This window comes from Cynocephalus volans, chromosome 8 (assembly GCF_027409185.1).
Source record: "Cynocephalus volans isolate mCynVol1 chromosome 8, mCynVol1.pri, whole genome shotgun sequence".
Lineage (NCBI taxonomy): Eukaryota > Metazoa > Chordata > Mammalia > Dermoptera > Cynocephalidae > Cynocephalus > Cynocephalus volans.
The window spans coordinates 31,389,105-31,461,193 of NC_084467.1; the positions used below are offsets into that span (position 1 = coordinate 31,389,105).

The 72,089-nt window shown below is 40.2% G+C and overlaps 2 protein-coding genes and 1 non-coding gene across 3 annotated transcripts; all 3 read left to right on the forward strand.

Moving 5' to 3' along the window:
• Positions 1 to 4,097: 4,097 nt before the first annotated feature.
• Positions 4,098 to 16,382, forward strand: AKIRIN1 (akirin 1). The gene is made up of 5 exons (XM_063105000.1): positions 4,098 to 4,419; positions 8,457 to 8,597; positions 11,086 to 11,220; positions 12,530 to 12,601; positions 13,363 to 16,382. Exons 1-5 carry the CDS (start codon positions 4,200 to 4,202, stop codon positions 13,371 to 13,373), a joined length of 579 nt encoding a protein of 192 aa, XP_062961070.1. The 5' UTR covers positions 4,098 to 4,199; the 3' UTR covers positions 13,374 to 16,382.
• A 9,749-nt stretch (positions 16,383 to 26,131) lies between these two features.
• NDUFS5 (NADH:ubiquinone oxidoreductase subunit S5) lies at positions 26,132 to 31,485 on the forward strand. Its single transcript, XM_063106646.1, has 3 exons — positions 26,132 to 26,227; positions 27,833 to 28,050; positions 31,264 to 31,485. Exons 2-3 carry the CDS (start codon positions 27,835 to 27,837, stop codon positions 31,366 to 31,368), a joined length of 321 nt encoding a protein of 106 aa, XP_062962716.1. The 5' UTR covers positions 26,132 to 26,227; positions 27,833 to 27,834; the 3' UTR covers positions 31,369 to 31,485.
• A 9,623-nt stretch (positions 31,486 to 41,108) lies between these two features.
• On the forward strand, positions 41,109 to 41,213 carry LOC134385421 (small nucleolar RNA U13). The gene has a single exon (XR_010024390.1). It is a non-coding gene; the product is annotated as a small nucleolar RNA U13 (small nucleolar RNA).
• Positions 41,214 to 72,089: the final 30,876 nt, after the last annotated feature.

Sequence of the window (72,089 nt, forward strand, 5' to 3'; positions counted from 1 at the left end):
CTTTATATTATAGTCTATCAATATCCAATAGGTGTATACATACATATTTCCATAGCCTATCAGTATCCAATGGATATCCAATTGATATTGATAGACTATCTGGAAATGTATTATATATAATATATAAGTACATAAATATATATGAAATTATATAAATATAAAATATATAATATAAATATATAGTATAAACATATATTCATTGTAACTGTGTTCCTCTGTAATCATACTCATATATATTTTATTTTATGCACTTAAAAACATTCAGAGAAGTGGTTTATGGCACATAAGAAAAGGCTAAGACTTCCTACCTTAGAAAATCCCAGATGTCCCTACAACAATGGTAATTGTCCCTACAATTACCATTTCTAAACCAATGACTCAACACCCACTTTTTTTTCCCTCCAATCCAGATCTCTCTTGAATTTCAGATCCCTCTTGAATTTCAGATCCACATATTTACATACAAATACCTACTCAAGAATCCCAAGTGATGCTTTAAAGGAATCTCTAACTCAACATGTCCAAAAGTAAACTCTTATCTTCCTCCCCAGTCTGGTTCTTTTCCAATGGAAACTTTCTCGGAAAATATCTCTGAGAAAGCCAGAAGTCTAGCAGTCATACCTGGGTCTCATCTCCCTTGCCTCCATACCTGATCAAGATCTGGTTTTATCTCCTAAGCTTTGCTCATATCCGTCTACTTTTGTCCAGAGGTTGGAGGTCATTGGTGATCCTACCTGTTTGAGTGGAATGGGAGGCGCACAGGTCAGACAGGCATGGATTGATGAGTAGTCGGTGGGAGGCACAGAAATGGGAACAGTAAATATGGACAACTCCTTTGGAAACTGTGGACAAAGAATCCTGGAAGATTTTGAAAGATGGTCTTCTTTCATTCCTAACTCCTTCCTTAGTTCAGCCACACCCCTGGATCAGAAAACTGCTGGCACTGGTAAATAGGCAGAGCCTCAGACCTCATGCTGAGCCTTCACAAAGTTGATTAGCATAAAACACCCCCAAGTGGGGATATGAAAGAGTTTGTGCTTACTGGGAGGTGAGAGGTTCCTTGTAACATCCTAAAACTAATTCTACAAGGCACGCATCTAGACAGATGGAATAACTTCTTTATTGATCTCCTTCATCCACCCCTGCTCTCCTCCAAACTGTTCTCCATACTGCAGCCAGGAGTCTTTTCAAATGTAAGTCTGATCATATTTGAACTCCTTTCCCTGCTTTCCTTGACAGTTTTTTTCTCCCTGACTCTCCAAATTCATGCTCTGTACCATAGTCACTTCAGACTTCTTTTAATTCCTCAAATACATTATGTTTTCTTCTATCACAGGCCTTCCTATATGCTGTCCCCTCTGCTTGGGATGTTTCCATCCTCTCTTTGCTTAGTTTACTTCTACTGATTCATCAGCTCTTAGTTCAAATGTCACTTCTTCAGGGAAGTTTTCATTGCTCTCCAAGACCAGTTAAGACTCCTGGTTGTATGCTCTCAGCACATCCTGTACTTTTTTTTCAAAGTACTTGTCACAGTATTACACACTTGTTTTTGTGATTATTTGATTAATATCTGTCATCTCTAACAGACTGGAAGCCTTAGGAGGGCAGGAAGCAGGCTTCTTTTCATACCACAGTATCCTCAGCCATGATAGCATGAGAGATATGATGTGTAGCACACAGAAGATATTCAATAATGTGTGTGTGTATGTGTGCATGTGTATGGCTGGCCAAGTGTTTGGATATGCAAAGCAAAGCAGACCTGGACTGTGGTGACCTCATAAGGAGACATCACACTGAGTGGCCCTCTCAGAGCAGCTCATCTGCCTACCTCAAGGACATCTCTCTGGTTGGGCCACAGTCATCTGCAACATATAATAGGATATACCACCTACTTGTTTGGTTTCTGAATCATCTGAATCCACCCTCATTCAGCAATGTGGACTATCAGCTTTCAGAGACAAAAGAACAACCTTGAAATAATTGTCATTTATTCATTTGACCAATATTTATCCTATGCCTACCACGACTGTATTCAAACACTGCTGGGGATGGGGAAACACCAATGAATGAGGCCTGGTTATTATTTTCAAGGAGTGTATAGTTATGAAGCACAGTCAGATATATAAACAAATTAAAACTCCCTCTTTTAAATCACCAATATTACAAGGCATGCTCAAAGTTTTAAAGGATCACAGAGAAGAGTGACTATCAAAGCACCTAGCAAAACCCTAGCTAAAAGAAGTGCTATTTAGAATGACTACCCAAGGGACATACTTTTCAAACCTAAGCTACAACTTTGGACCTGTTTCTACTACAAGAAAGCAATTTACCACAAAGACCACAGTAGACAACAGTAGACAACAGTAGACCACAGTAGACCACAGTAGACAACCCCTTAAAAAATAACCATCACTAGGTTACTTTTTATGCCCTTGGCTTTTATTGGATGTAACAAGAAATATCCATATGAATTTTGCTTTTGTATTTGTTCAAATCTTCTCGATTGTTTTATTACATCATTCACTGGTTCCTAATAAAGTCACATGAGAAACTACCTTTAGAATTTAGTGATACAGGAAAAAAGAATTTAGTGATACAGTCTATTTTCCTTGATGAACTAATTCCTTTCAGATGACAAAATCTATTCAACATGTAATGTGTTTTCATTTTTGCCCTGGCATCGAAGAATCTCAAAACCGAATTTCAAATTCAGTTGCAGTCATGCTATCCCCAGAATATTTGCGATTTCCTTTTCCTCTGGCCCTTATGTTCTCTTTCTAGCTCCCTTGCCTATTGTAAACTTCCTTTATGTTCTTATGGACACAAGATGGGATAAAATAACTTAACATTTGTTATGCTCAGTGATTTTAGAATTATTTCTGCTATTTTACAAAGATAAATGCAAAAATACATGACCTATGTTATGATTTTTAGAGAATTTGGAGAAAATAAAGACGACCTAGAGAAAAGCAACAGAAAAGGGACAAAAAATGGGACTGATGTAGTATACCTATATTATCCAACTCAAATAAATATTGGGGCACATTGATCTGGTATTTGGGCTAAGAAGAGAGTATCAGAAATTTGGTCTGTTCTGGAAAATCCTAGAGATATTTGAATACAGATCCCAGGAGGCATGATCATTATTTAATATATGTGAGTAGTTACAGAAAGGCTTTAATCTCTTTTTGGATTACAGATCCCTTTGATGATCTGTTGAATGCATTGGAACTGCTCCCCAGTAAAACACAAGCACCTACAGTTTCTGTAAGCAGAACTCTCCTGTTACCTATTCATTTTTTTCACAATATCAAAAGCACTTGCCAGCTGGCACTGCTATAAAGAATTCAGTTAGACCTGAGGAAGAACCTGAGAAGCCAAGTTAGACGGGGAGACTGGCAAATCAGGTGTCAACTGAAGTTGTTAACGCTCTGACACCATTCCTAGATGGTTCAAGCCAGGAGGTTGTTTTCTGTTTGCTTTTAACTGTTTTGAATAACAGACCTCTTTGATGAGCTGATTAAGGTATGGGTCGACTATCTCAAAAATACATCCACAACTCGCCCCTTCCTCCAATTTTGCGCATAATTTCATGCGATTCATGGACTTTCTCACTCTCAGATATCCGATTATGTTTAAGTGCAGACTTCCCTGGACTCGGCGGAATGCCCTTGATGACCTTTTAGAATCACCCTGTCTTTTATCATGAGGGACAAGAGTCGCCTAGGTTACCGGTCCGAGAATCACCCGACCCCCGCGGCCCCTCACCAGACCCCTCCAAGCGCTCCCCTCCCCCAAGCCCGTGCGGCGCAGGTGCGAAAACCTAAGGGGCCACCCGGGCGCAACAGCTCCGATAGGGAGTGGGGGAGGGGCCCGGGATGGGGGGGAGGCGGGGGTGGGGGCCTTCCCAGTGTTGCTTGGTGACCACGCTCTCCGCCCAGGCCGTTCCATTTCCACAGCAGGGGGCGCCGCGGGCCGGGCCGTCGCTGTCGGACCTCCCAGAGCGTCCTTCTTCCGGCTTCCTCCCCTCTGCCGGGCGGTGGCGAACGCCCGTGACGTCACAGGAGGCGGGGCCAGCGCCGCTGCCGGGTGCTGGAGGCGCCATTGGAGCCGGCTTGGCTTGTGAGCGCCGCTGAGGAGCTGGAGGTTGGACTGCAGTTACAGCCGCGTCCGCTCCTGGTTCCTGGCCCCTCAGCGGCATGGCGTGCGGGGCGACGCTGAAGCGGCCCATGGAGTTCGAGGCGGCGCTGCTGAGCCCCGGCTCCCCGAAGCGGCGGCGCTGCGCCCCTCTGCCCGGCCCCACTCCGGGCCTCAGGCCCCTGGACTCCGAGCCACCGCCGTCGCTTCAGATGCAGACCCTACAGCCGACTCTGCAGCAGCCCGCCCCGCCCGGCAGCGAGCGGCGCCTTCCAACTCCGGGTAACCTACGCTGCTGCGGGCTTGGCAGGAAGCCAGGCCCAGCCATTTTGGGGGGGGGTTATGAATGCCGGGCCAATTCACCCACGAACCCCTTCTTTGCTTTGAGAAAAGGGAACTGGGGGGCCGCTGGGCCTGGTTGCTTCCGGGGATATCCGCGGGGAGTACTGGGGCCACAGTGTCGGTTCTTGGTTTTCCTGGAGCTGGAGATCCTGGAGGGGTGGGCACCAAGAGGAATATGGGAATACCCCCGTTCTGGGCCCTCCCCGTCCTCGAAGCCCCTCCTGCCTCCGCTGCCCGGGCCTGTACTGAGCCGCCCTGCAGATCCAGTGGGCCATGGAAAATTGGATTCTACTCACGAACCCGGCGTGGGGGCGGGTTACTGGGAAGGGGCGTGAGTGTGTGCTGTTCAGCACTGTACTGTAGCTTATAGGGAGGCCTGTTTTCTCGGAGCCTTTAGGGACCAGAGACCGCCGCAGGAATCATGAAAACTGATTTTTTTTTTTTTTTTTAAAGATGACAGGTAAAGGGATCTTAACCCTTGGCTTGGTGTTGTCAGCACCACACTCTACCAACTGAGCAAACCGGCCATCCCTATATAGGATCCGAACCCGTGGCCTTGGTGTTATCCGCACCGCACTCTCCCGAGTGAGCCACGGGCCGGCCCATGAAAACTGATTTTAACCTAACTATTTCTAAGGTACTGGCCGTGTTCTTTTATTGTTTGGCTATTGTCTTGTACCATATATGGCTTGAAATCGGTAGGTCGTTAGCTAGAATTTGAGAATCCTTCAACATACCAGGAGATTCTGGAAGCAAGAATTCAGCTATCCGTAACAGAGGTACTGTCCTTCAATAAGGCATTCCACTTTGGCCAAGGAAAGGGAATGGCTAGTGTGACAGTAAAGAGACCTAATCACAGTGCATAGAGTAAAGAAACCTAGAGTACAGAGGAAAAGTGCATCAGCATTAATATTCAGCAGTTTTAAAGGGCTGCCAGAAATGAGGGGGTCTCAAAAATAGATTTTGGCAAATCATTTCTTTGTGTGTTTTTCTATTCCTCACGCTTAAGCAAAACCTTAGGATCGCCTTACAATCATTCTTTCCTCACCCCTTTTCAGTTACTAGTGCCTTTAGGATTCATTTCTTCTTTCCTTTGCTTATCCACAATGCAAATTTCAGGCCCTTGTCTTCTCACACCAGGATTCCTGCGGTCAGCTAAGCTCTTCCAGGCTTTGTATCCTTACTTGTGTTCACCTGTTCTTTACCCTGGAATTCAAACAATTTATCAACTATAACCATATCTTACCTAGTTGGTCTTTTATAAATTTTCTTCACACTATTCCTCTGCTGTTTTCCCCAGACCCACCTTGCTATGCTTGAATCATGTTTTTCCTTTCTATTTGCTGATCCCAATGAGGCCATTTCTTCAAATCTCCCTTCCATTACCTCACTAACCTGTCCCATAAGGAACTCTGTTCTGCTTTAAATTCCCTGAACACTTAATTCTGTATAGCCTTATGTACAGAATGAGATAATGTTTGCAAAAGTTCTTTGTAAGAGTTCTCAAAACAGGGGGCACAGGTGTCCACTTGGAGTGATTTTTTTTTTACTTCAGCTCTTGCAGATACCCAGGGATAATCATGTAATCTTTCATATAATCTTCTTGGGTCTCTGTTCTGCAAAATGGAATTAATACTTTCCCTATCTATCTTTAGTTGAGGATCCGTCAAGATAGCTGCAGAAAGTATTAATACTTTGACTTAAGTGAAAGATGCCTTCCAGATTAGAAAGGAAGAATGGGGAGGTAATGTTAGTTGCTATACAAGTAGAAAGAATAAAGCCGACTGATGGAAAAATGAATTTTAAAATCAGTGACTTCATTTTCTAACATCCTACTGTTATCTCAAGGGTTGTAAACTTCTGTGAGAAATGGTCAAAAAACTGTTTTTACTTCACTTTAAAAAAAGATGTGTAATATAGCACTTTTTGTGGAAAGAGCCTATAAAATTAAGCCTTTTATTAAATTTACTGACTGTTAGATGGGTACCAGGCATGGAAGGGGGTCCAACCACAGGAGATATTTGTAAACATAGAGTGAGTCTAGATGCAAAACACTTAATTTATCATGACTTGAGAGTTGGGAATAACCTCTGGATGGAGGTAGTGTTTTAGTTGAGTCTTCAATAATATTTGGGGGAAAAGCACAGCCCCATTTCAGGTAAAAGGAAACTGCTAGAGCTTAGGCCAGAAAACCTGCAAATTAAGGAAAGAATAGTTTGATGCAACTGGCTTGTAGTGGATGATGTAACTGGGAAAATAAATTGGGGACAGGTCTTAAAAGGCATTGAATGCCATGTTCAAGAGTTTGAATTTTGATCTGTAGCAGCTTGAATTTTGGTCTGTAACCACTGCAGAGTTTTGAGGTGGGAGTAGCCTGATATAATCTGGAAGCACGGTTCAAATAATAAAGAATTAAAATTACTATCCACTGTTAAAAAAAATAAATTTGCATTTTTCTTTTTTAAAAAATGTTTCTTGTTTTATGTGGCCTCCTTTGGAAGAAAATCATATTTACTACCTTGTTTTTCTCCTGTGGATACCATGTTTAGATTCTTGGATTTACTAGTCCTTCTATGTACCTCATAGTTGTATCTTCCCATTTGTTCACTTTGCCATATAAGAGGCAGTTAGAGGTTTATCAAAGACCTTCTGTTCTCATGAGCATTGTTTTCATACTTGTCCTTTCTTGTTTCAAGTCTTTGCAGTTCCTTACATCCTTGTATTGAATCTGACAAGTATGTGCTTAAGGAATAATATATTTTAAAAATGTGAAGATTTCATAAATTTAGGGATCTAAGATATGAACTTCGTAGTACTCTTAAAAGAAATTATTGCTAACCCACATTGTTCCAGAGTTTAGGTTTTGATTTCGTGTTTGTTCCTGTACTGTACCGTCACTTGTTATGGCATTATTAATATCTTTGATTTTGATTCTCACTACCTTATCAGGTACTTTTGACATTTATATTGAAGAACTAGACTAAAGATCCCAAATGACTTCCCGAGATTACAGTCACACAGCTAGTAAAAGTGGCATTATTAACACCTTCCACCATTAAAAATATATGGTTATAGAAAGTATACACTAGAATAACTTGAGTTGGGGGGATGATGCAGTTTTCTTGTTTTTTGGTTTGTTTTTTTCTAATTAGGTGGTGTCACACCACAAAAAGAAAAAACTTGAAAACCACATCCTTCCCGATTCTTTGTTGTCTCTAAGAGTGCACTTGAAGGTGGTTAGTTAATTTGTGTTTCCTGGACTCCCTTTAATAGCGTTAAACAAGTTTGGTTTGTGATTACCTTGATTCAGAATAGTAATCTGAATCTTACCAAATATTGCCTCTTATAGGGTCAGAAAATTCTTTTCTAAATTCTGACCATCATTCCAAGCAGTAAACGTCAGCTCTTCCCCTCATCAGTGTCCAGGCTCTAAACATAATGGTTTCTGCTGTCCTCTTCCCCAAGGATCTTAAGGGTCCCATATGGAACAAGAACTTCATTGTTAGAAAGCATTGGGTGGTAAGAGACTCACCCTTTAATACTCTAGTTTGTGAAATTGCAAAACTTAAAGGAAATAAAAAATAATGCCCTGTTAGGTAAAGGGAGATTTCTTTTACTGTAAATTGTACTAATTGTCAGCAGATCTGGTCTTCACTGCCATAGGAAAACCTGAAGGGAATTATCTGGGTGGCTTACGCATATAGCCGCTATTCTATGCATTGTTGAAATAGTGGCAATAAGAGTGCATTGTTTCTGGTACTATAGGAGGAATGTTTTATACAGTATAAACAAGTTTCTTGTTAATATTAATAACATGAGGGGGAGGGAAGAAATTGAGACCTAAAAGGAGAGTCTCTAAAGGGAGTATCTAAAGTCTAGTAAAAAGAAAGACCTTACTTGTCTACTCCCACTTCTGAAGAAAGTTTGAAGTTATGAGACAATAAAGTGAATGCTTAAGTTTGTTTCTTTTTTATTAGAGCAAATTTTTCAGAACATAAAACAAGAATATAGTCGTTATCAGAGGTGGAGACATTTAGAAGTTGTTCTTAATCAAAGTGAAGCTTGTACTTCAGAAAGTCAGCCTCATTCTTCAGCACTAACAGCACCTAGTTCTCCAGGTAAGCATGCTTTGGTGTTCAAAATTCATTTAAGACTTTGTAAATGGTACTTATAATGATAGTTTCCCAGTCCAGAATTGATGTCCTCTAAAGTAATAAAATCAGTAAAGTGGATGCAGTATATTATTACTACTCATAAATACTTTAAAAACCACAAAGTCATGAAATTGGGAAAGAACTTGGATTGATTTGATTGGGCTTCCATCCACCCAGTGCAAGAAAGAGTAATGTCCTCTATAACTACAGTATTACTTACTGTAGCCATTAGCCACATGTGGCTATTTAATTTTAAGTTAATTAAAATTAAAATTTAAAAATTCAGTTTTTCAGATGCAGTAGTCACATTTCAGGTGTACAGTAGCCACATATGGCTGTTGTATTGGACATGCAGCTGTAGAACATTTCCATCTCTGCAGAAAGTTTTGTTAGACAGTGCTGCTCTAACATCATTGATAGGTAGTCAGAAAGGATGTGCTCAAAAACAGAATCTCAGAGTTGGAGGGAATCTTTGTGGTCACATAGTGAACTAGTCTTGCCTGCCATATCCCTGCAAATAGTCAACAAACCAGTGTTTGAATATCTCTGACAGTGAACTCCGTCTCCTTAACAGTAGAGGAGTTTGTCTCTACGTAAAGATTCTACTTTTTAACAGTTCTGAGGGTTAAAAGTTACCTTGATTAAAAATTACCTCCTTACAAGAACACAAGTTGGTGTTTGCCAGGAGCTAGGGGAGAGGAGAATGGGGAGAAACTGCTTGATGGGTGAGGGGTTTTACTTTTTGATGTGATGGAAATGTTTTGGAACTAGATAGAGGTAGAGGTTGCACAACTTTGTGACTGGTAGATGCCACTGAATTGTTGGCTTTAAAATAGTTAATTCTATGTAACATGAATTTCACCTCAATAAGTTATTTTTATTTTTTTAATTGTCTCCTTATAATCCAGAGGTCCTGGCTCGGGAATAGCGACATCTCTTCTAATTGCTTTTGCACATACATGAGTGATAGACCTTTCAGTGGTTAGAGCTAGCAAGTCTCACCTTAATCTTCTCTTGAGATTTAGTAATACAAGTGTACTTCAAAACGTTTATGGAAGGATTCATATCGTCTTTTAATTGTTTTCCCATGCTCTTGTTGAAGTACCCTTATATACTTTGGAAATAATAGAATATGTTAGGGGTAGAAAAACAGTTATAAATAATGACTGGTTGGATGTTTTAGTTAGGTTTCATTTGTAGAGAAAAAAATATACTCTGGTTTGTTTAAGCAAAAAATGATTTGCTTCAGAGTGTTAAGTGGCTTACAGACTAACGTAAGAGTGAAGAGACAGAGTCTAGTCTGAGCTTTGAGGAACATCTCAGAACTGGGCTACCACCAGGGCTGTTGCTTTAATGATGATCAGGAAGCCACCTGTGGAATCCATTGTTCAGCTCCAGAATGAGACTGTTGCTCTTTTTGCCTCACCACCCAAACTGATGCCTGGTGCAAGCTTATCCCCCCACTTAGTACTTAATTTAGATCTTTCATGAGTGCATCGGAAATCCTAGCAACCAAGGAGTCTGAAAAATGTAGTTTTGAATTTCACAGCCTCTGCTGCAAAAGAAACAGAGGAGACACTAGAAGGAAACTAAAATAGATTTTTAGACAAGGGAATCCGTAGTGTCCACCACAAAAGTTCTGGTTCTACTATTAGATTTCCATGTTTTCTAGCATTCCAAGGGATATTTTGATTTCTAACTTTAGTAGTTTATGAGCATTTTACTCTTTTCAACCTAGATTCAAAGAGGATGAGATGTGTAGTACCTAATTGTATACCTTCATCCATACTTCAAAAAGGAACTCTTTGTGAATATGCTTGAACTTGTTAGGATCTTGATTTGATGGCCTTAAAGGTTAATGACTTTGCTAAGTTTTTTTATATTGAGCAAGTCCCTTGGTCTCATAAGCCTCAAATTCCCCATTCTTATCAGAATCATCTGTGGATCTTAAAATAAAAGGTGCCCAAGCCCTGCCCCAGAATTAAATCAGAATGTGTATCTTTTGTGGTTAGTTGTACAGATGATTAGGACGCAACTCCTTGATTACACATAGGTCTAAATGATCTCCAAAGGCCTTGTAGGTCCTATGCTGTGGATCCACTTTCTCTAATCCAGACTAGAGGTTTTATGTCAGCTTTAAACTTTTTATTCTTATTGTTTATGAAATGAGCATTGCATATGAGCAGAGATTGTTAGTGTCAGAACTGTTTTTCTTTATGCAGATCAGCTGGCACACCTGGATGCATGTCGTTCCTCCTACCTCTCAATTTACCTTTGATTTTGCTTTGTAAAGCAAATGGAGAATTTTGTGAAAATATTCCATGTAAAGTAGTGAAAAATATAATTTTCCTAAACAGTTTTTATATATCTTGAGGACTGTTTATATAAAGTTGTTAATTCTGAACCTTACAGGTAGAATATATTATGTAAACTAGATTTATCTTTTGGCCAGGTTCCTCCTGGATGAAGAAGGACCAGCCCACCTTCACCCTCCGACAAGTTGGAATAATATGTGAGCGTCTCTTAAAAGATTATGAAGATAAAATTCGGGAGGAATATGAGCAAATCCTCAATACCAAACTAGCAGGTAGGCTAAGGCAGTGACTATGCCACGAATTAACTCCCAGTTAAGTAACTTAAAAAAAGAATAGGGCTTCATTTAAGAGGATTTATTGAGTTGTGAATATTGCAGTTACTCTTCTGGTGATTGTAAACATGAAATTTACACATTATATGGAAGGACTTCTCATTTGCATTTCTGAAAGAAGATAAACCAAGCTGTTCTTGCAAGAATTTTCTATATGAACAAAGGCATTGAGTAGGCCATTTGGGCGTGCTGGCTGGTGCACAGGTGTTTGGGATATGGTACTAACCTCCCAGCAGGTGTTTGGGAAGAGTGCAGTATTGTCAACAGATTGATACTTCCTGGTGGTGGGAGTCTGTGGATGTGGGAAGTCTGGCATCCTTTGATTTGGGAGGTAAAATAAAGCAAGGAGAGCCTACCTCAGGTTAGAATAAAGCTAGTGACTAGTGATGGCAACAAGTAGATCCTTATATGAAAGAAAGGGATCTGAATCAGGAATAGAAAGTAGTATCTGTTTAGTGAAGGAGAATGATGGGATCAGAGAAGTTTTAGTTTCTTCCTGTTAACAGTATTATTTCCTAATATGGTAACCTATGCAACATGGTTCCTCAGAATGTTAATAGGTCTACTTTAATTTAAATTGCAAACTGTTGGGTTAAACAGTTAAATGGGTTCCTTCATAGTAGAACTTCTTTGATCCTTTAATATATGAGTTATAAGAAAAAGCTCTAGTATATTATTCCCTCTCCCTCCCCAATATTGTTCAAATCAGCTGGCTCTAAGTCACTTCTCTGTTCACAGATGTTAGGCTATCTTCTACCTTTCTGCTGAGTTTTCCTTTAGAAAGTATGATTTAATGCCGAACTGTGTACAATTAGATAGTATAGAATTTTCTTTTAGCTTTCTGGCCATCCCACCTCTTCTACTCATCTTTTTTGCTCATTGTGTGTGTTGAAATTTATAGTAAGGAAAGAGCTTTAAAACTTCATGTCCCAAAGAGGATTTGCTGAAATTTCTTGGCCTGTAGTAGTAGGCGTACCTCTCTGTCTTGGGAGGCCATAAGTAGGGGATAGAGTTACAGCAGGGAAGAGTTATTAGGAAAATGTTATTATAGATGATTAGTGACCAAATCTAGAAGCCAGGGAGTTGGCTCTGGGATCTAAGAGGAAGAAATAGATCTCAGTGACCTTTATAAGGAGGGCCTTAGAGTGTGGAAAATTCAAACTGAGAAGCCAGATATGATCCTGACACTTGATTTTTGAAAAATTGGGTAGTTTCTGGGGATAAGTGTGAACTTTCTTTCCCCTCACAGAACAATATGAATCTTTTGTGAAATTTACACATGATCAGATTATGCGACGATATGGGACAAGGCCAACAAGCTGTAAGTATTGCCAGGTTTTTCTTTGAATTTCTCAGGCTCAATATCATCTTCCAAGAGCAAATATCTTATCTCCTGAGAAAAAAAAGCCCCTGTGAAGTAAAATAATAGCTAAAATTACTGATGTGCCCAGCACAGTGTTAAGCTCTTTAAATCCTCACTGAAGCTTATATAATCCTCACCGTAACCTATGAGGATGGAACTATTATTAGCCCCATTTTACAGAAAGGGATAGCACTTAGAAGAGGTTAAATAATGTGGCCAAGCTCATATAGCTACTGGTTCAGCCAAGATTGAAACCTAGGTAGTCTGTCTCTACCACCAGTTTGTCACCTGTGTTTTCTCCAGAAAGGTAGTTCAAGTTCTTTTATGAAAGTTGATTCCTTAAGCTAGTTTATCAGGTGTGTGGTCAGGATTTCTTAAATCTAAACATTTCGCAACTACCAATTACTCAAAGCATAAATTATAAATAGCTATATTAGTATATCTAACTAAACTTGGCTCAGGTTTCTTAAGTTCTTGAGGCTTAGTTTTTTTGTTTGTGTGTTCATTTGTTTTGGTGGCTAACTGGTACAGGGATCAAACCCTGGACCTTGGTGTTATCAGCACCATGTTCTAACAGCTATCCCTTGTTTAGTACTTTTTAAGTGGCAACTCATGTTTCCATGCTGTTTATCACATTTACTTTTAGGTAATATAAATAAAACACGACAATACATTTTTTTGGTATTCTTACCTTTTTGTTTTTTATTCCTAACTTACAGATGTGTCCTGAAGCTTTCTTGCATATCTGGGTACCAGGTTTGACCTCAAGAGATGGCTGCTGTACACTTTTTGCAACTGGTTTGATATCACATTTCAGCTCCAACTTTGCATCCTGAGAACACTTAAACGTTTCTGCAGGTCCATTTTATACAACTTGAAAGACCTTAAAACTTTCTGGTTGCCACAAGCATATCTTTCTTTTCTGCTCGTCCAATAAACAGCTGTGCCCTACTGTGATAGATTTTCCAAACAAAAACCTGGAGCAGCAGTTTAGCAAAATATGCCTTCAGTGGCACTCAACAAATGGAGTTTCCCCGAGCACAGTTCTGTAAGAAGTGTGTATGAGAGTGTGTGTATATGTGTGTATGTATATTTTAAGTTATTATTTGTATTGTGCAAATTTTTTTGATCTTGGGGATTCTGGCTGTGAATTTGATGCACGACAATTATGGTTAAAAACATTTTTTGGTCTACAGAAGATCATTAATGTTTTGTGACCATATAAGTTGTAACAGTGGATTGTTTTATGTGTAGGTATTATTATTAAATACAGGGACTGTTTCCAGGCACAGAATATGAATCATAAGTTAGGATGGACATTAGACGTGATTATGATGATGTAGTGATGGTCTGCGGTCCTAGATCTACAAATGCGGTGAGAAATTAAAACAAAGTGGAGAGACAGGCCATTGATGCATGGACTCTGCCTAATTGTGTTAGAGAAATCCTTTGACTCCAAGCCTTAAAATACCCACATGGAGTCGTCGCTCACCTCATTCACACAATCAAAGAGCTCCCTGGACACTGAACCTCTAAAGGGAGAATGTCTTCCCTGGAGCAGGAGCATCAGGGTTTGTTCAAGAGCATAATGTAGGTGAGCATGGGGCTGGGCCAGGCCCTGGCGGCACTGCTACCTGGGAGGAGCCACTTCACCTTTGTATTGGTTATTAAAAACAGAATTTGGATTCTTTGGTCAGGTTCCCCCAAATTCTTTTGAGGTGTCCGTGTTCAACTGCTTGAGCTTTGTTTTGGCAACCCTCTGCCTGAAGTTGCTTATTGGCTGTTCTTCACCTTGTCTCCAAGGTTGAGGAACAGAAAGTAGCCTCTGTTTTGAGGAGGTGGAAGTTAAGTATACACTTATTTTTTACTGTGACTTGTTCAGGACCACATTTTACAAAATGCCTTGTTTCCTTTATTATTGTTTCTGGAAAGGAAAGTTCTATTAAAATTGTTTTAGTTTGAATATAGAATAGTTTTTTTAATTAGGGCTTATTTTGAAAAATTCTGAGTTTAATTCAAATGTATGCTGATACCTTCCAAAGTAAGGTAATATTCAGAGACAGTCGTTCAGATCAGATGGCTTAGAGAAGTTCTTGGAATATTCACATTGGAAGATTCTTTATTAATGAATGTCTTTGACTTAAATCTAACCAAAAACTGCAACATTATTCTTTGTACATTTTCATTATATAGTGTTAACAAGCTTAGTTGCAAACAAATAAAATACTTAAGCTATTTGTTTACCTTGCCTTCTTAATACTGGGATAACGTTTATTAATTCAAATAACTTACATGAGGTTGCTATATCCGTTTTCTCAGTTCAACAGTACGTTGATGACTTAGAGACCTTTTTTTTAAAAAACCCAGCAGTGATCTTTTAATAATTAAATAATGATTTTACTTCATATTTGAAGGGCAGTTTGTTTCATCTCTTCTTTTTCCAGGATAGTCACTTGTTCCTGGAAGAGGAACAAAGCAGTGGCTGAAATGGGAGTGGCCCTGCAGTGGGATAGTCACACCAAAACAAGGAAAGGGCAGCTGTGGGGGCTATCCAAAGTTGTGAAGCCTAAACTAGAAATGGGGAAAGCTGCCTCACTGAAGTCTTGTTATAGATCAGTGTGATGTGCTCACTCACTATTGCAAATGTCAGCCCCCATTTCTACTAAATGGCTTCTGGTTGGTAAGTAGAGTAGGTTTCAATAAGAAAAATGACACATTCTCACTCTACTCTTTCAAGGCACCCAGTATTGTTGGGCTATTATATTATAATATGATTGCCCTCTGGGCCCACAAGGTAAGACCTCACCAACATGTCTGGGTTTTGGGATCTCCCCTAAAGAGACTGTACATGTTTGTTTAGTGTTTATAATCCAGAGAAAAGACAATTCTTACGACAGAAAATGGGGACCTGTAAGTTAGGTCTTAGACTGGCAAAAGAAGGAATTTTGCTCTAGACCTTGATTTCTAGGGCTTTGATTTAAGGGCACTGTAAGGAAGTGACTTCGTCCCATGGAAATCACAGCTCAAGAAAGAAGTCAGCCTACAAACACCTATAAGGATGGGCCAGGGCCTGTGGTTTTATAACAGCTATATTTGGTGAGCTGGTTAAAAAGTTTTTCTCTATTTTAATTCCAGTTGCTATTCTCTTTTAGTGAAGTCTTAAACTTAAGGGAAATGAAAACAGTAAGTATCCTTGCCTAGGTCAGAAGAGTTGAGGGAAGATCAAAGCTCCTGAGGCAGAGGTAATTGCTGAGAGCTCCCCAAGGGAAGAACATCAGGGAATACAAGAATTCAGGTTAACCTTGCATACATGGTGAATCTTCTCTGCCCACAATGGAGAATTGGTTGGATAATACAGTAGTTAAAAGAAAGGCCTTTGGGTATTTGTAGCCCTGGAGTTTAGTCTCTGCTCTACCACTAATTTGCCATATGAACCATGCCAAGTTAGTGAACTCTGAGCCATAGTTTTCTTATTTGTAAATGGGAATTAATAGCATGTACATCATTGGGTTTTATTTTCAAGTGCAAGAAAATAGTCCATGTAAAAAAAAGTATTTAGCACAGCTTGGGGCATATAATATGAACTTTAGAATGTCACTGCAGTTTTCTTTATAGTGGTCGTCTTCATATCTGGAGACCAAAATCTTCCTGTGTGCAGTAATGATTCTCAGTATGAATAGCCCCTTCTTAACATCAAAATATCATGGTCTCTTATTAGAATTTGTATTTTTAAGTGTTTAACTAAGGAAACAATAAAAGATAAATGACAAATGAATCTAGTGATGCCTTTCAGTGAATCTGTATTCACTATATATGTGGGGGTTTTTTGGGGGGGGGGAGGGGTGTTTGTTTTGCTGCTGGCCGGTTTAGGAATCCAAACCCATGACCTTGGTGTTAGACAGCTGCGCTCTAACCAACTGAGCTAACCAGTGAGCCCCATATTCATGTTATATATGTTACTCACTATAGCAGGGGTCAGCAAACTATGGCCTGTTTTTGTAAATAAAATTTTATTGAAACACTCCCATACATGTATTTATTTGTGTCTGGCTGCTTTCATACTGCTACTCCAGATTTGAGTAGGTTCAACAAATAGCACGGTATGGGCCACACAAGTGAAAATTCCTTTCTCTGGCCCTTTACAGAAAAATTTGCCAGCCTCCACACTATACCATTAATAAACATTTGAAAAAAGAGCACACGAGGCAAATTTACTTCATTTGTAATCCTTGGTGTATCATGTATTGGTGGACACTTGCCCTCATTTGTTATTCCTAGGTAATACATACCTTAAGTTGAGACGTGATAAAAAATTCTTTGCTTACAAATGAAAATTGACAGATTGCCGAAGTATCTTGGAGAAAAAGCTAATAAACGACTGGTTACAGCAGTGATTCTCAGGGTTTTAAACAGAGTGCATGCTATTTGGGGAGGGAAAAAAGATTCAGAATGACCAATTATTTCTGGCATGTTTAATTTTGAAATTTTAGGTATAAAAATAGGTGTGAGAATTTTATGTTTATCAGAAGATAGCACAAATTTAAAGATAGTTTGTAAAATACCATTCTTAAGGAAGAGACTTCTCTGCCATGCTGGAGATTTTCTTCATTGAAAACCACTTCAGAGAGTGCTGTAGTTTTCTAGAGCTACTAGAGTTAAACTGGACCTTGGATAAGGTTGGACACCTCCAGGAAGAAAGGAACACATTTAGGGAAAGATCTTCAACTACCCACCCCAAACCATAGTTTGACGTAAATAGCACTTCATTGTAGGGAGGGTGTGGTACTTTGATTAATAATTTCAGTGCCTGAAGTCTTTATGATCTGTTCTGTTTTTGCTGATTGTTGCATAAAGTGTTGCATCTCCTTATGTGTCAGCTTATCTGCGAGCTGGACAATATATTTGAAAAATTATTTGCAGGAGTAAACTGGACAAAGATGAGTGTCTCCCTCTAGAAAGGATTTCTGGTTGCCTGTGCCTGGGGATACTTCCAAACCATCTTAATTCAGGTTGAAGACTAGAGGTTCCCTGAATCATCCAGATGATACAAAATCAGGTGGCAAGTCTACTTGAGGACTAGTTTACTTTTGTTTCACCTTTATTTTGAAGGTGTGTACTTTGGAATCTCAGTTTAATATGTCTTTGGCAAGAGTTCCTACCTTTAGCTGGCCTTGGGTTTTGACTTTTGTCCACCTCAACCCACGAGGCTGCTAAATACTTCTAAAAGTTCAGCTCTGGAGTGTAGGAGCTTCTTGCAGATTGGCAGATGCCTTTAAGGAAAAAGCAGTTCTGAGTGCTAAGTTTAGCTCTGGGTTCTCTTTTAGATTTTGGCTCAGTTATTCCTAATTACCCAAGTTAGCCTTTTGATGCTTTTAAGAAAATGATTTTTTATCATTTTCTTTATAGCTTTTTAGTTGGCTGTAGCGGTAGGTCGATCCAAATTTCCTGATGGTCCATTTACAGAAGTGAAAGTTTCTGTGTGTACCTTGTCTCCTCGGAGCTTCGATTAATCAGTGAAGGCTGTTAACCTGGCTTGGTACCCAACATGTTAAGCAGAGAAAGACATGTATTTATACTGGCTTTGAGTGTTTCTCAGGCATTCAGCAATCATTACTGGTGTCTTTTGTGTTCTTTATTTGTGGAGGACAGATAATAAATTGAGTTTTTAAGCCTGACAATTTATGTAAGTACCCTTAGTCTGTCTGTCTTATATCCCTAGTGCCTGACTTAGAATTAACATAAATAGTCTGTCGAATCTTGATCCCTGAGAAGGGACTCTAGCAAGGAATATAAGCAAGCAAGGTAAAAGTTGGTAAGTATGTGAATGGTACAGGTATTGGACTGAGGAAAAGAAGAGGCGGTTCTGAGTAGCAACAGTGATCAGTGAAGGTTTCATGGGAGGAGGTAGGGTTGAAGCAAGGTTTCAAAGGATGCGTAGGGCTCAGGTAGGCAAAAGTAGTGGGGCTTAAAGTAAGCAACGACTGGTGGGAAATCATGGTGGTGTGCAGGGAAGACATTCTTGTTTAGCTAGAGTAGAAAACTCGTGGATCCTGGGAAGAGAGTTTGGAGCTAGGTATTAGGGGCTAGATAACAGATAGCTTTGACCCTCAAATAGGAGTTCGGCCCTCATTCTGTGGGAATCTGAAGAGTTTTGGGAAAACTACTTGCAGGGCAAAAGAAGTTACCAAACTAGAGACAGGTTGACCATTAAGAGCCTTTTTGTCCAGTCAGGTAATAAGGCCTGTACATTGATTGGGAAGGGTGATTAAGCACAGCTATGGCTTTACTAAGTATAGAAAATCTTTCCGGTCTCGTGTTCCCTGTTCCCTAGGCACTCCTTCAAAAGATCCTTTTTCTTTTGGTTTGGCTTGTCTTTGCCCCCTCACTTATCTAATCCAGCCCATTCCCGTAGCTGCTGGGTTTTTTTGTTTGTTTATTTTTTCTGTGTGGTTTTTTGGGGGGTTTGTTGTTTGGCATAAATTCTCCTAAATCCACCTGTTAAAGGCATTAGTTAACTCTTGCATGGACTATTGAAAATTTTTCTTCTCAGACTCTGTCCCCAGCATTGATTCAACCCATCATTTTTTAGGATGTTCCTATTGTTCCTCTGCCTGGAATTCCCTTCTCATTTGACAAACGCCTACTCAAGTGGCAATTGTCTTTCTGCTCCCTTCTTCAAGGCAGAGTTATTCACTCAATAAATGTTTATTGAGCACCTACTGTTAAGTTCTGTTCTAGGCACTAGAAATACATCACTGAACCAGAGACAAGGTCCCTGCTGTTGTGGTTCTCACATGCTTGTGAGACAAGACAAGCAAACTAGTAAACAAGATTTAAAGAAGAAAATAAAGTGGTAATGATGCAGTAACTAGGTTTCTAAGTTGGATTGTAAGGAAGATCTTTCTGAGGAGGTGTTATATTTATACAGTACTTCATTTTCACACTTCACATTATGCTCTTATACAGTTGTATAATGCATTTGTGTGTCTACATGTCTTTTCTACTATACTGAACTCTTGGTAGCACCTTATTATCTCTATTCTTGTCTCTTAAATGATGAATGACTAAATAATGTGGCTACTATTTCTCCGTCTTCAGTGTACTACCTAAAACCCTTTCCCTTAACTCCCAGAGCAAATCATTTTAAACCTTTTGCAGGCTGTTTCTCTAGAGAAGCTTACAGTCCAGTGGGCAAAAGTTTGATAAAACTTGCTTTGGTAATTGCTCTGTGCCTCTGGACAGAATGAGGACAGGGTGTTTCCTGGGGAAGGCTATTCAGCTTCCCTGGCAGGTTCCCTCCAGGTAGTTTAGTTACCCTGATCTGTACTCAGGAATGCCGACTCACAGGCCGGCCCGTGGCTCACTCGGTAGAGTGCGGTGCTGATAACACCAAGGCCACGGGTTCGGATCCTATATAGGGATGGCCGGTTCGCTCACTGGCTGAGCGTGGTGCTGACAATACCAAGCCAAGGGTTGAGATCCCCTTACCGGTCATCTTTAAAAAAAAAAAAAAAAAAAAAAAGGAATCCCGACTCACTAATAAAGCTATACTGGTCTATAAAACCAGACTCCAGTGTGTCAGTTTATGATGAGAATATATGTCAGGTGCAGTAGACTGCCCCTTTGGCCTTACAAGTGTGTTGTCTTTATGTAATCATACCACTTGGGAAGCCTAATTAAAGTCAAGAGGCTGCTCTATATATCAAAATGAGGGGAGTTAGTTCTAAGGATGGAATGTTTACCAGCATCAAGTTACCCCCACCACCATGAGCCGGGCACAGCCTTCCTCCCCACTTCAGTTCACTTCAGTGATTCCTTATTGTTCAACTTGATATTTCCTCCATCTCCAAATGGCACATTCTTTTTTAGTTTAGATGGCTACTCTGGTTTTCATTATATTCCAGACCTTGGGACCCATTACTTTCAGATTACTTTGCTTCTCTGCTCTGTTGTGTCTTTCAACGGAATTACCGGGTTGGGAGGGAGAGTTTGCAAATTCACCGCCTTCCCCAAATGTACTAGGATCTGCGGGCTACCCAGTTTTTTATTCTAATCTATGTGGTTGTGGTACCAGATGGAGACCCCAGTAAAGTTCCCATTGTACTAAATTATAGACGGCCTTTCTGTACGAGTAGTATTAAAAGTTTTTCTCAGGCTACGACTGAGCAGGGTCCCTAAAGGTTAAGGACATAAGTCCCGTGAATGGAGACCCAGGGGGGCTTTAGATCAGACACCCCGCCTTCAGGCAGCTATTAGGCTTGTTCAGAGGGGTGGGACAGGGGGCTTTTGATTAGAACTTGGAGCCCTGCTCTGTTCTGCTTTAAAGATGGGGACAGGGCTATCTATGCTAGGAAGAATCGACCGCCGTGACAGCCGTAGCGAACGCCTCGTCGTGTTCCGCCGGGATTCGACAGCTCGGGCTTGCCTCCCTACGCATAAGTCCTTTGATTTCGTTATAAAAACGCACTTCCAAGGAGCCAGGGATCCGCGGAGCGAGGCTATGAAAAGGTAGAGCGGACGGACAGAAGGGAATGCGAGGGTGGCAACGCGCCCCGGACGCCGAAGGTTACGCCGCCTTGGCGTAGAAGCACCCGAATCCCGGCCGCCGGCTGTGGGCGCCGCGGCACACGGTCGGTTCTGGCGTGGGGTTTCTGGGAGTTGTAGTTTTCCCAGCTTTGCGGTCGAGGGAAGCCTGCCACCGCCGTCCCGACACACCCGTGCGATACGGGGCTGTGTGCAGGGTCCGGTGGTGGGGCCGGCGTTGCAACACTTAATATCAGTAACAAGTTTACAGGGCTGGCCGTGTCTCTAGAGAGACCTAGTAAATGCCTGGGAAATTGGAAAGTTTCCACTAGAAAATGGCGCGATAAACTGGGTCCGGACAGATTTGGCGTTTGCCTGGGAGACAGTGGGAAGGCGGCAGCGAGTGGGTGGGATCATTCCAGGCGGAAGAAACTGCTCCTACAAATCTTAGAAGCGTGAGAACAATTCCGATGGCTGAGGACATGAGTTTGAGTGGGGTTGGTAAGCAGTGGGATGTGAGGATTTAGAAATAGAAAGAAACCGGAGCATGAAGGGTCTTGAATGCTAAGCCCAAGAATTTTGACCTTTTCTTCAAACATTGAAGCTCCACACACTGCCCGGGCAGAATGAATGGCTCACTCCTTTTTGTTTTGTTCATCTTTCTATAATAGAAACATCACTTGCCGTAGCATTCTGATTGTGTCTTCCTATCAGAAGCCCAAAAAGGCCATGCATGTTAAGAACTCAGGAAGTGTTCATTGAATGATCAGATTTGAATTTTAGAAAAGTAACCCGCACCATTAGGAGAGTGAATAAGAAGGGAGTAAGAGACGGTGCAAAAAGCCATTAGAATTCAAAGTAAATTCCTTTGCCCACCTCTGTTTTACCCCAAATCTATGGGTTGAAAATCTAGCAGCTCAAAGGCCATTTCCAATCTGGGTTTTGTTTGGCCAGAAGTTTTTAAAAAATTAGTTGGCCCACATTTTATTTGTTGTTTTTTGGCACTTGGATGGTCAGAGTACCCGGGACCTTGACCTTGGCATTACCAGCACCATGTACTACTGAGTGAGCCAACTGGCTGGCCCCTGCCCTGTACTTGAATTGGGAAGTTCCACATTTGAACAATAACAGATTTCTAGCTTCTCTTGAAAAAAATCTAAAGATTTGACAGTTTGGGACCCTGATTCTTAGAACATGTGATCTCCATTGTCATATTCCCCAACACTCCTTTCACCCCTCAAACTGAGGCCAAGTATCACTTGCCATTTATCAAGTGCTTTTCTTGTTTCCTTATAGTTAGCCGTGTTTGGCCCTGGAGGCATTTGAGTTGCCCATCTTTGTACTAATCCTGCATGGTATTGTCGAAAGGACAAAATTACAGCAAATTTAGTTTAAAGATTTCAGTTGGCTTTATTGCAATTCTAGAATCAGGCAATACTTTATTCCATAAAATAGTTTTCCAAGGAGCTGAGCAAAAGAGCTTGGCTTTATAGACAGAAAAAGGGCTTAAAAAAAAAAAAGCAGAAACAAAAAACAAAAAGTGGATTGATTATTTTAAAGTGTAAGATACGAACTGAGAGAACAATGGGAAAATGACTGGTTAACATCAGTGTAAGGATTAAAGCAAAGAGAATGTCATTATTATGCATATTGAAGATTTAAACTGTCCTGCTTGGGAAATTGTTCTCTCTATTTCTCTGAAGTCCAGAAAACAACTTAGTTTGGGTTTGGCACATTAGCCTGGGTGACTACATACTGATTTTTAATCTTATCTGTTGGGGCCTAATGTGGGAGCTTAGTCCAAAACAATGGCCTCTTAGAATTTTTATTTAACAGTATTTCTGAGGAGTGATACAATGAAATCTGTACTTTAGGAAGATAATACCGCCAAACAAACAAGAAAGGGAGGGAATTGGAAAGGGTGGTGATAAATACCTTGCCAAAAGTACTTTGTGGGCAAAGGCCATGAGTTACCAATTCCATAATCCTCCGGTATTCTGCTGGACACACATTAGGTGCTCAGGAAATTCTTTTTTTTTTTTTTTTTTTCAATTTATTTTTTGCCTTTATTTATTTTTTTATTTTTTATTTTTATTTTATTATTTTTTTTTAATTTTATTTTGTCGATATACATTGTAGCTGATTATTGCTCCCCATCACCAAAACCTCCCTCCCTTCTCCCTCCCCCCCTCCCCCCCAACAATGTCCTTTCTGTTTGCTTGTTGTATCAACTTCAAATAATTGTGGTTGGAAATTCTAGTTGAATTGAAACTCTGACTTCTGGTGGAGTAGATATCTGATAGGGTGGGGGTGGGGGAGAATTGGAATGCTTGAAGAAATCCAGCATGTTGTGGAACCTTAGGAATTTTCTCCAGAGTAGGTGATCCTTGAGCTAGGGGGCAGTAAACCCCTTTTGGGGAAAAACCTACACAAAAGTCCTGAATCAGAGCAGGAACTGGGCATGTAAAGATGGGGGTGGGGTGGAAATGGTGTCATTCCAGGGGAAAGGAATCAAAAGGCAAAGAGACCAGACTGCCGTACTTTTCCTGGAAATACTGGAACAACAAGCTCTTGGCTGGGTCATTTTAGGCAGGAGATTTCGGACAGTAAGGATGGAAGGTTAGAAGGTTGTACATCTCTAAATGGTTTTTTTTTTCTTTCTTATTTGTCTTCTAAATGTTTTTGATAGCACATCACTTAGGGAAAAAAATGTCCAGTCTGAACCCAAAATAAATATTTACAGTATTTATTTACAAGTTATTTACATGAACAAATGCATTAATGTTGTGTACTTTACAAAAATTTACACAACAAAGATTGAAATTTCATTTATTTTTTTAACTATCTGATTTTTAATGTTTTTGTTTAATATTATATTTATTTTTTTAACGATTTCAAATTTTCTTCTGTTACTCTTTTAAAATTTATTTATTATTATTTTTTACATTCTAAGATGCTGTGGATCAGTTGGGGGTAGGGGGAGAGCAGACAGGAGGGGGGATAGGGTGGGAGGAAGAAAAAGGAAGGAGAGGCATGGTCAAGGCCCGTAGTACCCCCTCATTCCATCCTGAGAGCCCAGGGGGCTTCCTGCTATGGCTTGGTGGTGGCTTGGCTAGATGTGCAGTTCAGGCGGGTGTGGCTAAGGCCCTCAGTCCTCCCCCGACCCTGGCTGGGGAGCCCGAGGGGCTTCCAGTCTTTCTAGGTTTTATAGGTGTTCTTTGGTGGTGTTAGGCCCTTACAGGTTAATATCAGAACTTTGTCTTATCTGCGTGTTTTTTGTTTTTTCTTTCAGTTCTGTGTTCACTATTCCCACAACTTAAACTCTGCACTGGAACTAATTTGTTGTCCTTTGCTTACTTCTAAAATGTAGGAACTTCCTGTGGGAACAAACACTTGTGCCCTGTGGTTGAGCTAAATTGCTGCTTTGCTGTTGATTCTCTGGGGAAGGCTTTTTGTGTAGCTCGGGTTTTAACTGTTGATCTTATAAGCACTTCTGAGTCTTGTGAGGTCCGACACACCTGGGTTGTGTGGAAACTCTGGACTGGGCCTGAATCTTTTCAGCAAACTGCACCCCCTGCAGATCTATATTCCTGACCAGTCTTGACTGAGTGGTCCTGTGCTGACTGGAGGGCAGATCAGCTTTCCATGCTTTGCCCCACTGTTTCCCCAGTGGGCCCGTCTCCCCACTGCCCACACTCCAAACACTTCCCATGGGATGGGCCATTCTACAGTCCCTTGTGGTAACTCACTGGCCTCTGAGTGGCTCCTTTTTTCAGTTGTCTATGGCCCCTCCAATCTATGTGGGTCCACAGGAATGCTGTTAGTGGTCTCGCTGGCCTTGAGTCCACCAAGGCCCTTTCTCCCTTGCAGCCTCCAAGCAACTTCATACGAAGGGCACAGCTACGGTTTTTGCCAGTTCTTGCTGCATGTGCTCACCAGGGCCAAACTTGAAATGGCCAGGGCTTGAAACAGATGGAGTGACCCTTTCTTTATCTCATTGTGACTTCTTCTGCCTTCATGAATTCTGACGGTCTCTCTTCCTCTTCCCCTAAGCTGTAGCAGCCCCAGCTTGGCAGTTTGTTGCTTTTGAATAGTTGTAAATTGGTTGATTGTGGGAGAGGGTGACTGTTGGGTACAGTCTATTCTGCCATCTCGATCAGAAGTCAAGAGAGAAATTTTAAAAGATTAGATTTTAAAAACCCCACACGGGTCAACTGCCAAAAAACAAACAAAAAAAGATCAGATAAAAAATATAAATATCCTAGAATTTTCTTCCCATACTCCCAGTGTATCATAGCACACACACCACCACTTCAGCGTCTCTGATGTAGTCAAAGAGAGTCTCTGGGGGTTCGAACAGAGGACTGGGGGCATGGTAGCATTCAATCCACAAACTTGAGCGGCTGAGACATCAAAGAATTACTGTGGCCTTAGAGTGCTTTCCATGTGCCAGCCACCGCCTCTGTGCTTTATACATAACTCATTGAATCCTACAGCAACCCTACGCTGTAGGTACTACTATTATCTTCTCTTAACAGATGAGGAAACTGAGGCACGGCGAGGCTAAGAAACTTTCCCAGGGTCATACAGATGTGGGGTACCCAGAGTTTAAACCCGTGTTTAGGGTTCACAGTCCACGTGCTTAAGCGTTACCTGTATGTGTACGCGCGTGTGCGGGGGACGGGGGCGGGGTCGTACGGGCAATGTTCTAAGTCACGTCGCTCACCCAATCAAAGCTGTCATAAGACTTCTAGCTAGGCACCAAGAACTCACTAAAGGCCATGCCTTCTTTAAAGCGGTCACCTAGCGAACGTCACTTTACCGACAGTTTGTGTCCCCAGAGGTCAAGGCCGAAGAGCGCGCAGGCGCACATCACTGGGCTTGGTTTCTAGGCTTTCGGGGCGAGGCGGCGGGGCAAAGGTCGGCTCCCGGCGTCGCGGCGTAAACGTCGCGCTGCGGACATTCTTTGCGGCAGGCATCCTTTGCGGCAGGCATCCGCGTAGCAAGCCGGTTGTCCTGAAGCCGCGGCCAGTGAGGAGACAAGGACATTACGCCGTGACGGTAGGGGCTGCCTTTGTCTATGCGGCAGTTTAACCTAAGGGGTTTCTTCCGAGCTCTCCAACAGATTTCCTGTTGGCTTGCTGGGTGTCCGGTTCTCCCAGGCCCCAACTCTAGGCGTGTTCTCTGCGTTCCCAGGCCCCTTCACCCACACGGCCAACGTCACTGAAGCCTGGAGACCGCACCTCTCTCCGCCCTTTCCAGCTTTCTGCAGGACTAATGCGTTGGCCTTCTGTTCTTGACCTAAAGACCACATTCCTTATCCCAGCTTTCAGGGCCCCGCGTGATTCCGGCCCCGGCTACCTCTTAGCTCATTCTTCCAGTCATGCACTTCGCGCTCCAGCCGTTCTGAGGCCCCATAACATACCCAGCACCTCCGGCTGTAACGTGTGCCCTTGCCCACGGATCTCCACTCGGAGAGCTCTTAACCTATCTTAAAGGCATTCTCACGTCTTCTGGGCAGAGTTGGCGCTTCTTCCTTCGAGCTCTTACCCACTCGTGTTGCTTCCAGGGGCTGCTTTTCGCTCCCCAGTGTGTGTGTCGAGTGCTTACACTGGAGCTACCGCTTTGCCTTCCATCACAGTGCCTGGAACGTAATTACCCAGTAAATGACTGAAAGAATGGGAAGAAACTTTAGAGATTAAATGCACTAGTAAATCTGCTATGCGTACACAATTATATTGACATTTGTGTGTGTGTGTGTGTGTGTGTGTGTGTGTGTACGTGTACTTTTATCCAGTCTTCTTACGCAGGTTTTCTTTGGTATTATTGTAGTCTCTTTTTTTCATGTAATGTGTTATTTATTTGTCTCATATATTATCCTTTTTTCCCAATGGCTGTCATATTCTACTAAATGGGTACCAGGGTTTAATTACCCATTTCTTTATTGTTGCACATTTAAATTGTTTGAAATTCGTTTTTTCGGCAGTTACTGAGCCTGTACTTAGTCCCTGCCTTCAAAGCACTTATCTAATAGGGGAGAAATAAATGGTCCGTTACGGTGGTGTGCAAAGTACTGCAGTGAAAGTTGAGGGTGCTGTAGGAACACAGAAGAGAGATACCAGATTTAGGAGGACTTCGCAGAAGTGTCATCCAAATTGATATGGAAAGAATGGGTAGAAAAATGTAAAGAAATGTTTTGTGGTTATGCTTTTTTCTTCTTTTCAGTTATTTTCTTCAAATCTCTTTCAAAGAAATTGAGATTGTTGAGTCAAACATAAACACTTTTTGACTTTTGATTTATCAGTATAGAGATTTTTCTGCATTGTTCTTTTTTTTTTTTCTGGTTTTCTTTCCCTTGAGTTTTGTGAAAGCACAAAAATTACTCATCTGCGCTGGCCAGTTAGCGCACTGTGGTGTTATAACACCAAGGTCAAGAGTTTGGATCCTCGTACTGGCCAGCAGCCAAAAAAAATTTTTGTGTGTGCTCATCTGCCATTAACTGTAAGAATCTAATGAAAATGTTTGGTGAGAGGAAATTTGGAGAATAGTATCAAACAGCTGTCTAGAGGGCTCTCATGACTAACTATCATTTTTTTCTTAGAATGCTCATTCGATTGAACTGTTATGGCTTTTTTTTTTTTTTTTTTTTTTAATTTTCCATTACAGCCATGCCTTTCTTGGATGTGCAGAAAAGGCTGGGCATTAACATAGATCAGGGGTTGACAATCCAAAGTGCTGAACAGCCATACAAGATTCCTGCTCGGTGCCATGCTTTTGAAAAAGAATGGATAGAATGTGCACATGGAATTGGTGGCATCCGGGCAAAGAAAGAGTGCAAGATAGAATATGATGATTTCAGAGAATGTATTCTTCGGCAGAAAACGGTGAGGAAGTGACGAAGGTGGGAACTTCCTTGTTTCTTTGGGGCTACTTTTAAGTGTTTTTAATTGGCAGAACTTTTGTGGTGAAACACCTTTTCTACTTAGGTGCTATGACAAGGAAGTTAAATGCCTTCAGATTTGAGGAGGGCCCATTGTTCCTCAGTATTCTTCCTGATCTTTTCCCAAATGTTCTTAGCATTGTACCCTGCTGTAGCCACCAGGTTAGAAATTGCATATGTGTGTATTTCCATTTTTTCAGTGGGCTGTAAAGCAAAGAATATCAACCAGCTTCAGATATTTGTCCTTGAAAAATCTCTGGGTGAAAATATTTCAGATTCATTGAACCCTCATTGGAGAAGAGGTTAAACCCTGCAGATTTATTACATTGAACATTATATGACAATCTCTGGATTCATTTCTACTCTGAGGATGATTGAGGTGTTAATGCAGTTGTTTTAGGTGAACCTGACCAAAGGTGCAGGGAAAAAAATGATGTTAGCAGCATGGATCCCCCTCCTCAAGAGTTGAATGAATTGTACAACATATAGACCCCTGTTCTCACCCATAGAAGAAGTGTTTGGGTGTGGGCTATCATTTTGCCTATTCCTGTGCTCCAGATATAACACATAGAAATGTTTTTTTTACTCCCAACTTCTTGGAGTTTGGGGAGACAGTTTGGATTTTCAGTTAAATTTATATAGCAAACTTGTCTGGATCAAAATTTTAACATTTCTTACCTCAACATCTGCTATTGGCATTTGGATAAAATGAAGCCAAATTTGTGAGGAATGAGGGAGTGTCAGGTAATAATATTGTACTGATCTCTGCAGGAATATTGATCATGGGTGAGTAATATTTTCTTTTTATTTATTTATTTATTTATTTTTGCTGGCTGGACCTCGGTGTTACCAGCTCCACGCTCTAACCAACTGATTACCAAATAAAGTAACCAGCCAAGTGTTTTTTTTTTTTTTTCTTTTTTGGCGTCTGGCTGGTACAGGGATCAAACCCTGGACCTTGGTCTTATCAGCACCATGCTCCAACCAACTGAGCTAACTGGCCAGCCTAGGTGAGTAATATTTTAGTATTACTGAGGGACAATGGTTGGGTCATGGTTGGCCATTATGGGTCATAGTTGGCTATCTTCCAGCCATTTAGTTCAAAACATCTCTTAAGTTCTCTTTTGGTCCCCAGTTATTTTATTGCTCCAATTAAGATTTTACCTAATCTTGAAAAATTTATACCAAGAAGAGGCAATGTAGTGAGGTGGAAAGAACATTGGATTGGGAGTTAGGAGAGCCAGTTTCTGATATTGGTTCTGCTACCACTAGGTTTGTGACTTTGGGCAAATCACCTCCCCTTGGACTTGGTTTCCTTATCTAGAAAAATTAAAGAGTTGCCCTAAGGTCACTTCCTAATCCTATGAATTTATGAGTAGGTAAGTTACCATTTCAGAGGTACCCTAAATGACTAAGATACCTCCCCATAGATGAAGAAGCTAGTAAATTAGGGAATTAAAATCAAGTATTGTTCGAAGTTCTTAGCATGTAATAATGCATTTATTTCTCACGATAATCCTGCGAGTTAAGTTACTATTATTTTCCCCACTGTGCAATTAAAAATTTGAGGCACGGAAAAATTAAGGACATTGCCTAAACTCATATAGTTAGTAATGGTGGAGCTGGGATTTGAACCTGGCAAGGCTAGCTCCAGAGCCTGTGCTTTTACCTACGACACTAAGTGGTTATTGCTTCTAGCTCAGAGAAAGACTTAACATGGTGTTGTCATAGCTCAACTGTGCTACTTTTCTGTTGGGAGACTCTTTAATAGAGTAATGCTAAGAATATAGTCTTCTTAAAATGGTTAATGTTTATGCCAGTATTTAGGGTTTTTTTCTACTGAAGTTATATCCAGACTGTTCTTTAAGGTTAACAAGATATTTAACTAAATATGTGAACTCTTCATGCCCTTTGGGAAAAGTTAGTCATTCGTTAAAGAATACTTATGGGAGCACCTATTATATGTTGGGAACTATTCTAGGCCCTAGAAATATAACGGTAAGTAAAATAGCAAAAAATTCCCTGACTTCATGGAGCTTCTGGTCTAGTGGGAGGAAGGGCAGGAAATTAAATAAACAAGTAAAATATAGTATGTCAGTCAATGATAGGTGTGGTGGGGAAGATAAACAGGAGAATGATAGAAAGTGTGGGGAGTGGGAGCTAAGTGGGTGCTGTTTTAAATCAGGTAGTCAGACTTGGAGCAGAGACTTAAAGAAGGTGAAGCACATAGATTCAAGGGAAGAATGTTCAGATCAGAAGAAACAGCAAGTGCAGAGGTCCTTGAGCTGCAATGGAGAGAGTTACAGGAGAGAAAGTTAGAGAGGTAGGCCTTGTAAGCCATTGTGAGGACTCATCTTTTTCTCTCAGTAAGATGGGAAGCCATTGAAGGGTTTTGAGCAAAGGAAAAATGTGATTAGGATTAGTAAGATATTTTCTGTGTCACAGGATCTAGGGGCCAGTTCCTTGTGTGGCTTTGACACAGTCTTATGTAGCATGGCTTTGATTTGTTGGAAGCAACCAATGGCCTGAGTAGAGAAGACAGAACTCATGGCTCAACAGTGACTAATGGCTGGGTACACATCAGGCCTTTGCTTCAGTATGGTAAAAAGAGACCTCACTTTGGCTGTTTCTCCTTCATTTGTACCCGCTGAACAGTCACCAGCAGCAGTGCCACTTTCACGTAGAGAGGTCAGGAATATATAAGCTGTGAGATTATGTTAATTATTAATATTTTTAAAGGTTTTAGTATGTACAAATATGCCACTTAAAGGTTTTTGTAAATATCTGCATTCCTATATATAGTATATTAAAAACATTTTAGTTATTAGTTTTTAAGGAGGTATTATGTATACCAGAAATTTATTTGTTAAAAAGCTTGGAGGGCTGGCCAGTTTGCTCATTTGGTTAGAGTGCAGTGTTATAACACCAAGGTCAAGAATTTGAATCCCTGTACCAGCCAGCTGCCAAAAAAAAAAAAAAAAAAATCTTGAGAAATGATTTCAAGTCAGTTCTTTAAAGATGTACTTTATTTAAAGATGGACTCTAGGATGAAAAACCTTCCATAGTTTAAAAATGAAACAAAAATCTAGCTGTTTTTCCAGTCCTCACTTTCTAGTGCATATCTCCTCCTAGCTTAAATGCTTTTTTCCTTTGACAGATGAGACGCATCAATACCATCCAGAAGCAGCGGGATAAGCTAATAAAGGAAGGAAAGTACACCCCTCCACCTCACCACTTGGGCAAGGAGGATCCTAGGCCCTGAGTAGAGCAGCTGCTGATGGCTGGAGGCTAATTTTTATGTTCTCTATTCTCACTGGAACGATTACTTATTGAAAACCTCTTTGTCAGAAGTGTGTAAATAAAAGATTGCTCCATCAAATTGGTTTTGTTTTCTCTTGGATCATACTTTTCTATAATGAGATTGCAGCTTATTTTTTAAGTTTGAAAAAATGCCTCTACTTGTGCGTAAAAAATTAGCATCTAGAGAATAACATTTTATGAATGCTTACTATATATGAAGTACTTTAAATATGTTAACTCATTTAAGAAGTTGCAGTATTCTTTAGTGCTTTAATTCTGATTTATTCTCCATAAAACACAGACTTGGGCTGGGAGGGGGAGGCAGTGGAGATAGTAGTTGTGTGTTTACTATAAGGTCTGTGAAGTCTAACTTTAAGGCTAAGAAGATGCCAAGTTTTCAGGTAATTTAGTTTTGAAGAAGCAAAATTTGCTATCTTGTATCAGTGGTATATTAGTACTTCTAATTAACATGTTTAGAAATGTGTTTTTGGAAGAAAAATCCAGATGTAGAAAGTATGAGCCTTAGAAGTTAATGTAATAGATGTTGAGAATATAATTGAAACCTCAGGTATCCTGTAACATTTTTTTCCCATTTCTTTTTATTGTGGTAAAAAACAAAATTTACTGCCTTCGTTGTTTGTAAGCATGCAGTTTAGTGATATTAACTGTATTCATACTGCTGTGCAACCATTGCCACCATCCGTCTCCAGAAGTCTTGTATTTATAAAACTGAAACTGTCTACCCATTAAACAGTAACACCCCATTCCCCTGCCCCCCACCCCCTAGCAAGCCCCATTCTACTTTCTCTTTTTTCGGGAGGGTGGGAGGTAGCTGGCCGGTACAGGGATCAAACCCGGGAGCTTGGTGTTATCAACACCACGCTCTAACCAACTGAGCTAGCCGGCCAGCCGCTACATTCTACTCAATGATTTTGACGCCTCTAGTACCTTATATAAGTGAAATCATACAGTATTTGTCTTTTTGTGACTGGCTTATTTCACTTAGCATAATGTCCTCAAGTTTCACCCATCTTGTAGCATAGGTTAGAATTTGCTTCCTTTTTAAGGCTGAATGATATTCCATAGTAGTTGTATACCGTATTTTGTTTGTCCATCCATCAGTGGACTCTTGAGTTGCTTCCACATTTTAGCTATTGTTAATCCTCTATGAACATGTGTGTACAGATACCTCTTCAAGATCCTGCTTTCAGTTCTTTTGAGTATATACTTAGAAGTGGAATTGCTAAAGCATATGGTAGTTCTATTTTTCATTTTTTGGAGAACCATCATACCATCAAAGTTCATGGGAAAATAGTCAAGGTTTTGGATCTGTGTACCAGCCAGCCACCAAGAAGGAAAAAAAAAAGTTCATGGAAAAATAGAATTAAAAGATAATACAAATCTTTCCATGAGTTTTTGAAGACCTCTGCATACTGTTTTTCACAGCAGCTGTGCCATTTTACATACCAACAGTTCACAATTCCATTTTCTCAACATCCTCGTCAATACTTGCAGTTTTCTGTTTTTCTGAGAGTAGCCATCCTAATGGGTATGAGGTGGTATCTCGTTTCAATTTGGATTTTCCTAGTGATTAGTGATGTTGGAAATCTTTATGTGCTTATTTGACATTTGTACATTTTCTTGGAGAAATTCAAGTTTTTTGTCCATTTTTGAATTGGGTTTTGTTTTTTTGTTGTTGACCTTCAGGAATTTTTTATATATTCTGGATATTAATCCTTTATCAGATATATAATTTGGAATTATTTTCTCCTATACCACGGGTTGCCTCTTTGTTTATGGTGTCTTTCGATTCCCAAGATGTTTTATTTTATTTATATTTTTGGTGGCTGGCCTGTACAGAGATCTTAACCCTCGACCTTAGTGTTATCAACACTGTGCTCTAACCAACTGAGCTAACTGGCCAGCCTTGATTCCCAAGATATTTTAATTTTCATGAAGTCCAATTTGTTTTTTTGTTGTTGTCGGCCTTTTGTGTCATATCCGTGAAATCATTGCCAAATCCAATGTTGTGATGCTTTTGCCCTATGTTTTCTTCTAAGAGTTAGGTCTTACATTTAGATCATGGATCCATTTTGAGTTAATTTTTATATATGGTATTAGGTGAGAGTCCAACCTCGTTCTTTGGCACGTCGATACCCAGTTTTCCCAGTACTGGTTGTTGAAGAAACTGTCCTTTTGCTATTGAATGATCTTGGCACCCTTGTTGAAAATCATTTGACCATATACACAAGGATTAATTTCTCAACTCTATTCTATTCCATTGTTCTATATGTCAGTCTTTATGCCACTGTAACACCATTTTGATTACTGTAGCTTTATAGTAAATTTTGAAAACAAGAAGTGTGAGTCCTCCAGCTTTATTCTTTATCAGGAATGTTTTGGCTCTTCAGGGTCCCTTTGAGATACCATATGAATTTTGGGATGGGCTTTTCTATTTCTGCAAAAAAAAAAAAAAAGGCATTGGGATTATTTTTCGCTTCCTTTCCCTTTTTTTTCCTTTTATTTCTAATATTGACAGATAAAGTTGTATGTATTTACTGTGTACAACATGATGTTTTGAAGTATATGTACATTGTGGAACAACTAAATCTAGCTTTAACATACATTACCTCACATAGTTACTAGTCATTGGGATTTTATTAGGGATTGCATTGTCTGTAGATCACTTTGGGGACTATTAACATCTTAACAATATTAAGTCTTCCTCTCCATGAACATGGGATATCTTTCCATTTATTTATATTTCCTTTAATCTCTTTCAGAAATGTTTTGTACTTTTCATTATACAAGTCTTTTTTATCTCCTTGCTTAAGTTAATTCCTAAGTATTTTAATCTTTTTGATGCTGTTATATATGGAATTGTTTTCTTAATTTTTCTTTCAGATTGTTCATTGTTAGTCCTGCAGCATTTTGAGTCTTAAATGTCTGCTATAGGGCTCGGATATAAGGTTGTCCTCAAATTAGAAGGTACATTGTGTTCTAGTCTGAAAATTGGAAGGATGGGATTTGGCATTTGATCAGGGCCCTGCTTATTCCTCATATTATAGGGCAAGTCTTTAGCCAAATAGTGTTTTCCCTAAACCCAATACTAATCTCTAATCAGTCACAATGGAGAAGCAAGCTGCAGCCCTTCCAGCAAGATCCTACACTGTGGCCCTGTGTTAGGTTGTTTTATTGTGCTCTATACACACAAACTTTTCTGAGTTTTTTAAAGTCCAAAACAGCATTCAGTGCATACATATTTTTGTAAAATCAGAGAGCCTAATTAGAAATGCCAGAGAAGAAAGCACAATATAAAACAAGGCTTAAAGTAGGTATATGTTCTTTCATACAGATATTTTTTGTTCCTGAGCTCTGAGTTGTGGAATGAAGAGAAGCCAAATCCCATTAGATTTATTTATTTAAAGGTAAAATATGAGTGAAAGAACACTTAATTGTGTTTATTGGAAAGCAGTAGTACCTTTACAGGATATCAAAAACCTTCAGTTACGTCAGATATCCATAAACAGCTCTGGCTCAAGCAGCCCTGTCTCTTGTCTTTGTATTTTTGGTGAGCTTTGTGCCTTGATTGCTTTTTTGATAAAGTAGTACAGAAATGTGAGTTGGTGAAAGTGAGAAAATAGACCTACTGGCTCACCTATGGCTTCTTCCAGGAGCCAGCTCCAACACCTCTGTTCTTTAAGCAGTTTGAATAAGAACAAGCAGAGTTAGACCTGTATCTTTTTGACCAGCTAAGTTGGTTCAGAATAGAACTGAGGTTGGTGGACAGGAGGAGCAGAAAGCTGTGAGGTCCTTTAAAAAAAATTTTTTTTTGGTGGCTAGCTGATACGGGGATCTGAACCCTTGACCTTCATGTTATAACACCACACTGTAAACAACTGAGCTAAGTGGCCAGCTCCCTTTAAAAGTGATGATTAAAAACTCTTGAGAACAGGCTGGTCAGTTAGCACAGTCAGAGTACGGTGTTATAACACCAAGGTTCGGATCCCCATAATGGCCAGCCACGAAAACAAACAAATAGAAAAAATCTGAGAGGTTGTCCAGTACCCAGGGCTTAGTACCTACCACAAGTACAAAGTCTGTTTCCAAGTCAGTCTCTACCTCTAGGCTGTAAGCTCCAAGAGAGCAGGATTATGTTTTATTTCCTTTCATACCCTCAGGGTTTAGCATAACCTCCCCATAATAGGTGCTCATTAAGTGCTTGTTGAGGGAGTAAACAAACACACATGTACACCGTAGACAGACACAGTTCAGTGTGTATAGCAAGAGTCCCAGGGAGGAAGCAGACACGGTACACACATACCTAAAAAGGAGATGCAATGCTGCATGTTTTACAATAGCCGAGGCAAAGGAGGCTGCTGGTAGGCAAGACTCTGTGGTGATGTGGGGTGTTGGAGAGGGACCTAAGAATGGGTAGAATCAGCTCAAGGGCTGAGTGGCCTTCACATGAACTGGTGAGGGGTCCTGGAAGTCAGGGGTGTTCTGCCTCCCCGTTGGCAATATTCAGGGGCTCCACTGTGGGTCTGGGATGTAGAACAAGGACTGCAGGGGTCAGAGCTAAACAGCTTTTTGTTCTGCCTATTCCCACTCCCAGGATTCTTGCTACCCTATTCCTTAAACTCCTGCTCATTCTTACAAATACTCTTGGACATATTTGTATTTTAACTCTTCGATTAACTGTGAACTTTATATGGACAAATTTTGGGTTTCCTTCCCCCACAAAATACCCATCTACTGTAATATTCCTACACAGTGGGCCCAGGAGAAGAAAGGCCATTTGCGCGCTGCCACCTCAGAGGCCCCTGGGAGAGGAAGTGATAGGGACGTGCTGCTCGTGTGGCTTGGATTCACCTGCAAGTGAGACCAGGTGCATTGGAAGAGCTAAAATTCAGGCTGCACAGGTTGCCCTGGGAGGGACCACTGCAGTGAGCAGCACCTTTTCCTTTCGATTGTAGACACATACGCTTTCTCTAATGATTTTTTCACTTATTTTTTAGCTTGAAGTACTGTGGGTATCTCTATTAACTACCTCAAAGTCCTTGGGGAATAAACAGAATATAAATAAAATGTAAATTTATGAGACATTAAGGGCTGCTTCAGGGTGCAGTAAAATAGCTGTAATGCAAAAATAGTCACTCTTACCTACCACACAGATCTTTGACAGAGGGGAGGGGCCTCTGGCCATCCACATAGTGAGGAGACAAGGAGCAAAGAGAGGGGTCTCCCAATGGACACTTGAGTCTAGAAAGGGAAGTGCATCCACAGAGAGATAAGGCTCTGAATCCAAACTGATGTTGAATGTGAGCAAAGACAGCACCTCCAACTGTGTCTACCATGACTTAACCTCTCTGTTCTGTTTCCTCTTCTGTAAAATAAAGAATATTTGTCTCATAGGTTGTCAGCAAATGTTACATTTTAGAAGGATTAACTGCTAAATGCAGTTACTTACCTTAAATAGGTACTTTGAATGCCATCTGTCATATAACTGCTTGATAAATCTTCATTGCTATTATTAGTATGCAGCTTATAAATATTTCACCTATTCAATTTACTCTTTAATGTCTAGATTGGAATATAAGGATATCTGTGGGCTCTCTAGAAAAAGACTGCCAACGGTAATGTGGGAATGTCTACAAAAAGCCAGCTACTGCCAGATGGTATGTAATGCTGGTGGTATTTCTAGGTGGTGGTGGCAATGAACGATTCTGATGGTGGGACCAGGAGAGGGAGAAGAACTGACAGGAGCCCACCAAAGTGCCCACTTGCCCCATCTCACTCCACCCATCTCCCCAGCCCCAGCTCCCTGGGATGGAGAGATCGTCACGCTGAATGAGTATGACATCTGAGCATGCTGTTCCTTGTTTTGCTTTTGTTCATGATTTTAAATTGTCTGCATATGATAAAATACTCTGTACCAATAAAAATAAATAAAATAAAAACTCAGAGAGCACGTTACTTGCTCCCTTGAGACAGCGTTGCCTGTTGCCCTTGCTGACTTCTTCCCTGTGCTCTGGAAGATGGGAACAGATCACTTGTTTGGCTTGTGCTTTTTAACCCTGACTGCCACAACTCAGTACACAAGGGAAAGCAGAGTGCTTTGGTGGCTATGTTTAAAAATTTTCATTTAACTTTTTTTGTTGTTGTTGGTAGCTGGCCAGTAAGGGGACCCAAACCCTTGACCTTGGTGTTACCAGTGCCATGCTTTGGCCAAGGGAACTAACCAGGTAGCCCTCATTTAACTTTTTAAATAGATTATTTATGTGGTTCAAAATTTAAAATATACAAAGGATATAATGAAAAATCTCTCCCAGCCATCCAGTTCCCTGCCCCAGAGGCTACCGGTGTTCTGAGTATCCTAGAGAGATTCTCTGCCTACACACACACATTTTCTTTGTCTTTTATGAACAAATGGTAGCAAATTATACAGTTCCTGCATTTTCTTTCTTCCCTTACTATATTTTCAAGAATGTTCCTAATCAGGTTCATGACTTGGAAGAGAGGGAGAATGATTCCTCTGGATTTAATGCTGAGGAAGTTTAAGTTCTGTAGATGTTTCAGACATTTTTAAAAAATTAATTTGACTTATAAATATTTATTAAGCACCCACTTTACCACAAGAAGAGAAACAAAGATACTCAATAACAGCCACCTTGAGGGATGTAGAAAGACTGCCTTCTGGGAATGTGAACTTCTGCATCAAATCCTTCCTAAAACTAGCCCTATCCTTGGATTTTACTTGTTTTTGTTTTTTGTTTTTTGATTGGCAAAGGTATCAAACCCTGAGCCTTGGTGTTATCAGCACTGTGCTCTAACCAACTGAGCTAGTCTGGCAGCTCCTATCCTTGGATTTTAAAGTTGTGTGAGCCGATAAATTACTTTTTTTGCCTAAGCTAATTCTGAATGGATTTTCAGTCACTGACTGTGAAAAGAGGGCCCATTGAATAGCAAATACATCAAAGTTGCCTCACTTTACACTTTGAGAAACTGAGGCATAGAAAGAGTAAAATAACTTACATGGATCAAACAGCTGTAAGTACTATAGCCAGGAATTGAATCTAGGTCTGGACTTCTACTTCAGATTACATAGAAGGCCTTGAGCTATGCTATTGTGATTACAAGAGAAACCTGGACAAAACAATCACATTTTTCCACGGGGCTTACTAGAAGTGGTATATGCAAGGAAGCCTTGATGAACTGAGTTCCAGAGAGAATTAATATGGGGAACAGAGAGCAGGTCAGCTTCCAGTTCAGGAAGTGGGCTCTTAGGGTGTGCTGCCTGCCATAAATGGGGAGGTATTGTAAGGCCAAGGAGAAATCAGCTGAGTCTAAGTTGACAGTATGGAATGGTAGGGCAGCTTGGAATCTGGAAGAACAAACAAATTGCCTGGCTCGACCATTCTGCCCTCAGCCCTGCTGCCTCCCCCCAATTTTGCTGAGAAGATAGCTGTGGAAGAGGAGCTGGTAAACATAAATAGTGTAGTTCTGCACATTCTTGGGGTAATTGTATTCTGGAACCCTGTCAGAGTTGATTCTAAAGATGAACCAAAAATATCTGGAAGGGCAACCAACCCCTTCCCAGCTCAAATTCTGACAAGATTTAAAAAATGCCAGCATTTGGAGAGGTTCGGAGTTGGGATAATCACAGGTAAAATCAATCTAATTAAAGTTGGGCACCCCAACTAAGCCCTACTCTAAGACAAACCTGAATGATCAGTCCCTCTGATTGTTAAAGGAAGGAGCTTCTACTTTTAGGGAAATAAAATAAGTACAATAATGTGCCATATAATGACATTTTGGTCAATGACAGACTACATGTACCATGGTGGTTGGAGCAATAGGCTAGGTGTTTAGTAGGCTATACCATCTAGGTTTCTGTAAGTACACTCTGTGATGTTTGCACAGTGAAGAAATTGTGTAACACATTTCTCAGAATGTGTCTCTATCATTAAGTGCTGCATGACTGTATGTACTTTTTTCTCTGCTGTTCTTTTATACACAGTATCTGGAATATATTATCAAATTACGAGACATGAAAAGTAGGACACCAAGATCAAGGCTTTGGATCCCCATACTGGCCAGCCACCAAAAAAAAAAAAAAAGAAAGAAAGAAAGAAAGAAAGAAAAAGAACAGAAATAGGAAAATGTGGCCTATAATCAATGGGGAAATAGTCAATAGAACCATTGTAAATATAAATAAATAAATGTATTATTATAAACAAAATTCTAAAACTGAAAAATACAATGTCTGAAATAAATTCATGGAATAGGCTTAGCAGCAGATTGGACACTGCAGAAGAAAGGATCAGTGGACATGAAGACAGGTTAATAAAAATGATCAAAACTAAAGCAGAGAGAGATAAAAATTGGAGGGAGAAGAAAAGAACAGAACATCAGTTACCCATGGAGTAATATCAAGAAGTCTCCATAGAATTGGAGTCTCAAAAGGAGAGGAAAGAGGGAATGCAGCATACAAAGTATTTGAAAATATTCTGAAAATGCAATTAAGAAAACCCATTCACAATAGCTTCAAAAAGAATAAAATATAGGAATAAATATAACAAAAGAAATTTAAAACTTATACTGTGAAAACTAGAAAACATTGGTGACAAAAATTAAAATCAAAACAAATGGAAAGATATATTCTTGGATCATAAGAAAAAAATGTTAATATGGCAGTACTCCTCAAATTGATCTACAGATTCAATATATCCCTCTCAGAACTCCAGCTAGCATCTTTATAGAAACTGACAAGCTAAAATTCATATGAAAGTAATAGGGACCTAAAATATGCAAAACAGTTTTGAAAATGAAGAGCATAGTTGGAGGACTCCCATTTCCCAACTTCAGAACTTACTGCAAAACAATAGTAATCAAAACAGTGTGGTATTGGCATAAAGATAGGCATATAGATTAATGGAATAGAATTGAGAGTCCAGAAATAAACCCATATATCTATGGTGAATTGATTTTTGACAGGAGTGCCAAGACCATTCAGTGAGGAAAGAACAGTCTTTTCAACAAATGGTGTTGAGATAACCAGATAGCCACATACAAAAGAATGAAGCTGGACCTCCTACTTACACTGTATACAAGTTAGAAGGTCTTTTCCTAGACCCACCTTAACACTGGATAAAGTCAAGTTTCCACAAGTTTAAGGAGAACTGCCTGCCAGAACAAAAATCAACACTTTTCAGTAAATAATAACAGAAGCCAGAGGCTCTACAACCTTTACCATTCACAATGTTCAGTATACAATAAACATGTATATTATAAATAGGAAATATGACCCATAATAAAGGAAAAAAGCAGTCAACAGAAACAGACACCAAGATGATGCAGAAGTTGAATTAGCTGACAAGGACTTAAAAGCATCTATCAAAAATATATTCAAGGACTTAGAGGAAAAGGTAGTCATAATGAGTGAATAGATGGGGAATCTTGGACAAGAAATGGAAACAGAAAAAGAACTAAATGACATTCTAGAACTTCAATATCTAAAATAAAAAATTCACTAATAACAAATTGGAGACAGTGAGAGAAAGGCTCAGTGAAGTTGAAGAGAGGTCAAAGAAGTGTACAAAGAGGGACAGCAGAAAAGCCAATAGAGGGAATCTCAAAATCAGGTTTCATGAAAGAAACCATAAGCAATAAGTATATATACACAACAGATTATATATACTGATCCTTTTGTGGTTCATAAGTATGATGATTGGGTTTTCACACTATTTTGTGAGATGTGCCCCCCTCTAAACCTTGTTATGACCTCTACACATTACCCATCTGATGTTAAAAAAAAAAAAGTGTGTTTACTGTATGACTCCATTTATATAAAATTCAATAACAAGCAAACTAACCTCTGGTGATAAACAAAACAATAATTGCCTAAGAGAGGATGGGGACTGAATGAGAGAGGACATGAGGGAACTTTCTAGGGTGGTGGAAATGTTCTATATCTTGATTGCAGTTGTGACTACATGTATGTACACAATCATCAAGTATTATGAAATGTACGCTTAAGAGCTGTACATTTCACTGTACTGGATTAACCTAAAAGAAGGCAGAAAAAAAGGAAGAGGGGCAGAAAAACAGATGAGATAAATAGGAAACACGTAACAAAATGGTATACTTAAGCCCAACCATATTAATAACTAATAATTAAGAAGTGGTACATATGTGGGTAAACATGAAAGGTAGCCTTTTTTCTTCTCTTTGTCTGAAAACTACTCTTTCTCTCACCCATCGCCCTTCTGTTTTCTGCCATGGGACAACACAGCAAGAAAGCCCTTGTAAGATGCTGGCCCCTCAATCTTGGACTTATTAGTATCTGGAACTGTGACCCAGTAAATTTATTTTCATTACAAATTACTCAGTCTCAGGTATTTTGCCATAGCAGCACAAAACAGTAAACAGCCAGCATGACAGAGACAGCATAGCAAGAGGAAGAATTTGCTATAAACTTTACCCAGAAGCTCATGGTGTAGAGAAGCTGCAGTCTTGTTCTCATGAAACCCTCAGACCACCATGCTGTGAGGAAGCCCAATCTTTGCCTACTAGAAGGTGAGAGGTCACATAAAGGAGAACCCAGCCAACAGCCAAAATGATTTGTGAGGGATGCCATCTTGAACCATCCAGTTCTGGTCAAGGCATCAGAAAAGACACCCAAGGCATACAGAGAGTGGGAAATAAATATACTGGCTTTCCCCATCCTTTATCCTTCTACCTTCCCTCAGAGACTCCAACCAGTGCTTCCTTTCTCCTCCAGTGCCTCCATTTGGTCTAACCAAATGAAGCTAGCTGATAGAGGACCCTGGAAAATGCAGCCTTCAAGATGAAGACTTGGAGAAACAGGCCCAGGATTAGCACAGTGGATTAAGCAAATGAAGGAAAGCATGAAGTGGGGAGAAAAGCAGAGGGTTTGGTTCTCTGTTGTGGCCATCGAGAAGGCAGAGAAGCTTATGAAGAAGAGAAATCAACCAGATAGGTTTTAGTAGTGATAATACAACGTTGATTTGAAATAAAAAATGAGAGGATTAAAAGGAGGAAGAGGTCTGATAAATGGTGTGAAATAATGCAGAGACTGCAAAGACAGCAACTGGCAAGAGATAATTTTCTTTGATTGCATACATTAATTAGTGACCCAAGAGCGACCTGTAAACATGGATTAATCTTTCCTTCTCAAACTGTGGTTTGACAATCCTCAGAGGTTTGTGAACATGTCATAGGGGATTTATCATTAAAAATGGCAATGGTATCTGATTTCTAGTATGTTTAGATGATGTGTTTATAAAAAGTTTTCAAAGGTTATGTACATCTCCATTAAAAAAACAGGAGATGCATAAGCACTAGGTTAATAATATTTGTTTTAAAAATGTTCAAATGATATGATTTTTTTTTTTTTTAAATAGATGACTGGTAAGGAGATCTTAACCCTTTTTTTTTTTAAAGATGACCGGTAAGGGGATCTTAACCCTTGACTTGGTGTTGTGAGCACCACGCTCAGCCAGTGAGCGAACCGGCCATCTGTATATGGGATCTGAACCCGGGGCCTTGGTGTTATCAGCACCACATTCTCCCGAGTGAGCGAGCCACGGGCCGGCCCAAGAGATCTTAACCCTTGACTTGGTGTTGTCAGCACCACGCTCTCCCAAGGGAGCCACGGGCCAACCCAAAACTGAACACTGAGTTTTGTAGAGTGGCCATGTACACCAATAACTTGATATAAGATGATTATATTTATGATTTGGTCACTCAGTTGAATACTTCTAGCCATGGTGTTGATTTTGATTACCATAGAGCAAAAAATTATTTTTATTCTTAAGCACCTTAAAAGTTAAATTTACATCTATGATGGGACCCTTGATAAAGACAAAAATCAAAATGAATACTGAAGTTAAATGCAAGTTAATTAAGAGGGTAAAAATGATAATAATTCTACTAGTTTGCTTCAAATTGTTCTATACAATATTTTTGTTTCATTAATTGAATCACAATTTTTATATAACATAACAAAATCTCACTAGTACTTTCAGAACGAGTGTAAGAAGAAAGAAAAACACAGACAAATATACCCAATTCAGCTTTTTTATCTATTGCAACTAAAGATAACCCATAACTGTTACGTGACATTTTTAGAGAAGTGCTGCCTTAGATAATTTTCTTATTTTGTTACTTAAAAACAAATACTGCTGTTTCCATTTATATAAAATTGTGAAAAGTGAAATCTGAACTGTAGTGACAGAAAGCAGAGCAGTAATTTCCTAGGACTGGGAGTGGGGGCAGGTAATAGCAAAGGAGTACAAAGAACTTTTTGGGGGTGATGGAGATGTTCTGTTTCTTGATTGTGGTGGTGGTTACATGGTTAAATTCAATTAATATTAACAATGGTTGCATTATGTTAAACGTAAACTAGATCACAACATAGTAGATTAAAAATATGTTTCATAAAAATAACAGTTTATTTTTTTAATGTTCAATTAGGTAATTCCAAATATTAGGCCACAAATGAAGACTTTTGTCTAATAGGGCCAGGACCAGGACCAAGGTATAGCAAGACAGGCACTCACTGCAGGTTCCTGCATGGGCCAAACCTGCACCTGCATGTCCCTGAATATCAGTGCCTCACTTGCCTTATCCTTTTTGATGACTTCATAGAAATTAAAATTTCATTCCGTCTTTTAATAGACATTGGTACCTACACCAAATGTTATAAAATATGTTGCCTTTAAATTTCATCTGCTGTCCAATAAAACTTTTTTTTCTTGTTTAGAAAAATATATATATGTCTGAAAACTACAAAACAATGATGAGAGAAATTAAAGAAGACTGGTAGGCTGCTTCTAAAATCACTCCCAGTGATCTCCAACCCCTGATATTTATGCCCTTATATAATCCCCTTCTATTGGGTGCAGGTCTGACCTAGTGACTTACTTCTAACAAATAGAATTTAGCAAAAATAATAGAATGTCACTTCTGAGATTAGGTTTATAAAAGATTGTTACTTCCATCTTGCTGGTTCTGTCTTTCCCTCACTCTCATTCTTCTCAATTACACTCTGAAGCAGCAAGCTATCATGTTGTGAGCCTCCCTAGACTTTGAACCTATTTAAATAGGATCACCACCACCACCCAGCAGTAACAAAGTGACCCTCACGCATCCAAAGGAGGATTTCAGAAGAAACTGAAGAAAGGGATTCTTTAAACCTGTATATGAAGTCCTAGGTAGATACCTAATTGACCCACACATCAAACTGAATAGAATTAAATTGCAAAAAAATTGAGAATGGAATTACGGTGTGGAACACCATGCAGGTTTTCATTTCAGGTTGTCTCTGGTAGCACACAAACAAAGCAGTCCAGAATAGCAGTGCAAGCATTCTAAAAACTAAATCATCTTTGAAATGACAGCCCACACAATTAAGCCATGACCTGTGCACTAAACAGGGAGACTGACAACTAAAATAGAAAATTTAAATAGGATCCAGAGTCTCATAAAATAATATGCAAAATGTCCAGATTTCAATAGAAAATCACTCACCATAAGCTGGTGGGTGGTTCACTTGGTACAGCATGGTGCTGATAACACCAAGGTCAATGATTCAGATCCCCTTTCAGGCTAGCCACCAAAAAAAGAAAATCACTCATCATGCCAAGAACTAGGGAAATCACAATTTGAATGAGAAAACACAATCAAGAGATGCCAACACAGATATAATGCAGATGTTGGAATTATCTGTCAAAGATTTTAAAGCAGTCATCCTACTTCAATGAACAATTGCAAATTCTCTTGAAACAAATGAAAATAAAAAATCTCAGTAAGTAGAAATACAAAAAGTAGAAACTAGGGCCAGCCCATGGCTCACTCAGGAGAGTGTGGTGCTGATAACACCAAGGCCACGGGTTCGGATCCCATATAGGGATGACCGGTTGGCTCACTGGGTGACTGTGGTGCTGACAACACCAAGTCAAGGGTTAAGATCCCCTTACCGGTTATCTTTAAAAAAAAAAAAAAAAGTAGAAAGTATTATAAAAGAGTCAATCTGATATTATTAAAATGAAAAATATAATGACCAAAATAAAAAACTCACTGGATGGGCTCAGTAGCAGAGTGAAAATGATAGAGGAAAGAGTCAGTGAAGTTGAAGAAAGACCAGTAGCACAGTTCTAGAAGAAAATGCAAAAGAATATACAAAAATATCTTAGAAGGAGCAAAGAAATCATTATCATTAAGAAAAATGATAGACCACAATGACCTGAGCAACCTGGGCCTCAGAGATCCTGAGTCAATAAAATAATGATGATGATGATGATGATAATAATAATAATTTTTTTTTTTTTTTTTTTTTAAAGATGACTGGTAAGGGGATCTCAACCCCTGGCTTGGTGTTGTCAGCACCACGCTCAGCCAGTGAGCAAACCGGCCATCCCTATATAGGATCCAAACCCGTGGCCTTGGTGTTATCAGCACCGCACTCTACCGAGTGAGCAACGGGCCAGCCTAATAATAATAATTTTAAATGATAAGTTAGATTTCATCAAAATAAAAGCTACTCATCAAAAGACATTAAGAAAATGAATAAGCAAGCCAAATTGGGTGAAACCTTCAAAATACATATATCTGACAAAAGTTTTTTATACAGAGTATGTATGTATATGTGTATATGTGTGAGTGTGTGTGTTTGTATGCACACATATGTATATATTCCTCATATTTCTGCAAATCTACAATTAAAAGACTAACAACACAACTTTTTAAAAAATGACAAAAGACTTGGATATTTCCATAAAGGAAGTTATACAAATGGTCAATAAGTACATAAAAAGTTGCTCAATATCATTAGTAAACTGGAAAATACAAATTAAAACCATAATGAGATACCACCTCACACCCACTAATGCCCAAAATTTTTGAAAAACTGACATCACCAAATGTTAGTGAGAATGTAGAGCTTCTGGAACTCTTACATTGCTGATAGGAATATAAAATGGTGTAGCCACTTGGGAAAACTGTTTGCCCGTTTCTTATAAAGTTTCACATACACTTACCATATAACTAAGGAACATCATTCCTAGGTATTTTCTCAAGATAAATGAAAATGTATTTTTAAACAAAGTCTTGCACATGAATATTCATAGCAGCTTATAATAGCTATTTTAATGACAGTTGTTAAGATAGTCGAAAACCCAATGATCATTAATTATATAAGCAAATACAGATATATCCATGTAATGAAAAGCTAGTTATTATTGAATTACCTAGTTATTATTACTCATTTTTATTAAAATGAATAAACTACAGAAACATGCAAAACATGGATAAATCTTAAAATCTTTATGCTGAGTGAAAAAAGCCAGACAGAAAGAGTACACTTTATATGATTCTATTTATATGAAACTCTAATAAAGACAAATGGAACTCATAGAGATAGAAAGCAGATCAGTGGTTGTGGGGACGGAGAAGGAAAGGGGGTTGTTTGGGAACCAGAACAAGAGAATCTTTTGGTAATGGAAATGTTCTATATTTTGATGGTAGTGATGGTTACGCAAGTGTTTATGTTTGTCAAATTTCATAGAACTATAAACTTTAAAAGGTGTGCATTTTATTTTTCATAAACTTTATGATAGTTTTAAAAAAGCTCCTGGTTTCTTTGACTCCAAAACCCCTACTTTTGAAAGATAATAAATCCACATCTATCTACCTGTATTCTCTGATGAGAGCATTATGAGTTATCAATTGAAGTAAACAAATTCTTCCTTTGAGGTACTTAAAATTTAACTATAATTTAAAGCACAATAGGATAAGCGTAACTGGACAAAAAATTTAAAGTACTTTGAAGAGGAACTCTCTCCTGTGTTACCCTCTACCAAGCTGTACCACCTGACTAAGTCACTTAAGCCTATCTGATTCACTGTTTTATAAAACGAAGGCTTTGGACTAGATTATGTCTGTTTTCTTCCAACACTAAAGTTCATTGATTATGAACTTTCAGCTAGTCTGATGCAGGTTGCATTGGTGCCTTGAAAGATGGGACAGGATTCCCACTGGTAAACTTGTGAGAATGGTGGGTCAGGCAGAGTCAGATAGGCAAAGGTGTGGTCATTGGAAAACACAAGCTATGCTCAGGGAAGACCAAGGGCCCCGTTTTCAGAGTGAAGGCTGGATGTGTGTTAGGAAGCAATAGAGAGAAAACCTGAAAAGTTGAGGGGAACAAACTGAGGCAAAAAGGTCATGAAGTCTGTCCTTCCCTGTGTGCATGTTCTTTTTCTTGGTGCTTACCTGGTGAGAAAAGGTCTCAGAGCTGAAAGATGTTGCAGTCTTACTCAACATCAGTACGGTATTTGACCAAAAGTAGGTCTTCCTAAATGGTATCCTTGGTCATGAGATAGAGAACATGAGGATCCACTCTCAAAAGGAATTTAGAACAGGATTTTCTGTGTGTGTGCTGTAGAGCAGCTTCTAAGAGATGTCAGTAGGTTCCAGCTCTTTGAGAGATTTGGAAAAGGTCAAATACATTTCAGTAACATTGAGTAAACCAGCATATTATTTTTTAGCTGTAAAACTTCTTAGAGTCTTTATTATGCTAATATGTTTTGTGAATTCCCAAGAAAAGGATAGAATATAGTGTTGCCCAGTCACATTTGGTGATAAAACCCATTTAAGCAACTCATGGGCACAGTACAATTTGGTTTTTTTGTTTGTTTGTTTGTTTGTTTGTTTAATTGCTTTTTTATTTTATTAATTTTTTTTTTTACATTCTAAGATGTTGTTGCGGAGCAGTTGGGAGGGAGGGGGAGATGGGAAAGGGGAAGGAAATGGGATGGACGAAGGAGGAAGGAGGAGAGGCAGGATGGAGGCCTGTGACACCCCCCTCATTCCCACAGGGGAGACCAGGGGGCTTCCAGCAGTGACTTGGTCATTGTCAGACTGGGTGCAGATGTCAGGTGGGTGTGGCAAAAGCCCTCGCCCCCCATTGCCCCAGCCCAGGAGAGCCCAGGGCGCTTCCTGCAGTGGCTTGGTGGTCGTTGTTGGGCTGGTTGTGGGGAGGGAGGGGAGTCATGGCCAAGGCCTAATGCCCCCCACTGCCATGGCTTGGGAGAGCCCAGGGCACTTCCTGCAGCTGCTGATGGTCGTTGCTGGGCTGGCTGCCTAGTACAATTTGAAAATGAAGAGATAGAAGTTTCTTTCTTTTTAAAATTTAATTTAATTAATTTATTTTTTATTTTAATTTTTAAATATAAAATGTAGTTGTTTTTCATGTCCCTTTATCAGTTCCACTTTCCCCCCACCCCCCATCTACATCATATCTGTTCATTTGTCTTAACAAGTTCAAGGAATTGTTCTGGGTTGTTTTTTTTTTTAATGTTTAAAATATTCATTCATTTATTCTTTTTTTAAATTTATTTTTTAATTGACAAATAATTATATGTATTTATTGTGTACAACATGTTGTTTTGAAATATGTATACATCATAGAATGGCTAAATCAAGCTCATTAACATATGCATTATTTCACATACCTTTTCTTTTTTGTGTGGTGAGAACACTTAAAATCTTCTCTTAGTAATTTTCAAAAACACAATACAATGTTATTAACAGATCTCTTGAACTTATTCCTCCTGTCTAACTGAAATTTTGTATCCTTTGACCAACATCTCCACCTCCACCCCACAAGATAGAAGTTTCTTATCCACAAGGATGGGACAAGACTGGCCAACCTACTTTCATTTACTTGATATTATTTTTATTCAAGGCATGGCATTAGGCATGAAACCAAGTACAAGGCTCTCCGTTGAGCTTTGTGGAGGAGTCAAAGATGATGGATAGAGCATCATGGTCCCTGCTCTCATGGAGCTCAAAGTGCAGTGAGAGGTGAAATATAATACAAATAATCAATTCATAGTAGAAAGTACTTGCTTAATTCCATGAGGAAAGCACAAGTCTTGCGTGAGCCCAGACAAGGCAGAAAGCCTTGTTGGGTTTGAGAGTGGATGTTGGGGGTAGAGCACAAGGATGATCCGGAGGCTCTGTGGCACTCACGTTGAGCCATAAATGACAGAAAAGATTTGGAAAAGGAGAGACGCCAGGCATTACAGGCAGAGGATACAACATGAGCAAAACATGGAGGTATTTGAGAGCAATTGTTTTCAAAATCATTTGGTTCAAGCAGTGGTTTTCAAACAGAAGGAGAGAAGGGGTTATTAGCAGATCCCTGACATCCTCTTCAACCGGAGTTCCTTCACTGTGAACTGGTTTATATGTCAGCCTTCTGGTGCAACCAAAAAAAAGTGCAAGAACCATGGGGCCCAAACACAGAGTAGCCAAAGGGGAGCAAAGAGAGAGACCTGACCAAAAAGATGAGATGAGCCATGAATGCAAGCGTGGGAGTTACTGACGGCACTGGGGAGCCTGTGTAGGTTTAGGATCAAAGAGGAGATGTGATCAGAGCTTTTGGAAGATTGATCAGGTGGCCTCTGAGCCACCTGATGGATGAAAAGAACAAGAGAGGCTGGATCTGTGTTTTTCAAGAAGCATATGTTGGCCCAGCAATCGCTGGCTTGGAGGAAGCAGGGGGAGTAGGGAGGAGGCACAGAGTTGGCCGAGGATAGTGCAGGGAAAAAGCAGAGGAGGTGAAGGAAGGGAGGCACCCATGGAGGTGAAGTCCCTGCAGTCCTAAGGGAGGCCAGCCCTGAAGTCACTGCCTGGAGTCAGTCAGAGTGGTGTCCTCTCCCTCACTCCACTACCCAGCCTGGGCACCTAGAGGACTTGCTCAATTCCAGTGATCATTCAAGCTCCTGGAATTGGCACCTGTCACTTACAAACTATAGAGATTTGAGCAGAAATGACCCAGGGTTACTTACCTTTAACCTGCATATTATTTGGAGGCACTTGCCTGCCAGCTCTGTCTGAAGACTAGAGCAACCCTGGACTGCCATGGCTCCCACTGCATAGGCAACTTCTCCAGCCATGAAAGGGGTGAGGAGAACTCAGAGTTACAAAATCCTACTTGGACTACAAGTTCAGTAGACATATCACTTGCATCCTCAAACCCAGTCTGGGTCAGTTTTGCCCAGAATAGGGTTTGCAGCCGTGGGTTCTACTAGGATCCTGTACCTAGCCCAGGTTCAGTTCCAAAAGCAAGGTCTGAGCGAAGTGCCCTGCCAGTCCAGACAGTGGAGAGAATCTGGCAACAGCTGCAGAAGGAGCAGCTCCATTGCACTGAGCCCTGTTCTCCTGCTCCTGCCACAATGAAGTGGTTGATGACAAGGACACCAATCATTATGTTGCCCAGGGTTTTTCAGAATAAGTCCCAGTCAGTGTTCTGAATGAATGATGGGATGGAACCTGAAAATCGAATCTATAGCATGGTATATTCTGAGCTGTCTTTGGAGGGCACCAACAGGAAACAGATGGCATATTCAGTTTAGGATGATTTGAAGATAATTTACTAAAGGGACTATCTACAAGGCATGGGTAGTGTGTTAGTCCATTTCTGTTGCTTATTACCAAATACCCGGTACTAGGTGATTTGAGAGAAAATGAAATTTATTGCTTACAGTTTCAGAAGCTGGGTAGTCCAAAGTCCAGGGAACGCATCTGGTGAGGGTCTTCTTCTGTGGTGGCTTTAGAGCAATGCAAGGGTCTCACATGGCAGAAAATGGAAGAGCAGAGAGAGAGAGAGACTCTAATGTGCTCTCCTTTTAAAACCCTCAGAACCACGCCCCTGAGCACCATTATTAATCCATTCAGTAGGCACGGTCCTACAATCTAATCACCTCTTCAAGGCCCCACCTTTCAATTACCACAATAGGATTTCCCACCCTCAATGGCTACGGTGGGAATTAAGCTTCTAATATATAGACTTCGGGGGACACAATTCAATCAATCCACAGCAGATAGAAAATAGAGAAACCACAAAGGAGAGTGCAGTACCTTGGGGCCTGAAGAGGCTAGGGGAGGTAGAAGTTACTGGAAGCTATGTAGAGAGGACCTGAGGGAAGCAGCCATCCTGCAGCAATCCTGAAGGGAGGGAGTTAGGGGAGTAAAAACGCAGGCTTCAGGCTCCTCTCTCCCTCTGATCTCCGACCCACTCCAGCTCCTCACTGGTGAAACCCAACCAGAAGCAGAGGATCGGGAGGCCTATTGACATTGCCTTATCTGTGTCCGGAGGCACAAAGTAGGGTGAAGAATGGTGAAGAGCAGAACTGGAGGGGCAATGGAACACATCCAGTACAGCTGCAAAGAGATCTGGATTCAAATCCCTGCTCTCTCTTTTTAGCTGTGTGACCTTCAGCAGGTTACATACCGTCTCTGAGCTGCAGTTCCTTCAATTGCAAAATAGAGATCATTCTACTTATTCACGGAATTTCCCTGATAATTAAGTGAAAACACACACACACACACACACACACACACACACACACACACACACACACACAACATTTAACCCAGAAAGACTTTGTACACAATAGGTACTAGATAAATGATAGCTATGGCTGCTGCTGCTTCTTTCCTCCTCCTCCACCACCTTCTTCCCCTCCTCCACCTCTTACTATTATTATTAATATATTACCTATGGCCAGGCCTTTTTTAAAGATCTCTTTGAGTTGGGTTTCTTCCTAGTCTGACACTAGTGCTGCTGTTTCCTCATGGCATGGAGGATCAGGTACATGGCACTGTGGTCAAGGAGAGCGAAGATGTTCCAGACCACATGCATCTGCAAGATATGTTGAGCTGGGGTCCTTGTTGACAAACCATATTTTTTTATGTTTGGTCCCCCAGAGCATCTCAGAGAAGTCAAGGCTCCTGCCTGCTGTCCATTGCTAGGCTTTGTTTTATCAAAACAGAGCAAAGAGGTTGGCTCATCATTTCTCCGCTCTGGTCAGAAGTAATAGCAGCTGTTCTGAACATCGAAGGCTGTAGGTGATGAGCTGCAGACAGAGAGTGGTGAGGATTCAGGCAACAGAAGATCGGTGGCTTCCTCTTGGTATTTCCCTCTCAGGAAGAAGCCAGAGTGCACTGGATCAAAGGGACTAAGTGGCTCATGAGGCCTCATGTCCCTGAAAGGGGTCAGTGAAACCAAAAGTTTGAAAACACCTGCCTTGAGAGGGATTCTGCTGCCCCCCCGGTGCTGATAGGTTTAGGAAACGACACAGAAGAACGGACCAGGCTATCAGAACTACTAGTTTGACTCCATAATGAGAAATGGACCACGTTTAAAGTCTTTCCTGGGACCTAATGAAATTTCCACATTGCTAGGATCACCAATCTGGCTGGAGCTGGCAACACAGCATTCCTTGCTGTTGTAAAACACAAAGTTACCTCCTCTTGGGGCTTCACTTTGCAGCCACTGAGAATCCTAAGGCTTCCACTAACTTACATATTTCTATACGCCAACTGGCTCACGCTGCAGTCCTTTCACAGAATGGGCTGGGAGCTTAGCTCTGAGTCATGATTAGGGGTTTCTTAAGAGGAGAAATGAGCTGGCTGTTTCCTAAGATAAGAGAAGGAATTTTTTTCTTTAACTGTAACTGCTTAGAACAGTGCGTATTAAAGCAGTTTTTGTGCTGGGAGAGAAAACATTTCTGTAATGATGTAGCAGAATCCTTTAAGGATCCTGCCAATGACTCCTTTTCTGGTGTCACATCCAATCTTTGCCATGACTAACACTTCCTAGAAATGAAACAAAAGCTCTGATACAGGGGCAGAAAGTTTGGCCTCTGAGGTCCTGTAAGAATGTGTGATGCAGGTGTTTTGTAAATTAGTATAAAGAGGTGGGACCTTCAGTAAACTCAGTACAGTATCACCCACCTGCAGGGCTGGTGGACACCCAGCTCCAGCCAATTGCTACAAAACAGAAATGCAGGTCCAGGATTTCTTCCAGTGCTTCATGAAAAACCAGAAGTCTATAGTTTTATGAGAAATCTGTGATTTTTTATGCCAGCTTTAATTTTTTAAACTATGTGAAGCAACTTTTGCTTCTAGAAAGATGGAGTGGATATACTTTTCCCTAGTCCTCCTGCTAAGTACAGCTAAAAATCCTGGACACTGTATATAAAACAAACATAAGAAGACTCTGAATAGAAGAAAGCAGTCGGCTAGGGACCTTGAGACCCAAGGAACAACACAGCAGTGAGTTCCCTGAGTTTTCTTCTTGCCTTGTGTATGTCAGAATGGGTACTGGAGAAACATGTAACCCAAAACTGCCAATGGGAGCAGACAAATAAAAGCCCCAAGAAAAGCCTGCTTTCTCTAGTCAAAGGACCAGGAAAGGAGCAGCATAGAAAAATAGACAGCCTTTAGACAATATCCTTTCTAGTCCAGCCCCACCCTCCTCCCCACCAGCAAAGACCAGATAGAAAGCCTAGACTTTTAACCTTCTTCCCCACCCTGTAGGGTGGTGTCAGAAGAGGCCTGATTATCCACTCAGGATCTTCACCAGTAATCAGCAACAAGGCCATCTCTCCTCACATGTCAGTGGAGGACACATGAGGAATGGTAAGGAGGAACCACCCCCTCCAGCCAATGTGGTATCAGTGGAGGTCTAATAGGGAATCTGCACTGCCTCCCCTGCCCAGCGGTAAGAAGGAGCCCCTCCAGCACCAGATGTCAATGGAGGCTAAGTCGAGAGCCTGGACTTCCACACCCTCCTGGTAGTAATAAGGGAATATCCCCACTTCTCCCACAGAAGCAATGTTAGAGGAGGCCTGCTAAAATACAAGGAATACATAAGATCCAGAGTTTTATAAAATTCAAACTATCCAGGTCTCAATCAAAAATCACTTGTCATACCAAGAACCAGAAAAATCTGACTCGAATAAGAAAAGATAATCTATAGACACCAACACCAAAATGACAGAGATATTAGAATTATCTGAAAAGGATTTTGAAGCAGCCATCATAAAAATGTTTCAAGATGTACAATGTATTCAAATAAAAGTACACTTGGAACAAATGAAAAAATAGAAAGTCACAGCAAAGAAATATAAAGGCTCAACAAATCAATATAATATATAAAGGAGAATCAAATGGAAATTTTAGAACAAAAATATACAATAACTAAAATTAATAATTCAATGAATAGGATCAACAACAGAATGGAGAGGACAGAGGAAAGAGGCAGTAAATTTGAAGACAGAAAACTAGAAATTACCCACTCTGAACACCAGACAAAAATGGACTGAAAAAAAAATTAATAGAGCCTCAGGAACATGTGGGACTATAACCTGAGGTCTAATATTCATGTCATTGGGCTCACAGAAGAAAAAGAAAAAGAATATTCAAGGGCCAGCCCGTGGCTCACTTGGGAGAGTGCGGTGCTGATAACACCAAGGCCGCGGGTTCGGATCCTATATAGGGATGGCCGGTTTGCTCACACTGGTGAGCGTGGTGCTGACAACACCAGGTCAAGGGTTAAGATCCCCTTACCGGTCATTTTTAAAAAAAAAAAAAAAGAAAAAAAAAAAGAAAAAGAATATTCAAAGAAATAATGGATGAAATTTCACCAAATTTGATAAAGACATTAATCTAGATTCACACACCTGAGCAAACAGGATAAATCCATGCCAAAACACATCATAGTCAAACATCTGAACACTAAAGGCAAAGAAAAATCTTGAAAGTAGCCAGAGAGAAATAACACATTACCTATAAGAGGAAAACAGTTCCAATTATGGCAGATTTCTTATCAGACAACATGGAGACCAGGGAGAAGTCATACAAAACTTTTCAAATGCAGAAAGGAAAGAGCTGTCAACTTAAAACCAAACACCTGCTGAAGCAATCCTTGAGGAATGACAGGAAAAGCAAGACATTTTTATATGAGGAAAAAACTAAGTTAATTTGTTGTCAGCAGACTTGCCCTATAGGGATTACTAAAGGCAGTTCTCTATACAAAAGAAATGACAGCAAAAGGAATTTTGGAACATCAGGTAAGAAAAAAGAACAACTGAAAGAACAAACATATAGATAAATGCAATAGACTTTCCTTTTCCTCTTGAGTACTCTAAATTGTTTGACAGTTGAAGCAAAAATTATAACATTGTCTAATGTGGCTGTCAGTGTATGCAGAGGAAATAGTTAAGACAATTACACTATAAATGTGGAGGGTAAAGGGACATAGAGGTAAGGTTTCTACATTTCACTTAAACTGGTAAAATATCAACACCAGTAGACTGTGCTAAGTTATGCACATATAATGTGATACCTAGATCGACCACTGAAAAGACTATGTAAGGAGATGCACTCAAAACACTATAGATAAATCAAAATGCAATTCTGAAAAAAGATCATGTAACTCAGAAGACACAGAAAAAAGAGACAGAAATAAGAAACAGAAAACAAACAGAAAAGAAAAAATAAACATATCAATAATTGTATTAAATGTAAATTATTTACACATACCACTTAAAAGAAAGAGATTAGCAGAATGGATTTTAAAAACATGATCCAACTATATGATGTATAAAGTAAACTCATTTTGAATATAATGATATAGGTAAGTTGAAAATAAAAGGATTAAAAATATATAGCATGAAAAAATTAATCACAGGACGCAGGAATGGCTTAAAATACTATAAGATAAAGTAGACTTTAGAGCAAATAAAATTACTAGAGCAAGTAAGGGACATTGCACAAGGAAAGAAGGGTCAGTCCATCAATCCATCAAGAATACATGGGAAACTTAAATGTGTATTTACCAAAAAACAGAGCTGCAGAATGTGTGAAACGAAGATTGATAGAACTGAAAGGATAAATAAACAAATTCACATAATCAGAAAAAAGAAAAAGAACAGATTCTCCCTCACAGCCCTCAGAAGGAGCCAACCCTGCTGACAGCTTGATCTTGGATTTCTAGCCTCCAAAACTATGAAACAATAAATTTCAGATTAAGTCAAAAAAATTAAAATAAATAAATAAACAAATTCACAATTATAACAGGGGACTTCAACACTCCTCTCACCAATTGGTAAAACTACTAGATAGAAAGTCAATAAGGATACAGAATTCAACACCACCATTAACCAACATGATGTAATCAACATTTGTAGAACACTGCATCCAACAACAGCAAAATACACATTCTTTTTAAGCACCCATGGAACATATACCAAGATCAACTGTATCCTGGGTTATGAAACAAACCTCAACAAATTTAAGAGAATTGAAAGCATACAGAGTGTATTACCACAATGAACTCAAACTGGAAATTAATTACACAATCTCCAGGAAAATTTCCAAGCACTTGGAAACTAAATAACACAGTTCTAAACAATCTATGAATTAAGGAGGAATTTTTAAGGGAAATAAAAGTCATTAACTTTAATGAAAATGAAAATACAACATATAAAAATGTGTGAGGCACAGCTAAATCAGTGCTGAGAGGGAAATTTATAGCACTAAATGCTTACATCAGAAAAGAGGGATAATCTCAAATCAATAATATAAGCTCCCCCCTCAAGAAATTAAGAGAGAACAAAATAAACACAAAATAAGCAGAAGGAATAAAATGATAAAGAGCAGAAATACATGTAATTGAAAATAGAAAAACAGAGAATGCCAACTGTATTAGTCTGTTTCTGTTGCTTATAACAAAATACATGGAACTGGGTGATTTATAAAGAAAACAAAATTTACTGCTTACAGTTTCAGAGGCTGGGAAGTCCAAAGTCCAGGGAACACATCTGCTGTTAGCATCAGTGACCCAGGGGTCTAACATGGCAGAAAATGGCAGAGCAGAGCGATAGCTCCTTCTGCACTCTCCTTTTAAAGCCCTCAGAACCATGCCCATAACCAGCATTTTTAATTCATTCACTGTGGCATGGTCCTACAATTGAATCACCTCTTCAAGGCCCCACTTTTCAATTACCATAATAGGATTTCCCACCCTCTTAACACTGTCACAGTGGGGGTCAAGTTTTGGGGGGACATGCAATCCAAGGTTTCATTTCACCAGTGAAATGAAAAACTGGTTCTTTGGAAAGATCAATGAAATTGACACCTTTAGCAAGGCTGACCAAAAAAGAGAGAGAGAGAAGACATAAATTCTTAATATCAGGAATAAAACAGAGGGTATCACTACAGACCCTACAGATATCAAAAGGTTAATAAGAGAATACCGTTAACAATGTTACAAGTATATATTTGACAACTTGGATGAAATGGACCAAGTCCTTGAAAAGTAAAAACTGCTACAACTCATCCAATATAAAGTAGATAATTTGAAAACCCCTATAAGTATTAAGAAAATTGAATTTATAATTTACAACCTCCACCAAAAGCAATCTCCATTCCTAGATGGTTTCAGTGGAGAATTATATCAAACTTTTAAAGTAGAATACCAATTCTACAAATTTTTTCCAGAAAATAAAAGAAAGTAAATATTTTCTAACTCATTTTATGAGGCACATATTACCCTGATACCAAATCCAGACAGACAATACAAAAAAAGACAATGACCAATACTCTTCAATATTAATATAGATTTTTAAGAATCCTTTAAAAAATTTACAGATAGAATTCAACAATATATAAGAAGAATTATACACCATAACCAGGTGGGGATTATTCAAGGGATGCAAGACTGATTCAATATTCAAAAATCAATCAATGTAATCCACCCTGTAAACTGGCTGAAGAAAAATCAATTGATGCAGCAAAAGCACTAGACAAAATGCAATACCCATTCATGATAAAAACTCTCAGAAAACTAAGAATAGAGGGGAACTTCCTCAAGTTGATAAAGAGTATCTACAAAAGACCTATAGCTAGCATCATACTTAATAGTGAAAAACTAAGTGTTTTCCCTGTAAGACTGAGCACAAGGCAAGAATGTCCACTCTTACCAATCTTATTCAAGATAATGCTGGAAGTTGTAGTCTGTATAATAAGAACAGGAAAAGAAAAAAAGGCATACAGATTAGAAGGGAAGAAATAAGACTGTCCTTATTTGTGGATGACACGATGGTCTCTGTAAAAAATTTCAAGGAATCTACAAAAAAAAAAAAAAAAAAGTTCCTGGAGTTCAGCAAGGTCACAGAATACAAGGTCAACATACAAAAATCAATCATATACTCTATATGTTAGCAGTGAACACATGAACACCAAAATTAAAAATATAATACCATTTACAATCACAGGGGAAAAAATGACAAATACTTAGGTATGTTGTATTAGTCTGTTTCTGTTGCTTATAACAAAATACCTGGAACTGGGTGACTTGTACCATTTACAATCACAGGAAAAAAAATGACAAATACTTAGGTGTGTTGTATTAGTCTATTTCTGTTGCTTATAACAAAATACCCGGAACTGGGTGATTTGTAAGAAAACAAAATTTATTGCTTACAGTTACAGAGGCTGGGAAGTTCAAAGTCCAGGCAACACATCTGGTGAAGGCCTTGTTGGTGGTGACAGTGACAGAGGATTCTCACATGACAGAATGGCAGGGCAGAGAGAGAGAGAGACTCTCATGCGCTCTTCTTTTAAAGCCCTCTGAAACTCGCCCATGACCACCATTATTAATACATTCACTAGGGCATGGTCCTTACAATCTAATCACCTCTTCAAGGCTCCACCTTCCAATTACCATGATAGGATTTCCCACCCTCAACAGCTACAGTGGAGATTAAGCTTAATGAGTCTCAGAGGGCATTCAGTGTACAGCATATATAAATCTAATAAAACATGTACAGGACTCATATGGTAAAAACTACAAAGTGCTGTTGAAAGAAATCAAAAAAGATCTAAATAAATGGAGAGACATACTGTGTTCATGGCTTCAAAGACTCATCACAGTAAGAATGTCAGTTTTCCCCAAATTGATATACAAGTTTGGTTCAATTCCTGTTCAAATCCCAGCATGATTTTTTGTAGATAAAGACAAGATTATTCTAAAATGTATAGGGAAAGGCAAAGGAACTAAAATAGTTAAAACAATTTTGAAAAAGAAGAATAAAGTGGGAGGAATTAGTGCCCAATTTCAAGAATTATCTTACAGCTTTAGTAATTATGACTATGCAGTATTGGTGTGTGGGAAGACACATAAATCAATGGAACAGAACAGAAGACCCAGAAATAGCCTCATGCAATTCATTGAGGAAGGATTGCCATTTCAACAGGTGATGCTGGAACAATTGGATGTTCGTAGGCAAAAACCAAAAAACAAGTCTACAGAAATTGGCCCTCACTGACCTTATACATCCTGCCCAGAAGCAGAAGTCCCTGGGTTACCCAGCATACTGTTTTTAGTAAACATAGAGTTTTATTTTGAATCTTGAGTCTGTCTTACTTTCCACAACATAAGAGGATATAGATAAAGAAAATAAAGAATAGCAGGTCTATGTTGGAGCCATGGGACTTCACAAATTTAGAGTGAAGGAAGAAGATTTAGCAAAGAGTTTGAATGGGAACTGATAAAATAAGAAAATTAGGCAAGTATGGTGTTTCAGAAAGCAAGAGAAGAGAGACTGTGATGACTAATTCTATGTGCCAACTTGGCTAGGCCATGGTTCCTAGTTTTTTGTCAAATACCAGTCTATAAGTTGTGTTACTGAACCCACGTCCAGCTGCCTGCCCCATACAAAAACCCTGGCTTGGCTTGCCAAAATCTTGTTACTGAACCCAAATCTGGCTGCCTGCCCCAAACAAAAACAAACAACCCAAAAATCAAATGTTGGTGAAAATGGAAGTCAGCTTTTATTCAGGAAAACCAGTGACCTGAGGAGGGAGGTTAGGCTAACCCATCTCCTGAGTAAACCCAAAGGAGAATGGCCGGACTGAAGCCATTGCAAAGACTCAGATTCACTGAGGGGTTTTTAAAGAGGAGACTGAGGGAATGGAACATGGGAAATAAAAAGCAGGAGAGAGGGGGACATGTAAGGGGCCAGGTGCAAATTCTCACCAAGGCTTCATCTGGCTTCTGTTCTTAATCTTGATGTTGTCTTAGGGTCCTGCAGCATTTTGCTTTGCTTCAGGGTGGAATCAGCACAGCTTCATGGATGTTTTCCTTGGTTTCTCAGAGTCTAGATCTTACATGTCTTGTGGCAAGTTTGCAACTCCAGGATGACTGGAAAACAACTTTACATTTATCTAAATAATTTCATCTTGCCCCATAACCAAGGTTTAAAATATCAAATAACCATGGGCGGGGCAGGGGAAGGGGCACTCAGAGAAACACATGCTAAGAAAAGAAAATTGTGTCTAAATTTTCCCACAGCCCAGGTGGTTTTAGATCCCAACATGGCTTCAGTCCTGCTCACTCCAAAAGCTGTGAGGGTATTTTTTAGATGAGGTTAACATTTAAATCAGTAGACTTCGAGTAAAGAAGAATCAGTTGAAGGACTTATGAGCAAAGACTGAGGGCCCCCAAAGAAGAAAGAATTCTTCTAGACTGCCTATGGACTTGCAACATCACCTCTTCCCCAGTCCTACAGCCTGCCAGTCTGCCCTGCAAATTTCAGACTTGCCAGTCCCCACAATTATGTGAGCCAATTCCTTAAAATAAATCTCTCTCTTTCTCTGTGTGCGTGCTCTCTCTCTCTCTCTCTCTCTGTTCTTTTTCTCTGGAAATCTCTGATTAATACAGAGAACTTCTGTTTAGAGAAAGAACAATCTTGAGTGCTGTTGGGAAAAAATCAAGTAAAATAAAAACACAAAGGTGACTGTAAAAAAAAATGCAACCAACCAAAACCTCATTCCTTATACAAAAATTAACTCAAAATGGAACACAGGTTTAAATGTCAAATGAAAAATTATAAAACATTTAGAAGATAACATAGAGGAAAATCTTCAGGACCTAGAGCTCATAGTAGAATTCTTAGATGTGACACAAAAAGCAAGATTCATAAAAGAAAAAAAATTAGACCTCATCAAAATTGAAAGCTTTTACTCTCTAAAGAACCCTGTTAAGAGGATGAAAAGACAAGCTACAAACTGGGAGAAAATATTTGCAAATCATACATCTGACAAAGGACTTTGGAAAATATAAAGAACACTCAAAACTCATCAGTAAAAAACAAACAACCCCCCCTACACGCAACCAACCAACCCAGATAATCTAACTAGAAAATGGCCAAATGTCTTGAAAAGAGGATATACAGAAGGCAAATAAGCACATGAAAGAATATTCAACGTCACTAGCCACTAGGAAAATGCAAATTAAGACCATGAGACACCACTACACATTTGTGAGAACAGCTAAAATAAAAAATAGTGACAATACCAAATGCTGGTGAGGATGTGAAGAAACTGAATTTGTCATACGTTGCTGTTGGGAATGTAAAAATGGAACAGCCACTCTGTAAAATACTTTATTTTCTTAGAAAACTAAACATACCCTATCCTATGATCCAGACATTGTGTTCCTTGGCATTTATCTCAGATAAATGAAAACTTATGTCCACACCGAAACCTGTACAGTATTGTTCATCTTGGCTTGTTTGTAATAACCCAAACCTGGAAACAACCAAAATATTCCTCAAATAGGTGAATGTTTAAACGAACAGTGGTACATCTATATCATGTGTAGTGGGTTAAATGAGGTGTCCATGTCCTAACTCCTGGACTTGTGAGTGTGACCTTATTTGGAATAGGGTCTTTGCAGGTGTGATTAAGTTAAGGATCTTCAGATGAGATCATCCTGGATTATGTGAGCGGGCCCTAAATCCAGTGACAAGTGTCCTTATAAGAGACAGGAGAGGAGAAGACGCAGACATAGTGGAGAAGCCCATGTTACGGTGGAGGTAGTGGATGCAGTTATGCAGCTACAAGCCAAGGAATGGTTGAGGCCAACAGAAGCTGGAAAAGGCAAGGAAGATTTTCCCCGACAGCCTTTGAAGGGAGTACGACACTGCTGACGCCCTGATCTCAGACTTCTGGCCTCCAGAACCGCAACAGAATGAATGCCTGTTGTTTTAAGCCACCAAGTTGGTGGTAATTTGTTATGGCAGCTCTAAGAAACAAATACACCCTGGGATACTGCTCAGCAATAGAAAGGCACAAACTTGATACAGCAACAACTTAGATGGATCTCAAGGGCTGAATGAAAGAAGCCATCTCAAAAGGTCACACACAGTATAATTCCACTTACATAACATTCTCAAAAAGACAAAATTATACAGATGGAAAACAGATCAGTGGTTGCCAGGGGTTGGGGATGGTGCAATGTGACTATAAAGGGGTAATAGGAGGGAAAACTTTGTGGTGATGTATCTTGATTGCATGGTGGTTACAGGAATCTAAATATGTGATAAAATGACATAGAACTATTTATTCACATTGTACCATGGTGAACTTCCTGCTTTTGATATTGTACTATAATTACGTAAGATGTAATCATTGAAGAAAACTGGGTGAAGGGTACATGGGACCTTTCTGTATTATCTTTGCAACTTCTTGTGAATTTGTAATTATTTCAAAGTAAAAAGTTTTTTTTTTTAAGTTAATTAGCATGAGGGAATTTTCGGGGTGATGGATATGTTCTATGTTTTGATTGTGGTCATGGTTACATGGGTGAATACAGCTCTCAAAGCTCATCTAACCAGGACTGGCCAGTTAGCTCAGTTGCTTAGAGCACCATGTTGGTAACACCAAGGTCAAGGGTTTGGAACCGTGTACTGGCCAGCCACCAAAAAACAAATAAAAAAACCAACTCATTTAACCAACTCTTAACATGGATACATATTACTTCATGTAAATTATACCTCAATAACATTGAGTTTTTTAGTTGAAAACAAAAAGCAGCAAAAGTATATGGAGTAAACGAAATATATCAGTTTTCAGTCTGAGTTTTTCTAGGCCATACACTGAAATAGTCTACCTTTTGCTACCCAATACTTTATAAATCAACATATATTACTGAGCACTTCAACGCCAGTATTCCATTGCTTCTCCAACATCTGATAGGGAATAGAAGCAGGTAAATGTTTATCAAATGAAGGTGTGCAAAGGACTGTTAGAGAGGAGACTGAGACTCTGGCCTCCAGTCTAATGGGATAATTTAGATCATCTCTTGCTAACATATCTGGAGCCAGTCCCTCTCTTTGTGGCCCAAAGAGTAAGTACATAAAACCGGTCAACCTTATGTGATATTCCCACCATTCTAGAGAGTAAATGCTGCAGGACATCCTCAGAACAGAAAGTCTGGACCACAGGCAATTATTCTTTGTATCACGTGGGTTATTATTTCTCTTTCTAATCCTGTTTCTCTATTAGACTGTGAGCTGGAGGACAGGGACTTGTACATGTCATTCTAACCCTCTCAGTCCATATAGTTCACTTAACCCAGCAGCTAGTCAAGAATCCTCTGGCACTGATGAACCATAATGCCATTTGTTCAGGGAATACTCGTACATGGCTATTTATGATGTGAAGGGAAAGTTCTTATTTAAGAAGAAATTGGTAAATGGATCTGTTTTGCATGCTGAAGACAGTAGGTAAAACACTTAAATGGGAGCCTTTCCCATCCCAGACCAACCTAGTTAGCATCAGACGAATTTACCATTTAAGGCAGACAAAGACCACTTCCAGGAATAGTGCCTAAAGAAATAGCAGCACATGTACATAAAAATGCATGCAAAGAAAAAAACAAAAAGATGTCTAAGTCTGGAAAGAAGAAAAGCATGTGGAAGATGATTTGTTGCAGCAATGTTTGGATTTAACAAACTGGAAATAATCAAAATGTCAAAGAGGAAATAAATAGACTATGGAATACCACAAATATCATACTAAGTAGCCATAAAGAATGAGAGACAGGTCTTGAAAAAGTTCTATGATACATTAAAAGAAAATGCAAGTTCAGAGTTTATGTATATTGCATATGTAATATGAAAAAATAAAATTATCTATATAAACATGTTTCTGTAAAAATAAAATTATCTATACAAATATGTTTATTTGAACATAGGAAAAAGTCTGGACACAGACTTTTTCACAGTAACACTTAAACAGTACTTGCTTTTTGAGAGGCAAATTTTTACTTCTTACTTTAGGTAATTTTTTTTTTAGGTAATAGGATAAAAAAACCCAACTCTTAAACCCATGAAAAGATGGCACTCTCACTCATAAATAAGAACAATACAAACTAAAACTGGATTCAGATCCTCATACCAGACAGCTGCCAAAAAATTAACTGGTCAGCTCAGTTAGTTAGAGTGTGGTGCTGATAACACCAAGGTTCAGGGTTCAATCCCTGTACAGGCCAGCTGTAAAAAAAAATAAGAATAAAAATAAAAGGCAAATTAAAACTGGACTGGCATTTCATTTTTCATCCATGAGACTGTCAGGGATTAAAATGTTGATAATATTGTTTTGGCCAGAATGTGGTAAACAGATCTTCTCACACATTTCAGGAGGGAGTATAAATTGATACAATCTCAGTGGTGGACAATTTGGCAATATCTATGAAAATTATAAATGCATACACCTATTGGCTTAGGAATTTCACTTCTAGGAATTTGTGTTTCAGATATGGCATGTCTGTGAAAATTAACATGTATATAAGCTTATTCATGGCAGCACTTTTGGAAAAAGATTGGAAATCACCTGTCTTTCAGTAGGGCACTGGTTAAATTAATTATGACACACTTATACAATAAAATAGTATTCGTAAAGAATAAAGCAGCTCTTTATGTGTTTTTCTCTGAATTGATTATTGTAGTTCAGAAATGCAATGTCTTGATTAGTTTAGGATTAGTTTACAAGATCCCTCACACTGGGTTGGAGAAGAAGCCCTGGGTTTGAGCCCTTGATCTGAGACCTGGGCCTTTGTCTTTTTCGTACAACCAAGCCTTACCCTGAGCTAGTTGCAGATACCTGGTGTCTGTCTTGTACTTTTGCCTGATTCCATTCTCAGTGTCCTACTCCTCTCTGGTCTGGTTTTGACCACTCTCATAGAGGCTAGAGTTCACTCAGTCACTCATTCATTCATTCATTTATTCAACAAGTATTTACTGAGAACTATTATGTGCCAGATTACTCTGGGAACTGGGGATATACCAGTGACCAAACAGGCAAAATTTTTGCCTGTGGAGAGCTTACATTCTATAGTTTTCCTTTGAAACTAATCCCATGGCTGAGCCCCATTTTCTTTCTGCTTACAGCCACAGTCCATTGCTCAAATGAGAAAAGATCTGGAAAGCATCCAGCTCTATTCCTGACACCTAAAAGACATGATAGAACAAGGTCAGTGTTTGGAACAGACAGATGTGGAGCAAACCTTTCCTCTAGAACTTACTGACTGGGAGGACCTGCACAAGACACCCATCTTTTCTGAGCCCTAATTTCCTATCTGTAAAATGGGATGATGACAGCACGTACCTTGCAGGGTTATGATATTTGCAAAGCATACAGCACTGTGCCTAAACAGTGAGGGTTCAACACGTGGTAGATGTGTTGAGTTTTGCATGTCAGAACCAGGAGGCTCATGCAGAGGGCTTGCAAGGGAGAGTGACTCAGCCTCCAGAAACTGGGACAAGAGATTAGAAAAGTGTAAAGGAGCAGCAGGCTCTAAGCAGTAGTCCCTAGCCAAAGCCCAGGAGCTCACAGTGGATAGAGAAGTGGTAGATGATGGGCTGTGGCCCCTGCCAGGATCATCTCTGGTCTAGGGGACATGAGAGTGACCAGCAAAGAAAAGAGCATGCAGCAGGATAGAGGATGCATTCATATCCCAGGAATGCTGGTGGCAAAGGGACAGGGGCAGTGCAGGGCTGGAATAGGGGCAGCAGACCTGGCCACCAGCAAGTCCCCAGGCCTGCCTGCATCAGTACTCAGACTTCCTCCACACTCCTGCCAGCCACTGCTGCCTCTTCAGGAACCTCACACCAACCATAATTCGTTCTTTCCAACCTCTCCTCTCTACTACTTTCAGATCAGTATTTGAACACAATCAAATCTTTCCTTACTTAAAAACAAACAAGCAGGGTCCAGCCCGTGGCTCACTTGGGAGAGTGTGGTGCTGATAATACCAAGGTCATAGGTTCAGATCCCTATATAGGGATGGCCGGTTAGCTCACTTGGGAGAGCGTGGTGCTGACAACACCAAGTCAAGGGTTAAGATCCCCTTACCAGTCATCTTTATAAAAAAAACAAAGCAAAACACCCAAGCAAACAAACAACACTCCTGTAGTGGATTGAATAATGTCCCCCTCAAACTCACTGAAGCTTGAATTGTGTCCTGCAAGTTTTATGTATTAGAAATTTAGCCCCCACTGTGACTGTTAAGAGGGTGGGAAATCCTATTATGTTAATTGAAAGGTGGAGCCTTGAAGAGCTGATTGGATTGTAGGACGGTGCATAGTGAATGGATTAAAAATGGTGGTCAGGGATGTGGTTCTGAGGGCTTTAAAAGAAAAGGAGAGTCTGTCTTTCTCTCTGCTCTGCCATTTTCACAATGTGATACCCTTCCATCACTGTCACCACCACCAAGACCTTCGCTAGCTGTGTTCCTGGACTTTGGACTTTCCAGCCTCAGAAACTGTAAGCAATAAATTTCATTTTCTTTATAAATCACCCAGTTTCATATATGTCATCATAAGCAACAGAAATGGACTAATACAACTCCCAAGTCCAAATCCTGCAGTTACTGCCCTATCATTTCTCTTTCCCTTCGTTTCTTACCCTTCTTACCCTTCAACTCACTCCAGCCTAGTTTCTACCCCCAAAAGTCCACTGAGCCTGCTCGTATGCAATCACCAATAACAATAAAAGACTTGCAGTGCTTTCTGGTGCAGGCCCTCTTTGTCTCTGGTACTCTAGTGTGCAGATTCAAAATTGGAGAGAGATAGCTGGATTCCCTGTGCTGTGGAAGAGGGATCTAGAGCCCCATGCTGCCTCCCCTATAATTAGAAACAGTATAATGATAAGCCAACATCTGCACTGCATTTCATATCACAAAGAGATGTAACATGTCCCTTGCTCAGAAACCCTTAGTGGTTTCCCAGTCACAATGCTTTCACAGGCCTCCCAAGATCTAGCTCCTACCCCTTCTCCAAGCCACCTCATCTTCTCCCCCTCTGCCCACCGGTCCCTCACTCCTTTCCGTCCCACAGGCTCTCCTCAAACACACACACTTATTCTTGCCATTCCTGCCTCGACGCTTTTGTACTTGCTGTTTCCTTTGCCTGAAACATTCTTCCTGTTCAATATCGAAGCTACTAGAGCCACACGTGGCTACTGCAAATGGAGGTGTGCCACAAGCGTAAAATGCACACCAGATTTTTGAGGACATAGTTCACAAAAAAAGAACTTAATTGTTTTTATATTGATTACATTGATTATATTTTGAAATGAGAATATTTTGGATATGTTGGACATGTAGGGTTGCTGTGAGGACTGAATATGCTGAGAGTTCCCGTATACCCCCTGCCCCACGAACACAAAACCTCCCTCACTGCCAGCATCCCGCACTACAGTGGTACCGTTGTTACGCTGACGAACCTACACCGACAGATCCTTATTATCCCAAGTCCACAGCTGATATCAAAATTCACTCTTAGTGTGGTACATTCGATGGGTCTTGACAAATGTACAATGACATGTATCCGCCATTACAGTGTCATACAGAATTGTTTTACTGCCCTAAAAATCCTCTGTGCTCTAAACTGTTCATCCCTCTCTCTCCCCATCTCCTGGCCACCATTGCTCTTTACTTTTTTACTTTTTAAAATGTGGCTGTTAGAAAATTTAAGATCATGTACATGGCTCGTATTGTGTTTCTATGGAAAAGCACCGTTGCACGCGCTCACAGGGCTGCCTCGCTTCCTGTGTCCAGTTCTCTGCTCAAATATCACCTGCTCAGTGAAGCCTTCCCTGACCATCCTACACTATTTGAGAGCTTGTTTGGAGGTTCTAGCAGGGGAGCGCAGCTACTCGTATACCCTTGACCGAAGAACGGTCCTCTCCTCTAGCGGGGAAGGTCGTCCTCTTCGACCGAGCGCGCAGCTTCGGGAGGGACGCACATGGAGCGGTGAGGGAGGAAGGGGACACCCGCCTAGCCAGCCAGATCAGCCGAATCAACCCTGGCGATCAATGGGGTGACAGATGTCGCAGCCAGATCGCCCTCACATCCATCCTACACTATTTGAAGTAGCGGCTCCTACCTTCATATTTTCCTTTCTACTTTCTTCTTCTTCCTAGCACTTATTAATAACTACATTAGACAGAAAATAAGCAGGTAAACAAATGAACAAGATGATGACGAAGTGGTAAGTGTTATGGAGAAAATAAAACAGGGGCTGGCCAGTTAGCTCAGTTGGTAGAGCACAGTGTTATATCGCCAAGGTCAGGGTTCAGATCCCCTCCCCAGCCAGCCAGCTGCCAAGAAAAAAAACAAGAAAAGGAAAACAAGGTTTAAAGGAGAGGACTAGTTTAGGTGGTCAGAAAGGCCTCTTTGAGAAGGTGACTTTCTTTTTTCTTTTAGAAGATGACTAGTGAGGGTATCTTAACCCTTGACTCAGTGTTGTCAGCACCATGCTCTCCCAAGTGAGCAACCGGCCATCCCTATATAGGGATCCGAACCCGTGGCCTTGGTGTTATCAGCACCACACTCTCCCGAGTGAGCCACAGGCTGGCCCTGAGAATATGACTTTTAAGATGAATCCTGGATGATGAAAAAGGCACCAATCATGCAAAGATTTTAGGGAAGGAAATTCCAAGCAGCCAGAACAGCTATGCAAAGCCCTAAAGTGGGAAGGAAATTCACTTAGTACAGGACAAGAGAGGTTTGATTTGCTTGAGTCCAGTGAATGAGGGGTCCTGAGATTAAGCCTAAGGGGTAAGCAAGGGCCAGTTCATACAGAGCATTCTGGACCATTGTAAGGAATTTATATTTTAGTCTTACGTGCAAATTGGAACTGTGTGAAGTGACATGATTTATGTTATAAAAGATTCACCTTTGGCTGCTGTACAGATTGAAATTGGGGGAGGGGGATACACAAGAATGGAAATAGGAGATTATTCAGAAAGTTAGTGTGGTTGTCCAGATGAGAGATGACAGGGGTTGGGTAAAGGTGGTGATAGAAAGATAGAAGAAGTAAATGAATTCAGGATATGTTACGGAGAAGATAGTCTGCCAGACCTTGCTGATGGGGTTGAGGGGCATGAGAGAAAGAAAAATCAAGAATAACTTCGAGATCTTGGAGTTGAGTAACTGGATAGGTGGTGGAGCCATTTTCTGTGATGGCGAAGCCCGGAGAGGAAGAGTTTTGTGGGTGGTAGGGGCTGATATCAAGAGTCTATGTGGGACATTTTGAGTTTGAGATGTGAGGATGGGATGTCAAGGAGGAAACTGAGTATGGGTCTGGAGCTGGGAGGAGAGAGATGTGAGCTGAGATACAGATGGGATTCAACTCTGGATGTCACCAGTGTATGAATGGGAGGAAGAATGTTCTAGGTAGAACTTGGATATCTTCAAGGTCCTTCCCAGTTTGGAGATTCTGTGCTATCTCCTCTGCTTGGACAGCATTACCTACACAGAGCCCCAGCTCCTTGGGAGTGTCTCTTGTTTGCTCCTTCTCAGGATACCTGTACTTCTCCCGTCTCAACACAAATCACACTGAAGAGTAACTGCCCTTTTACTTGCCCATCTCCCCATCTAGACTGTGAGCGGCTTGAGGAGAGGGTTTGTCTGGTTTATTTTTGAGTTGCCAGCCCAAAGCTCCATGCCTGGCACTGAGTCAATGCTTAATTAGTGTTTGCTGAGTGGATGTCATCCTCCTGGTGTGACTGGAAAGCTATGCTCCAAGCAGCAGTCTGGGGGACTAACTAGTTCAAGACTCCAAATAGTCGTGTTGGTAAGGAATTGATCTGCACCCCACCAAGACCCAAAGAGTACCCTGCTCAGGTGTTTGGGGTGTGAAGTTCCAAGGCCACTTACTTCCGGAGGGATTAGCAGTGGCCTTTAGTTGGTGAAACGGGATGCGGTGGAGGGGAGCACTTCCCAGACCTGGAGGATGTTGCGGAAGAAAATAATTTTTAAGTGCCTTGCCGTCCTGTGAATCCTCAAGGACAAGGACCTGCTTGGATTCACTTCTGTTTCCAATAGAATCCAGAACTCTCCCCAGCACATAATATCCCTCAATAAAAGATTGCTGAAATGACTCGAAACCCAGTAGCCCAAGGTTACTGGCTGGCTGCGGGCTGCAAAAACCTTGGCAAATCTCACCAGCAGCTCAGTCCCAGCGTAGCATTGTTGGAGCTAGAGACACAGCTGAATGTCCTAAGTCCAGAAGCTTCTGGAAGCTTCACCTTCTTACAGCTCACAGCGTGAATAATTCAGGACAGAAGTGGTGGTCAGATTTGGGAAGGACATTGAGGTCAGAGATAAAGAAAAGCTTCGGATGCTCTCTAGTCAGACAAACTGAGCCTTCAGGCTTCCTAGGTGATGTAGCAGCCTCCCCATGAGCCCTCCCAGCTGGCCCTGCCTCCCAAGACCCTGCCCACAGAGCCTGGCCCCGTGCAGACTAAGTGTCACACCCGGTCTCCCTACCCTCTTCCTATGCTTTCAGCTTGGCTTCCCCCAGGTGCCATGTTCCCCTCTCAGCAGGGAAGGGTCTTGGCACTCATTTCTAAGTTGAAAATAATTCTTCAACTTCATGCCCTAGTGCCTCCTAGACTACCCCACAGGAATTCTTTTATTTTTATTTTTAAATTTTATTTATTTACATTTGATTAACAAATAAAAATTGTATATATTTATCACATACAACCTGATGTTTTGAAATACATTGTGGAATAGCTAAATCAAGATGATTAACATATGCATGACCTCACATACTTATTTTTTGTGGTGAGAAGACTTAAAAGCTACTCTCAGGGATTTTTGAGAATACAATACAATGTTATTAACTATAGTCACCATGTTGTACAATAGATTTCTTGGACTTATTCCTCCTGACTGAATTTTGTATCCATCTCCCCAACCCCCACCCCCCACTTAGTCCCTGGTAACCACCAGTCTACTCTCTGCTTCTGAGTTCAACTTTTTTAGATTCTACATATAAGTGAGATCATGTGGTATTTGTCTTTCTGTGCCTGGCTAATTTCACCTAACATAGTGTCTTTCAGGTTCATCCACTTCATCACAAATGACAGGATTTTCTTCTTTTTAAAGGCCGAATAGTATTCATTGTCCTGTAAGAACTTTAGAATCAGGCTGCAGAACTATTCTGGGCTGAGGCCTCTACATATTTCTGTGGAGAAGATATCCCACATAGGGACCTGCACTCCTGGTCCAGGTACAATTTAGGTTACAGTCGTGGACCCCTGACCTTTCTGCAGAAGTCTCAGAGGTACCTCTAGTCTAAGGAAAAGAACACTTGGCTGAGTCAAAGGACCTGGATTCTTTGTCTTGGCTTCAGATAGTGGAAAGCAGTGGTAATAGCATGGTTTTTGGAGACAGACAGGCCTGGCCTTGAACCCCAGCTTCAATATTAGTTTGCTTTGTGGGCTTCAGGAAGTCATTTAACCTCTCAAAGTCTCTGTTTCCTTATTTGTAAAATGGGGATAATAAAGGTGCCTAATGCACTGGGTTTGGGGGAGGATTTAATGAGATAATATACACAAAACATCCAGGGCACCATTAGCTTACTTGATTAGAGCGCAGCCTTATAACTAAGGTCAGAGGTTGGGATCCTTGCACCAGCCAACTACCAAAAACAAACACCCAGGGCATTG

Excerpts from the sequence above, each read along its gene's own strand:
- AKIRIN1 (XM_063105000.1), top strand. The coding sequence starts at position 4,200 with ATGGCGTGCGGGGCGACGCTGAAGCGGCCCATGGAGTTCGAGGCGGCG. Across the intron at positions 4,420-8,456 it reads GCGGCGCCTTCCAACTCCGG|AGCAAATTTTTCAGAACATA; the intron begins GTAACCTACGCT and ends CTTTTTTATTAG. Across the intron at positions 11,221-12,529 it reads CCTCAATACCAAACTAGCAG|AACAATATGAATCTTTTGTG; the intron begins GTAGGCTAAGGC and ends TTCCCCTCACAG.
- NDUFS5 (XM_063106646.1), top strand. The coding sequence starts at position 27,835 with ATGCCTTTCTTGGATGTGCAGAAAAGGCTGGGCATTAACATAGATCAG. Across the intron at positions 28,051-31,263 it reads GTATTCTTCGGCAGAAAACG|ATGAGACGCATCAATACCAT; the intron begins GTGAGGAAGTGA and ends TTCCTTTGACAG.